Source organism: Tachypleus tridentatus, chromosome 10, assembly GCF_004210375.1.
Source record: "Tachypleus tridentatus isolate NWPU-2018 chromosome 10, ASM421037v1, whole genome shotgun sequence".
NCBI lineage: Eukaryota > Metazoa > Arthropoda > Merostomata > Xiphosura > Limulidae > Tachypleus > Tachypleus tridentatus.
This window is the reverse complement of record NC_134834.1, coordinates 92200490-92255416: the sequence shown is the minus strand read 5'-3', so window position 1 is coordinate 92255416 and position 54927 is coordinate 92200490. Positions and strand designations below refer to the sequence as shown.

Genomic DNA, 54927 nt, shown 5'->3' with positions numbered 1-54927 from the left:
ATAAGAGCCACATATACAAAATTATTCAACAAAAACCGCTCAATTTTGCCTCAAAATTTTGCGCATGCCTACGCAAAAAATCACAAGAACTATTAGTCTGAAACTTTTACTACAGCTTTACCCAAGGGTAAAGGGTTAAAGCACGTGCAGATATACAAGTATTGGTGAGATCAAGCAAGTTAAAGAGGCAGATTCTAGCTCAAATTTTCGAAAGAATAATACAGTTATTATAGATTATTTATTGCCAACTATTCAGAACAAATTTGCTAAAGTTTATGAAATTATCCAAATTAAAGAGCGTTTAGCATCACGTGATATTAGCGTAAATGATGATGATTGATATAGCTGTACTGAGTGTATGCGGGTGATGACAAGAAACTGTTAATCTAGTTTCCATGGCGTTACTATAAAGGAAGTTATTGACACTGTTTTGGAGAGAAAAAATACCATCATATAATTTAAAGAATCTACCTGGTTCTGTAAAAGATAGGGCTGTTCTGTATTATAGGGTTGCAATCCTAAATCTAATGTTGGTTACTATCAAGTTTCACTTTCTTACTTGCTGTGGTTCGTTGGTATGTGTTAACAAAACGTTATGATATCAAATCAAAAACACCTCAGATGTGAGAAAAAAAAATGGTGTGGCCCAAAAGGATTCAGTGTGTAACTTAAAGAATGAAATCAAAACTGGCGGACAAACTGGTAGCTACACTTATAACACTTACAATAATTATACAGCAAATATTCATTCATTAGTTAGCTAGGCCGCGTATTTTACTTTACCCACTATCATGCCCAAAGTTGAATAAGGTACGTGACCTAGCTAACAAATGAATGAATATTTGCTGTAAAAGTGTTATCAATGCTACAAATGTAGTTACCAGTTTGGTCACCAATACTGACTTTATCCCTTTACGTCACACACGCGGTCCTTTTTAGCCACACCGTGTTTTCGCACCAAAAGCATTTTTGATTAGATAATACATAACTCCACCAAATGCTCAATGCTTAAAAAGTTTTCCTTGTTTGATTTGGTTTTGAATTTCGCGCAAAGCTACACGAGGGCTATCTGCGCTAGTCGTCCGTAATTTAGCAGTGTGAAACTCGACTAGAGAGAAGGCAGCCATTCATCACCACCCACCGCCAATTGTTGGGATATTATTTTACCTCAACGTTACAACTCTCCCACGTCTTAAAGAGTGAGCATGTTTGGTGTGACGAGGATAGTTTTCCTTGTAACCGTTACATGGATGCGTTAACCGTTTCAAAACGGGTAGCATTAGTTCACAATACACCCTTCTTGATTAGTAGTTTAATTAATTTATGGTGTTTGAGCGTGAATAAAACATCAGTTACAGTTGAACATTTTACTGGGGTGTTAAGAAATGTTTATGACACCCTTCTTGAATGCGTTTTTAATTACTTTTTAAAGTTTAAGTACGGGTAAAAATTAACTGCAGTTTAATATTTTGCCAGGTCGTTAAATGTTCACGCCGTACTTCTATAGTGCCTATTTAATTACTTTATAATGGTCGAGTACGGGTAAAAATTAACTGCAGTTTAATATTTTGCCAGGTCGTTAAATGTTCACGCCGTACTTCTCTAGTGCCTATTTAATTACTTTATAATGGTCGAGTACGGGTAAAAATTAACTGCAGTTTAATATTTTGCTAGGTCGTTAAATGTTCACGCCGTACTTCTCTAGTGCCTATTTAATTACTTTATAATGGTCGAGTACGGGTAAAAATTAACTGCAGTTTAATATTTTGCTAGGTCGTTAAATGTTCACGCCGTACTTCTCTAGTGCCTATTTAATTACTTTATAATGGTCGAGTACGGGTAAAAATTAACTGCAGTTTAATATTTTGCTAGGTCGTTAAATGTTCACGCCGTACTTCTCTAGTGCCTATTTAATTACTTTATAATGGTCGAGTACGGGTAAAAATTAACTGCAGTTTAATATTTTGCTAGGTCGTTAAATGTTCACGCCGTACTTCTCTAGTGCCTATTTAATTACTTTATAATGGTCGAGTACGGGTAAAAATTAACTGCAGTTTAATATTTTGCTAGGTCGTTAAATGTTCACGCCGTACTTCTCTAGTGCCTATTTAATTACTTTATAATGGTCGAGTACGGGTAAAAATTAACTGCAGTTTAATATTTTGCTAGGTCGTTAAATGTTCACGCCGTACTTCTCTAGTGCCTATTTAATTACTTTATAATGGTCGAGTACGGGTAAAAATTAACTGCAGTTTAATATTTTGCTAAGTCGTTAAATGTTCACGCCGTACTTCTCTAGTGCCTATTTAATTACTTTATAATGGTCGAGTACGGGTAAAAATTAACTGCAGTTTAATATTTTGCTAGGTCGTTAAATGTTCACGCCGTACTTCTCTAGTGCCCATTTAATTACTTTATAATGGTCGAGTACGGGTAAAAATTAACTGCAGTTTAATATTTTGCTAGGTCGTTAAATGTTCACGCCGTACTTCTCTAGTGCCTATTTAATTACTTTATAATGGTCGAGTACGGGTAAAAATTAACTAAGGTTTAACAATTTAGCTAGGTTGTTAAATGTTCACGCCGTACTTCTCTAGTGCCTATTTAATTACTTTATAATGGTCGAGTACGGGTAAAAATTAACTAAGGTTTAACAATTTAGCTAGGTTGTTAAGAAATGTTTATGGCATATTACTACAACTTAGATAAAAGGCTGTAGTAGCATTGTGAATGCATTAACTGTCTGTATACTGTTACGTGCGTCAAGCTGATTACGTAAGTTCAACAGTGCTTGTGTATGGCTGTTCATAAAATGTAAAACCTGATCAGTTTGTGAATTAAATAACTTTCCAAATGATTAGTACATCAAACAAGCACAAATTACATTTCAACTTTTATTTAAAAACTATATCCATTTATTTATTTCTGTTTCAGTGCGGAGGGAAAGAAAACAAATACCAGACCTTAACCACTCCTTTTGACTACAACAGCTTGAACTAAAATATAAATCAAACAGTTTAGAGCACGGTTCCCCATTTAAAAAGAAACCAAAATGTACTGTCTTAATAAACAGTATTAAACTCTATTAATGTTAAGTTGATTGACTGCAAACTATCTGAAACAATCTGAATACAACTTTCTAACACATCAAATAAATACACTAACAGAAACAATCTGTACAAAGCAGCCAACGAAATATTTACATTAAAACCATCCAGATGTCACTTAAGTTTTGATATTTTTTGTTAAAAACAAACTGAACATATATGCTATAATATGCATACCCCTGTTAAAGTGGTCTCATGGGTATATCAAAGGATGTAAAGGTATATATATATATATATGTGCTTATTCATAAGAAAAATATGCATACAGAATTTCAGTGAATCAGAGCTTTGCAGCATTAAAATTTTTATTTTTTAACATATGTACTATATATATATACATGTCTATGTGTAGCTAAATATTGTCTTAAAATCGACCACACACAGTGATGACAATGGTCAGTTTCATACTACTTTAAGATACTGATGTATGGCTAAACAGTTGAAACCTGAACTCTGAAATGGAACAAAAATGAAAAAGTTTGCATATGTAGTTGAATATGTTACAGTCAGTTTTCATTACACAAAAGATTTAGTCTTCTAAAAAAAAATGCAGGGGGTTACTAACCCAATAATAAAGCACTTGGACAAATCTAAGCCATGGGAAAAGACTTCGATTTTAACATTCTTTTATGATGGAAAACAGAATAGCTGGAGATAACATAAGGAGCATCTTACAAATTGTTACGGCTTAAATAAAATCCCTTTTGATTCCCAAGATCATAGATTTAGTAAGAGAGTTAGACTGCCAGACATGGATGGTGTAAACTTTTAAACCTAGACCCAGATTCGTTCTTATACATTAAAGGATGGCATTTGGTTTTCATCATTTCAGCACTTAAAATGGCCTTGATAAATAAAATGGCTTTCCATCAACTTGATGTTTATTGTGACTTTTTTGATGTGCTGGGAGGAATATATAAGCAAAACTAAATAACATTTTGTATAATAAAATCTCAAAAAATAACTCAGAATAATCTACATAGTACCATATCAGTTGTTTTACACTAAGTAGATCTAACAATAATCTTGACATTTTACACCACTAGCCACACTAGCACACCAAACAAACTGGTTTAGAAATAATGTACTGTGAATATAAATTACAACAGGGAGAGAAATTTATACATTCACAAATGTATTAATATGTGTATTTAATTTAACATAACTTTACAGTCAGAAACCTATGCACCATCATAAAGTTTGCATCATGAATGATGAATGTTACTCATAACGAATAATTAAAATAATTTGTCTTAGGGTATATGTACATGTTAATATCACTCATCATATAAAAACTTTGGAGCTTATGCAATCGGTTTACACATTACCAAGAAATAAGATAATTGATTACAGAAATTCAAATTGACCAGTTCTTGCTTGTAATGCATGGCAAGGTTTTTCTAAACAATAATCTAATACATTCATTTATTTATTTATTATTTTTTTTACAAACTTTGCTCTAAAATAGAACACAATGAAATTAATTTCATTCAGTGTTTCTTATAAGGCCTTCGTCAAATCTTTCCTTTGTTTATGCATATTAAAATAATTCATGTGATTTCCGTTTTGTGTATTTTATTCACTATACACAACAGTGCTGTACAAAATCTACACATTTTTTTTCTTCTTTACCACTGCATTCTTATTTTACAAAGCAGGGTTTAGATTTATTAAAACGTACGAGACAATAATAAACTACTATTTTTAGGGCAACATTGATATTTTAGTAACTTTCTTTGCCTAAAACCAGTGGCAACAAAAACAATAGTCTCAATAAAATTGGAGTAGTGAAACATTACCTACGTTGTTACTTTTATTGTACTTGCAGTGCACCAAATGTTCCTAATTGGAGCCATCTCAAGCTGTTCTTTCTGAAGAAATCCATCTTCTGAATCCCATCCCTACAATAACTTGTCCATATGAAAACCCTACTTTTTACTTGGTATTTTATTAGTGTTCCACTGAGAAAGATTATCTGTAGCTATTATGATTATACCCTCTTCTAAACCTTGCGTTGAAGCGTTCTTCTCTGGAAAAGTGGCTCCATCTGTCAGTGTGTTCCCAAGCTATTCTGTAATCACGGTCCTGTACACGATGCTTAGTTCTTTCTGAAAATGAATCGCTGGATTGCACTTCTCTTCTGTAAAACTGGTCAAAAGGATAAGAATAACTGAACTGTTCATTACTGACAGATCCTGAAGTGCAGCTGTTACTTCTTTCTGTGTGCAGAAACCTGGAAATGCTGAGTCGGCTTTTAGGTGGCTTATGCGGGTACCAGATATCTTTAGTTTTTGTTTCTACATGTGAGACATTTAACAAGCCATTTTTCTGCATCACTTCCTGAGAGCTGGTTTGGAATGGTCCTTTTAATGAATTATTTGGTGAAGTTAATCTTTCATAGTTGTTGGTTTTTACAAGAGGATCACCATGTGACCATACATTTGAATAAATACTGTTTGAAGATTTCATTTCTTGTGCATGTTTCGTTTGCAGTGAGCATAGTCCATCACACATTCCTACAGATTCAGCAGGAAATGATTTTGTCCTGCTATTCTCAGCCACTACAATGTCTTCAAAATCCTTGGAATTTATTCTAGGCTGGCCATCCACATTTTTCTGTTCATGGTGTACTTTTGGAATATAGTCTAGTTTTGGAGCAGTATAAGAGTTAGTAGATTTCTTAGCAATCCAACTTTTCAAAACATTCAGTGTTTTGCTAGCTGGTTTGTCACCAGGTTTTGAATTGTCAGATTTTTCTGAAACCTGCTGTGCTACCTTGTTAATTGCATCCATCAATTTATGTAAATGGGGAGGAAGTGTGGAACTATATTTTGAGAACACATCTTGAGTAACTGTGTTGCTTGTCTGAGAAAATAAGCTTGAATAAGAAGTGCTAGGATGTATCATGTTCTCATTTTTTGAAGATGTAGAATGGTTGATTAAGCTTGGTATAGGGTGACAAGAACCAGAAGCTACTGATCTAGTGGATGGGTTAAAACTAGAAGATGCTGTCTCAGAAATTAGTTTTTTATCAGTACAGCTCAATACTTGTTTGGGTAGGCTCAATGTAACTGAACAAGAAGATAAATTATCTTGAATTATTGAGTCAGTGATTCTTTTTGGTGACTTTGAAAATGATGCACAGGAAGGTGAGTAAACTTTATCAACATTACAGTTTAATTTTGTTTTGCTGTTTTGCTCTGACTCTAAAACCTCTAATGGTAATGGTTTAATTTTACTAACCACTTCTGTTTTCTTTTTAAGCTGAAATTCTGCACTTTCATTTGTACCAATTTTCAAAGGCTTTTCACTTGAAGTATCTTGTTTGCCTTCAAAGTTTGGTATCATATCCACATTCAAGCATTTACCTGCTATGAAATCTTGTCCATTTTCTAACAGTTTGACATTTTCAAATTTACACGTCTCATCAGCAGAAGCATTAAATTCGTGAAGTACTTGACGTCGTAACTCTTGTCTGTAAGAAAAATCATTCTCCTCTGGATCATATGGAGCATCAGTGTTATCTTTTATTTCTGAGGCATTGGCAGGTGTAACATGGAGACTTTCAGAGATTTTACCCTTAGTTAGTGCTGTCTGAGAAACTGTCTGTTTCTCCGACTGCCTAACAGATTCAGACCCATTACTAGACATCTTCACGCATGGACTGTTATTATGAGACGGAGATTCTGGGACTAAATAAGAAGATTTCTTGCCAATGCTAACAGGAGTATCAACAGAATTATTCTTCAAAGAAATGTTCACTGAAGGAGATGACATCTGTTGTAAAGGGCTGAAAGAGGAAAGTAATAAGTTTACATAAATCTAATATGTTATACCATAAATAGAGACTCAGTAATGCATGAAAATTAACATAAACTTTCATCCTACATGCTAAAAGCTATTAAATTAATCACAGCAGTGTCTTGGTACTATGCCACCATGAATACAGGAACAAGAAAAACTGGTTCTCCATTAACAACAAAGTGAATAATTATTACACTATTACCAATAATAATTTCATTACTCACACTGCAGTGCTAATGGTTTAAAAACCTACAGCTTACTAAAAGATAAGACATAAAAAAATTAAAATTACATATATATTTTTTTAATTTAAATGTTTCTAGCAAATTCTTAATGTGTTGTTTAATATAATACAGCCAATTAATTATACTTTCATAATTAAAATATATTACATACTGTACAGTCCTAGTTTATCATCCAATCAAATTTGGTTTATTATACTGATCTGTAATTTGGTACTAAAAAATACAGCTTTTGATATTAATTTTTTGATTTAATGATGTTTTTTAATTTTTCTAAATGATTCATTTTTAATTTTATCTCGGGACTTCATTCAAGAAAATTAATTTTTCCTCATTTCCCACTTCTACTGACAAATGAACAAACTTCAAGTCATCAAAATTTAGCTTATTTTATATACATATATTACTTATTGTCATATTCCTTAGTAACAAATACAGAATTCTAGTTTCTAAAAAGAAATATTTAGGTTTTTCAGTGTTAAAACTAATAGATATTACATACCAAACAGCTCCTGGAGTTGAAGAATATTTTTTTAATGGACTCTTATGTCTTACAATTAAACCAAGCAACAGGTTAGGCCTAGGATTCTGTAAGCCTGCAAAATAGCAACAGTTGCAAAAAACCAGTCAGTCATTTTACGAATAAAATTCTGAAATATGTTCTTTCCTTAAAATGTTTTTTAAGTTAATCCTAAAATATGACTTTCTATGCATATTGAGCAGAAATAATCATTTAACTCTACTAAAAACACATTCACATCTAATAAAAAAATTCAAAATACTATTTTTAACCTTTTTTTGTTTGTCATCTCTACTGGAAAGTGAACAGAAAAATATGTATTGTACTAGTGTATCCCTATTGCAAAGGCTGGATTTGAAAGTATTACAAAGTATTTTTCATACTAGATACCAATAATTTTAATATTTATTAGAAAAATAAATAAACGTTTTTATTTCAAATCATATTACGTTTATTACGTATCACAGAAGTATTCGATTCTATTCATATCATGAAAATTCAAAATTTGAGAACTGTTGGTTTTCTCACAAAATTATTAAAATTTCCTAAAAACTGTCACAAAATACATTTTTAATTTCTAACCAATCATAATTCAACTTTTAACATGATTTTTTCTTCAAAGGTATGCTATTAATACTATTCAAAATCCAATTTCACATCTTTAAATTTCAAAATGTATGTTTCTTAAAGATTTTAATAAAAACCTAACAGTTGTATAGTCTTTTACTTTTGAAATCATTAATATTTTATAAAGAGCTAAACTTAATGTAAAGCCTTTTCTTCATGACACTGAAGTGTAAAGGCTCCTAAAATATTTCTTTGTATTATTTTCTACAGTTGTGTTTCCATCTCCTTACACAAACAACTTTAGTTTCTCTCTTGTGATAGATGTTCAGGTTTACGAAACTAAGAATAACACAGGGCAGATAAACTAATACTTTAAGAAACAAGTATGTGAATAGATGACAGAGTAAGCCAACATGTAAATCTGCAGAGTACAACCTCCTACTGTTATTCATTTACAGTCCAATGGAACATAACATTAATACAGGCAAGATATCACTTATATTATGTACAATTTGTTGTTTTGTGAACACTGTTATTTTTGTGTGATAACCCTGGTTAGGAATTATTGTTTCTGCATCAGAGCTTCCACTTCAGGAAGCTTTTGTGCAATACATATTGAGGTCATTGTTGTTCCACATCTTCTCTTTATGTGCTTTCCAAAGCCATCAACCATGCACAGATATTTACTTCTGAGGGCCTGTTTCAGCTACCTAAAAGCAAAGAAGTTAACTGGATATGTCTGTGGATGGTATAACATGAATTTCCATTTATTCTTGCATCTTGCAAGGAAACTCTCACGTTTAACTGGATGATAATTCGTGATAGTACAATATCTTACAGTCCAAACAAAGTGAATGATTCATCCTAATGGTGTCAGCAAGCTAGCCCAGTAGTGTGTAGGTATTTCTTTCACCTTTCCAAACATTTAACTCATGGAAATAATTATAGCCCAATATTACCATAAGTTTAAAAAAAAAACATTTTGAGAAATACTCTGTGTCATTTTTGAAATTTGATCACTGGCTAAACCACTATCCAAAGTCATGTGTTAGTAACAGTTTTCAACATCTGGTCTTCCATTCTGTTAGATCCTCTGAAAGAAGCTTGTGGAAATCCACTGTTTCTGTGTTACTTTTGAAGAAACAACTGCACATGAAGTACCCAGTTCACAATTTTAAGAGTGGTTCTTATTTAAGAGATGCTGTGGATTGCTGTACTTTTGAACTGCATCCAGTAACAAGCTGATACATTTTTTCTTTACTTTTTATATTATACCATAATATAATATTATACTACAAGAATTATATTACTGTGCACATTATAATTTGAGATATTTAAGTTTCTACTGTTTCAAGATGTCAGAAATTCTTTAGTGTGTTTATTATGACACTTACATAATCATTTATTGAGTATTATACTATTATTATTATTATTCTGGGTAGTATAATTTATAATCAGTAATTAATGAAACCAAACATTCTAAGTAAAATTTGCACATCAATAATTATTTAAAAATAAATAACCAATTTCACACATATTTTAAAATCCACTGCATTATAAAAAGAAATAAAATTTTATACTATGTCACCAATAACTGTTTATATCATACTGGAAAATATTATAATACTTACCAGGACCATTAAATGGCAATAAAACTGATGGTATTGGTTGATCTGCTGGCAAGGGAAGAATGTAAAAATCTTTGACCATCTTAGAAGTGTGTCTAATTACACCCAAACGCTTTCGTGAAAAAAGATAATGGTAGAAAGCACTATATGAAACCATTTCCTCTTTATTAGCAGGGTAGAAACTAACCACAATCAATTCCTATAGACAATTTAAAAAAGAAAGAAAATGATAATACATAAAACACTGATTTAATTGAAACTTTGATGAATGGTACATTAAGAAATATAGAAAACAAGAATATACAACTCAACATATGTGCAAGAATGCATACCAATTTATGGTAAGAATGAAATCTGTCAAAATGTTAAAAACTCTTCACATTGGGCTTTGATGGTAAAAGACTCATTCTAGTTAATGATAAATTTTGTCATCTTTGGATTGTACAAGATCATTTCTGGAGATGACCAGATGAATAAAAGTAGAAAAATCAAAATAAGCTGGTTTAAATATTAAAATCCTATTACAAAAGAATAGAAGCATCTTAAGGCTTTAAATCGAAGGTGCACACAATTTTTACAAAAAACTTTTAATTCAGTCTATATACTACTGAACGTTCATTCTATCAAAGAAATTAATTAAAATATGGTAAAAGTATAAGACACATTTGTAAGTTTGCATAAAGAATACCCATGAATTTCAAACACAAAGCTTTGAAGTTTTATAACACCACACTATAGTTCTTATGATTCTTCTCAGTCCCACTGTTAAAGTTCCAACCCATGAATTATTTAAAACCATAATGAAAACATATGACTCCACCCATATAATGCCTATAGCTCAGGGAGTTTGTTTTTTTTACATATTCATGCAAAACTACTATTCAAGAGCCAGAGGGCCTAACAGGAAAGCAGCAGAACTCACCAGCAACTCTTGTTCCATCAAATAGTGGAATTTGACCATCACCCTTATAATGTGCTGATGGTCCCAAAATAGAGAACAACTTTTTTTATATAGTATTAAAGTGCAAATGATGGACCCACTAATCCACAGTTTAGCATGCTATCTACTGAGGAATGTTTATCCCAGTCTAGAGAGTGACTAAACTGGATATCATAAAGAATTTACAAAGCTTAAATTCATATCTGTAATGTAAAATATACTGTTGCACAACTAATGTAATGATATGGTTTTAGTGTTATGTTGTTTATTTTATCCATATGATAAGGTTTTTTTCATATTCAGTTTTTATGCTTAACAACAATCTAGAATTTGATTTTAAATTCAATTTTTTTTAAATTTCATTGGTTCCAGATAACATAGGATTCTTGTTTTGTAAATTCCAAATGATCAGGTTTTGTATCATGTTCCATATTATACGGTTTGGTTTTACATCCAGATTTAGTGTTAAGTCAATTTTAATGAATTAGTTTCTTCCTTACTTTATACTGTAAGTATAAATTTTATGTTTCTGCTATAATTTGGTTTTGTTTCTTTGAATACTTTCCAACAAACAAGACTGGTATTTATGATGTATCTTAACAAAATATTATTTTATATATCAATTTTAATGACTACGTTGTATCAAAACAATTTTAAACAGTGAAATCAGAAAGTCACATGACAACCACAACCAATATAAAGTCATAACGAAATGCATGTATTACAACTACATTTTGGCACTTGTAAGGCAGTGTGATGGTGCCAGAAATGTATTGCTCTTAGGAATATCATGTAACTGCACTTTCTGGCACAAAATATTTTCATATGCTTACATGATCAGACCAGACATTTATAATAGAAAACAAGAAAATATGTATCAACTTGGAGAATCAGGATCATCCAGAAAAAGACTTGAAATAAGTCACACCATAAAGGTAGTAAGCAAAGTGCAACAACTCATAACAGGTAACAATCCCCAAATACAAAAATCAATGGATATATTTAAACAAGTTTCATGAAAATTAGAATGAACTTATGAAACAATAACTCATTTAGCTTAAAACAATTCTTATGACTTGATTTAAGATTTCTATATTTTTTTAGACCGTGAAATTTTCAAAATGTTACTAGACACTGTTTTGAACAAAAACATTAAAAATATTTTCATCTTTGAAATTAAATATCTTACTATTAACTAGAAAGTTCTACTGCATATATCCAGCTAGATTAAAGTAGGTTGATATTCATAAACAAATTAATTTTAATACTTTATTTTACTAATTTCAGAATCACCATTTCCTGCTATAAACTGTAAAAAAACATCTGAAAAGCTGACAAGGATTCACTGGCAATTTAGGATCTCAACTTTCAAAATAACATCTACTTACCTCTGACACACCAGATAATGTGATTTAGAAGAATTTACATCTCATAAATAAATAAATATATATATATTTTGAATAAGTATTTTTATTTGAGGGCATTTTTGGAATACAACAGCTCAACAATAACATTCACCAAATAAAAATTTGTAATCAGAATATTTCAAATTTAATTATTGTATTCACTAAACCTAACTAGGGTTACCTGATGTATTTTCAGAAGAAAATTTCTATAACTTTCAAACAGATATAATTTAACACAAAAAATATTTTCTGCAGCAAAAAAAAAGAACATAAAAAATGTAAAAAAAAATTTAGAAGTGTAGTTTATTTTTAAGTCTTTTAAACTTTCAATTAATTTCTTTTTTTTACCCTGTAGGAGCTCCATTTCATTAATTTACCACTAAGTCATAAATTACAACTCAGATCATTATCTATTCCACATTAGTAGTTTACATGTTCTACCCAACTAAATTTAAATGTTTTTATAACTATTTTAAGAACTGTGCTTTGTTAGTTAAAACTACATGCTGTAACACCATAATAGGGTATGAATAACTGGGTTATAGTATTAAAATAATTAACAGAGAATGAAAATGAAGCAAAAACCTAGATATCTTTAAAGAATGATAGTTTCTTATGAAATATAAATACTTTAGGTTGGACTGAAAATTTTTTTAAAAAATTATGCACACATATTTTACAGACCAGACACTTTAGAAATTATTTTTTCTATTTCTTCTTTATACTGAATTAGTGTTGAAAATTTACAAAATATTTTAGTTGTTATAAGTTGTTGTAACAGAGTTAAAATTAACATTCTTATTTATATTTTAAAATGTGATATTCAACTGTGCATTCAACACTTGAAGGGTGTTTATTTTCATAATAGGGTTAAAGGTTACCATTATTTTCCACTCAAAATCACATAAAAATGTGAGTTTTTTCATTTTACCTTAGTTGCTAATGGCTTGGTCTTCCATAAGTAGCTCCATACTTGGTCAGGAGCAATTCGACCACAAACATACAAAGTATTTGGCATATCCTGTGCACAAAATATCAATATAATATGATATAGTTTTTCTCTCGGATAGAACAGTTTACAGGAGAATAAACAAACAAAGTTAAAACTGTGAAAAACTTTCCTTTCCAAACCAAAGTAGTATTATTTCAGAACAACTAAGTAAACAGTAACAAAACTTTTAAGTTGCATTGTTTGGCAAGAGAAAAACCAATGTAATGTGACAACAATAACCAAGCAATGAATTTAATAGAGGGTTATCACCACATAAAATAAGCCTAAAATATAACAGGTTTCTTTTAATAACAACTATGTTTAATACTCTCAACATCTAGTTGATATGTTATCATAATCTCTTTTCAGTTTATTGTGATGAGTTTGGTTTACGTGATCATAAATATATTTATCACCACATAAAACCAGCTGAAATAAGTTTTATTTATATTTAAAAAATCTTGCACAAATATGTTTACATGTATTGGACAGATTAACAGCATCATATATCCATAGCTTAATCATTTTGATGAAAAGTATTGACTGACTAGATACAAACACGGTTCTGAAACAAACAGTAGGATTGTACTTAACCTATAGGTTAAAAACTTTTATAAATTTTGGATCTTGTAGAAACAGAATGGTATGTTATTTTAGTATGAAATATTTCAGACATTGATAACTGAGTAAGGAAATATTATAATAATAGTATATCAATTTGAAACAATAATTTTTGTCACTATATGATGCAAAAACAGAACAGTCTATTATGTGTGATATTCTAATAATGCACTTATAGACATCACTTCAAATGTCTTTATCCCAAAATATAACAAATGAAAACAAAAGTAACTAATGCCTGTGATATCCTCAACTTAGTGCACAATCTCTAAATGTTTGTAGGCTACTATAAAAATTTAGAATAAAAGAATAATAAATTACAAAGCTATGTTTTTGTATATATTTATAACTTTCAAAAATCATCTTAAACGAAGGACATTTTAATTCTGATCAAAAAAGTTTCAGTAATCCGTCACTATTTATTTACTACACATACATAAAACTTTCAAATGTACCTTGGAAAGGTGTTTAATAACAATTTTTATATTTTTTTCTTTTTGTTTATTAAAGTTGCAACATCTATGATATTGTGCCTGAACTGCTGAAGACTGAGTAAAAAAAACTTGTTTGACATTATTTTTTTTAGTTAGGAGAAGGCAAAGGATCCATTAACAAAACAGAAATACAAAATCTTCACTGGCCTATAAGAAAATAATCTTAAAGAGTACTGAATGAAGTTAGGAATTTAAAAAAGACAAGGTTTATCATTAAAACATAAAATCAAACTGCACAATTTATAAAAATGAATATATTTCAATATTTAGCAGGTCTAAAGTAAAGAAACACTTCTATAACATCTACAACTCTGGAATAAGTTGAACAAAATATTTATTTAACAGACATTGTTCATATTTACCTGACACACATAATCCTTTGAGCCAGATACAATGTAACCAAAGTTGACAAAACGTGCCACTTCTTCCATAAATATAAACCCTTTCCATCCCCATGAAGGAGTCTTTGACAGCTTCGAGTGAGATGTTTGTTTCTCTGTGATAGATGTTTCCAATAGCATTGAACTGGATAAATCTTTACCCCATGAGGATGGAATTTTGGCAGTATTTGCCTTCACAGTTTTCAGAATTACCCTGAACAGAATTAACAAGTTTTTAAGATGTATATTCAGAATTAACTGGAAAAAAAGAGCTTGATACAGGTAATATAAAACAGTCTAGACTTACATGACAAAAGTGATTAATATTAAACCACATTTTGTACATTCAACAAATATTAACAAAACAATTCACAAAATACTGAGACACAAAAATTATCTATTCTGTAAAATCTACAGAAGAAATGTACTTTATATTTCAACTTTATTACCTATATATGCTTTATAAATTATTATATTAACAATTCCTCAAATAACTTTCCCTTATGCAGAAATGACTTAACATACCCAGTAGCAAAAGTTGGGCTGGTTTTTTCAACAGGTTTCATTTCAGAACAAACAGAGTTGTCAGTTTCTCTTTTTTCAATTATCCTTTTCTCTTCAACAGCTGAATTTAAAACAACTGTGTGAAGATTCTTTTCTTGATTTATATCTGATGGAAAATTTGAAGTTACAGATTCAGTATTAACTGAGTTGACTGCAATTTCATTGCTATCCAGCATTATCTTGTTAAGATTTTTGGAGTCAGTTAGGCACACATCTTTATTCACAGATTTCAGACTAGTGTTTTGTGTTTGCTCAGTAACTGCTGAGCATTTGTCTTGCACGAGCTCAGTAGTTGTCTTAGCTAGGTGTTTTACATCCAAGTTTGTCCTATCTTCCACACTACTTACAATCTTCTTATTAGCCGATTCCTCCTTTGGAGGAGGGACCTTACCAGTACAAATTTGACACTTAAGATCAAACAAGTGGGATCGATGTTGATCAGTAGTATCAATCAGCATTCCAAATGATTGAAGAAATAAACTTCCTTGGTCCGTCTGCTTTTTTGGGGACTAAGAAGGGATAGAAAACATAAAATATATGCTTTCTTTACATTCTTGAAATTATGTATCTCCCAACACAAAAACTAGATAACAATAACAAAAAATGAGATAGATATGCAAGGTCCTCTCTTACGATTTTCTGTAAGTTTTAGTGACCTGGTAACGAAAACTTGATTTGTCCACAGTTTCAAAATTTAAAAGCAATTCTCTAATTTTCAGATTTTTCAATGAATTTATGAAATTTTGAAGATATTAATGAACTAAATATAAATAAACTATCAAAGGTAAGTGTAAACTATTTTACCAAATTAAACAAAATATGATGAAATACATATCATGCAAAACAACCACATTTCTTCACAGGTTTTGACTTTGGCATTTAAACCTTAAATTAACATTTTCCCTTCCATAAAAAAATAAAACCCTTTATACGGAATTTTCCTGAAGTCAAGTACTGTAAAAAAGATAGACATTTTAACATCTTTGTGAACAGCAATTTTTCTTTTTTAGTTAAAACAAAAGATAAAGGGAACGAAAATAAACTAAATTAATAAATCATAAAAATTATATCACACTGTTTTAAAAAATGTAGAAACAGAACTGCAACTAAGACTAATAAGCACAAACCACATTTGATGAGACTATAATCAGTAAAGCAAGTACATAGTTTACATTAAAAATATATGTCAGAGTTATCCTTCCACAACTTTCAGCCAACATATGAGAATATTTATAATATAATACTTCAAATGTGTAGTTGCTGTATCCTCATATACTTTACTTATGAAAAGTTTAATAAAATATTATCATTACAATTCATATTTTTTTTAAATGTATGGATGCAGTGAAGATGGTATTTCTATGGCTCTTGGCAAAGAGTTGTGCATAAAAAACCACTCTCCATCTTAAATAATATGAAAATATTTATAATGTCTGCATTAAACTGAATCAGAAATAGACCTTTGTTTGGAACATTAACTTAGTATGATTCTATCTTATATAATAGTTATAAATAAACATTAAAAACAATGTACAAATTTTGAAAAATGAGAAATATAAATATTTAAAGTTTGGTTCTTATCGGCATCTATATAACATGCTAGTTGTTTCGATATTTTTACATATTTAACATTAAACATACTGTAAACATCTCCCTAAACTCAAACAAAGGATCCCTTTTCTTTTTATCAAGTTCATTGATAAATATGGAATATTAATTTTATTTTATTATCTAACAGCAAGTTACATTATGCATTTAACATAACAGTACATGTAAGGCTTAACAAGTTTAGTTAAACATACCATTTCCTTACATTTTAAAAGTATTTTTTCTATATGCAATTTTATCAGTAATAATTACAAGTGGTCAATCAAAATTATTTTTCTGTCATTTTCTAAAGAGAATAAGAGTCATGCTGGAAAATATATTAAAACTGAACACACAAAACAATTATTTATGTTACTATAACTGCATTTATATAGCTTAGCAAATTAGAATTATAAAAAATATATTTTGTTGGGATAAATAATTTTAACATATACTTCATTTCCAAAGAAATTGAAAGTGAGACCGAGCAGGAAATGAGTCCGGAACAATCAGTTCTGGATTCATTTATTTTAAAATGTAAAAAATTATGAGAAATTATTTTGTTTGTTTCTTTCAAATTTGTATGAAGATACATGAGAGCTATCTTCCTATCCATCCCTAATTTAGCAGTGATAGATTAGAGGGAAGACAGTTAGTCAATACCACCAATCATCAACTCTTGAGCTACTCTTTACCAACAAACAGTGAAATTGATCATAATATTTGTAATGCTCCATGGTTGAAAGGACAAGCATGTTTGGTGACAGGGAATTATTTTGTTTAAACTATAAAATTATAGGCCTGCACCAGTGTTGTAAGAGATTCAGGATAAATTGTGATAATGCTAGCAAAACAAATGCTAATTCTGCTGTAATCCACTCAATACTCAAGCCAAGTCTGGAAAAATAAGACAAAAATAAAAAAATTATATATATAAGAGGATTAGCTAAAAAACAGAATAAAAACATATATCCTTAAAGCCCTAACTTGGACAAACACAAACATGAAAAAGTGGTCTGCTTACAAGCTTGTGTGATGTGAAAACTCAACCCTGCAAGTAAACTAAATTTTAGTAACCAACTACAGTAGGGTGTACAATTACTGAAAACAGAGAAATCAGTATATAAAAATGGAAAGTGGCCAGAAAATCCTACATTAAGTTAGGGAAACATGATTAAGGATGTAACTTATGTTTGTACCTCAAGTTGTTGAGATCGCTTTCTATCATCTTTGAAGGACAAATCTTGAGGAGACATCCTAACAAGTCTATCTGGAGGTATTATTCCTTTTAAAACCTTTCGAAATAAAACCTGAAAAAAAAAAAGACCTAATTAGCAAGAAAAATAAAAATTTTAAGGGGAAGAAAATTCCATATTTCTTCTCGTGAATATAACGACGAATGTTTCTCCAGTGAAAACAACAAGCGAAATTTTCATTCTTAATCAATGACAAAATGACCAGTAAAAGCAAAATATACCACGAATTAAAAAACTGCTCAGAAGTAATAAGACTAACCAAGGAGCATAAGGTGCAATTCCAGAAACTTGTTCTTGATTAAGATATCTTATGTTTTATATTCTAAATTGCTTGTGAAATAAATGATAGTAGATTATAGCAAACTTGCCAGATAATGTAAGAAAGTATATTTCTAATAACAGTATCCATTAAAAGGAAAAAAACTATTCTATGAGTAACAAAGTATTATCTACCTCAAAATTTGTCTCATAAACCACAACATAGTAGACTAAATATAATGCATTCATAATCAAAGCACAACAACATACCTTATTTTTTGGGTCCTTAAAATTAACTATCAATGCACGATACACATTTCTGTATTTCACAACATTTTCTTTGTGTAGTTTGTAAAGCTCCTTCTCTATATGAAGGGTGATGCTTTTCAATTCATCAGAAGTCAGAAGAATATCATCTGCATTCTTGAGCCTGGGTAAAATAGAAAAATACATGGTATATTCTTGCATCAACTTCTTTCTGTAACAAGCTATACAAAATACATATTTAGTGTTAATACACACAGCACCTTGAAGTACATGAAAAGAAGGTGCAATATTTAATCATAAGATTAAGACTTATGCAAATGAACTGACATCCTTTGTTGTTGTTTTTTTTATCACTGGAAGTAAACCATTTGTGAGTTTAATACTGCCATAGCAGTATAAATATACCAATCTATATCTGCAAACAAAAGTAATCAAAACATCATAAACGTGAAAGAAAATGAATTCTGTTAATGTTTTCCAAGTATTAGAATATGGAAAAAATAATCTGTATAGTTTAAAGATGTATATATCAATTTGAAAGGTTTATTTAGAATACCTGCACATAGCTACACAATAGTTATCTGCACACTAGTTAGCCCTAATTTTGAACTGACACTCTAGAAGGAAGGCAGACAGTCAACTGCACCAATCACAAAAACTCTTAAGCTACTTTAATCAAATATTAATATTTGACTGTCACTTGTATACCTCACTCATAGCCTAGAAGTAGTAGCATGCTTTTTTGCAATGAGATGCAAACCATGGACCCTCGGTTCCAAAGTTTAGACACGTTAACTACTATGCCATGTTTATTCTCGAGATACAAGAGAGTGCAGAAATACATCGAGAAGTCAGTTTACAAAAATTATTAAATCTAGCCTTACATAGTACCAAACTAACATACTTAAACTTCTGCCTAATAAACATACTCCCTGTATTTTACCATTGTGGTAGTTGATGATTTTGTGAACTGGATGTAAGCAGTTATAAACTTACATTAATCCTACCATAGTAGCTCTTATTACCTATTTTCAGGTTTCCTCATAGATATTTCCAAAACCTTTCTCTCTCTTTATATTTTGAGGGAAAAATCAAAATCATGTATGCAAAATTTCAGGTTTTTTAAAAAACTTGTGAAAGTTCAAAAATCAAGTAAACAAAGATACATGTTCGTTTTTGTTTGTTTTTGAATTTCGTGGAAAGCTGCATGAGGGTTATCTGTGCTAGCTATCTCTAATTTTGCAGTGTAAGGCAGCTAGTCATCACCACCTACTGCCAACTCTTGAGCTACTCTTTTACCAATGAATAGTGGGATTGACTGTCACATTATAATGCACCCACAACTGAAAGGGCAAGCGTGTTTGGTGGGACAGGGATTCGAACCCACGACCCTTGGATGAAGAGCTGAACGCCTTAACCCACCTGGCCACGCTGGGTCAAAGATATGTACATATCTGTACAACAGAGAACCAACCTACAGTTAAAACGAATTTGTATAAAGAGGTTGTGTTTTTATTCACCAGTGGCTACAAGGATGTCTTTTAAACATCTTTAACAGTCACAGAATATAAATGGTCATGTAACATTATCCCTAAAAGGTATATAACAGTCTCTAAACTGGTACCCAATTGTGCATGCATGATTATGTAGCTGATAACATAGGAGAGCTCACACAAATCTGAACTTTGTAGTGCTGTCTTGTGCTTTTTATTACCTGCTCATTAAAACATCCTTTAAGGCTCTTCTAACATTCAAGCGGAGTTGGTTAAAATCCACACTTACTGAGTCTTCTTTTTCCTCAGTTTTCTGTTCATTTGTTGATGAATTTTGTTCTAAAAAAGAACATGTAGTGCAATTTAGAATCTATAATCCATAATATGTCACATACAAGGAGCAGATTTCAAGGTTCACCAACAGAAATACCTTCTATGGTAACTTACACTGTTAAGTGTTGTGACATTTTAGTGCGAATTAAAAACACACATGTAAAACCCTAAAACTAATACAGTGTTTGTATTCACAAACATTTCCTGCAATATGGTTAGAATGAAAATTACTAAGCAGATGAACTTTTGGTTATGTAAAGTTTAATTCCTCTTATGATACGTTACCTATTCTTTAGAGAAACTGATCGTACATAATGCAATAATACTTACCAAATAGACACCCACAATCAATGACACTTGAAAAATTTTAAAGAGTGAAATGGGGCTCTCAGGATTTTCATTAGTAAGTATTGACAATAATCATTGCCAATACATACAAAATCAGTTTTTCACAACACTGTACTAGAAAAAGTAAAGTTAGCTGCATTTAGAATACCCATCTAAATTCACCTGTGTATAAAATGGGCCTTTGAAATTCTTGGATTAAACACATACAAACTTTCATATTTTTCTTAAAACACATAACAGTAAATAAAGAAATACAGAAATCAATTGTGTCTTCTAGTTACAAACCATACAGCTGTTTGCTGATACTCATAGCTATGCTTTACAAAATTTTGCATGTTTAGGATGTGAAATGAAATATTTTTTAGACAACCAAAAATCAATAATTATTAAACTAATACCACAGAATTCTACTACAATTTATTATTAAGCTAAGTAACTAAGCTGTAATTGGGTCTAAAAATATCCAGTTTCAAGCTCACTTGAAATCCAGCATGGAAAGTTTGTTGCAGAAGTATTTTTAGAGGCTGAGAAAACTATTAGGGGCATTCTGTTAAACGCAAGGCAAAGTAAACGTACACGAGCAAGTGTTTTCAAAAATAGAAAAGGTGAGCTGGGCCACCTTGATTGATTTAATAAATAATTTAATATCTCGGAAAACAGAAAAGATAGTAGGTTCGAATTTTATATTGTAGCTTGTCATTACTGGTAAGTTGAGTTTGTAATTTGCAAGAAACTACAGACTTTGTATTTGAACATCACAACACCTACTAATTTAAACCAATGCTGCGTTCAAAAATGTGACATACAAAAATTGATATTCAAGATTATTTTAATATTTACTTTTTAACTGAGAAATTAACAAATGTATAATACTAAAATTTTAATTACGATATATAGCTTGATACCAAAGTTACTAACATACATCCATAAAATAGTAGTTCAATAACATTTTTGAATTGAGTCAACAAATGTGATGACAGGGCCTTTAACCCATATTGGTAAAGTTAAAAGGGTAAATAATACATTGTTACTGAATAATGTTGTTATATATGCTCATGCCTAATGGTACATTTCCTTCTAACAGAATAACGCCCCAGTCCATAATACTTATACTGCTCAAAATTTGTTTGAAAATCACAATGATGTAGCCACCATCTTCCTTGGCTGAAAAATCAGCAGATTTCAGTTTAAATGAACATTTTCTGAGAGATGCACTTAAGTGGAGCACTTGTCACTGTAATTTTCTTACAATATTTATAAATTAATGTGAAACAAAACCCTGAAAGAATAGGCAACAACTAAACTATGCACCTTCAAATATCTTGTGAACTCTATGCCATGCTGAATCCAACTTTTATTACAGTGCAACCTAACACTGAATAAAGTAGCCAGTCATTGTATAAATAATAACCTTTCTTATTATAATAAATTACTTCTCCACATGTCTAAAAATATTAATTATTTACATTTTCTTTTGTCATTAAGAGAAAGTATTTGCCTTTAAAAAAACAAAGTCCTTATATACTTCACGTACCTTCTTTCTTCACGTTATCTTTAGTTATCTTTTTACTTTTTCCAAGACTTCCTGGATCTTCGCCTCCTTTCTGATCATTAATAATTTCCTTATACGTCTTAAACTTTTTAAATTTGTGAATAGTTAGCTTTTGTCCTTTTTTATGTTTATCTTCAAAATAGGTTTCAATGTTTTTTGGAAGTTCTTGTTCTCTGGAAACTTCTTTATACAGTCTTTTATTACTTGCAAGAGTAATATCTATTTTTTCCAATAAAACTTGGATATGACACTTAGCTAAGTTTTCGAATTCTTTCTGTTCACTTTTGTCAGTTTGCATTTTTCCTGAATGTTTGATTGAATACCCGTTCTTGCTTCCATCTCCCTGTTTTGAAGCTAAGCAAATTTCTCCTCTTTTACTGTTATTACAAATTTGTTCTTTATGGAGAAGACTATGAACTGACAATGATTGTTTGTTATCACAGATGGTTGTAAGTTCTTCCTCCTTTTTTATATTGTCACTTTTTCTTTCGTTTACAGTTTTCTCTTGTTTCTGTAACTTTATCTTTTTAGGTTCTTGTGACTGTATACCTTCACTCGATTCAGTAAACTGAGAGTTACTGCAGCTTAAAGATTCATTTTTTCTCCTGTCATCTCTAGAATCTAAAAACTTCTTTCTAAAGTGACCATTAGTGTTTTTAATTTTAAGTCTTTTTCTTTTGTCAATCTTTGATTGCTGTGGCATTTTTTTCACGTCACTGTTCGAAACCTTACATGATTTCTTTTGCTTATATTTAAAGTGATCAAATTCTGTGTTTAAATCCATATACGATCTTGCTCTGTGAAGTTTTTTGCCAGCAAGCAAGAGTCTTTGTTTCAGTTTGGTTTTTGCAACAATGTTTTTATTTGTTTTAGATATATTCTTCATAGGTCTACCTCTTTTCTTTGGAGCAAAGCTTGAATCCTTGGATAGAACTTTTCTCCTGCTTACACTAGATGTGTTGTTTACTTTTGTTTGTAAAATTGTATTGTTCTTACTGCATGTGTTCTTCCGGGAATTACTATGGATCTTATTTTCATTTTTTAACTTTTTATTTAATTTTTGAACATTTTCTTCTCCTTCAAATGTACGAGTCATTTTATAACTGGAATTCTTGCCCTTTGAATTTTTGCCTTTATTTGGAGTTGAGGTAACTTTTTTAATTGACTCTTTTGGCTGGTTTGGAGTTTTACCTTTCTTTCCTGATGAATGCCTAGAATCAAGTGGCTCAACACCTGAGGCTTGCGAGTTGACACCAATATTGTTATTTTTACCATCACTAATGTCATCACAGTCCATCCTGGCTAGTTCAGCCAAAGCTTTCTGCTTCTCCATCTCTTCTTTTTCTTGTCGTTGTAATTCAGCATTTTCTGCTCTTATTTTTTCAACAAGAGCACGATCAATTTTATCTATTTGTCTCTGTGACCTTCGTAGAGGTGTTGAGCGTTTTGATTTTCTATGGTTAGTATTCACTTTAACACAGTTATTATCGAGTTCTTCCTCCTCTCCTGCTCCTTGTATTTCCCTTAAAAAAGAATGAAATTTGAAAAATAATTAACTTTCATGAATGTATATCAATTTATTGTATTTACCGATATACACACCTAGAAAATACAACATAAACATACTCATAGAATAAGTTAAGCATTTGTATGTGCATATATCATATTTAAAAAAAAATAGTTTATAAAATTAGAGCAAATGATTAAGTTTATCAATATGTAAATAAGAGTGTTTGCAAATTTTTTCCTAATATAATGTTGGATAAATTTTGCAAAGAATACAGTTTTCATTTCTAATTACTTCTAATGAAAGGGGCATTTGGAAAGAATAAAAAAAGTGTAAGAATGAATTAAACAAAAATAATTATCCAAGAAGAGATATCTTGAAATAAATTTTAAAATTAAACACACTGAAACTTCAAAAAATTAAATTACAGTTTGTTTGTCTTTGGAATTTTATGCAAAGTTTCATAAGTGCTACCAGTGCAACACATCCATGGTGTAGAAGTGATAGATTAAAAGCATAGCAGATAATCGATACCACCCACCAGCAACTCTTGGGCTATTCTTTTATCAATAAATAAACAAAATTAAGTGTTATATTGTAATGACCCGCACAGTTGATAGGGCAAGTAAGTTCGTGGACAGAATTCACACTTGCAACCAACAGATTGCAATTAAAGCATTTTAGTTACACTCTAGTTTTTAAAACACATTAAGTATACATTTATGCCAAAAATACATGACGGGTTAAAACAGTTCAATACTTAATTTTTTGAGAATGTATTAGTGACAATTTGTTTTGTTTTTATTTATAGCTTTCATTAACCCTTTCATAACAGACCAGAGATCAAAGGCCACATCATCATGTTTGTTGGCTTACAGTCAAAATTTTATTATAGTACTATTTACGAATTTATGTCAATGTGTTTGATATCAAATTTTAATATTATATATGAGTTAATTTGTTAATTTAAAAGTAAATATCAAAAGAACACATCTAAATATAGATTTTCGTGAGTCTGTAGCATGTTAAATGCAGCACTATTTAAAATTAGATGTTTGAGATGTCAAAATAGTAATTATATAATTTTGTACAAATTAGAAACTCAAATTGCTAACATTGATAATCAAGAATATAAAATAAGAACCTCATATCTTTTTAATTTGCTGAGATATGACTTATATATTGAATCAAACACAGTGACCCTGTTCAACTATCTCCAGTTTTTGAAATAGTACATTATAAACTCTTACTTGAATATACCACATGTGAATAAGCAATCAACAGCTTAGAATGTCCCCAGAGCAGTTTTCCTGCCATTTTAAATTTTGAAAAGGCTTCTATGTTCTTTTGATCAAAGATTTCAATGTTTCTTAGTAAGCTTAATAAATTATAGTGAAATTATACAGAATCAGTGTAGTTATTTATCATTCTTTTGATTATTGAACTGTATATATAAAACTTTCCAGTTAATACCAAATTTATTCAAAAACCAGGCACAAAACTGAGGTCTATACTATGTAAAAACTACACTGACAAACAACACACCAACATTATTTATAAAATACAATGTGATAACTGCCACGACTTCTATATTGGAGAAACAAGTAGAAAAATGGTAACCAGATTCGAAGAACATAAAAAGTCACCTTCACACGTTTTCGAACACTGCAAGTCAAATAAACTCAACATAACCATAGAAAACACTCAAATACTAAATAAAGAAACAAACATAAACAAACGCAAAATTAAAGAAGCCTTACTTATACAACAACTTAAACCCAAAATAAACCAATATAAAGGAACGCCCTTATACCTATATTAATATAATAAAATAAATAAAATTATATATTCAAACATCTAACACCGCCCTCTACATTCCGACACTCAGTTACACAACCCCTTTCAAACGTGTGGTCAGCTTCCGGTCAGTTACCTCTTTCTTTGTGAACCTGACGATGACCGAAGAAGGTCGAAACGTTGTTGGCTCTTCTATGTAAAATATTTTCTCAACCCAAACGAGCCGTTTCTGCATATAAATTTCTCAACATGTGGGTTTCTCGACATCACTGATTAGGTTGGTTTATTTGTTCTGTATGTTTAAATGACCCAATTCTTAAAATCACTTACACTTGCAAAATTTTACATTTTACACATTTATCTTCATAAACATATACATGGTTCCCACTGTAAATGTATACATAAACATATACATGGTTCCCATTGTAAATGTATACATAAACATATACATGGTTCCCACTGTAAATGTATACATAAACATATACATGGTTCCCACTGTAAATGTATACATAAACATATACATGGTTCCCACTGTAAATGTATACATAAACTGTATACATGGTTCCCACTGTAAATGTATACATAAACATATACATGGTTCCCACTGTAAATGTATACATAAACATGTACATGGTTACACTGTAAATGTATACATAAACATATACATGGTTACACTGTAAATGTATACATAAACATATACATGGTTACACTGTAAATGTATACATAAACATATACATGGTTACACTGTAAATGTATACATAAACATATACATGGTTCCCACTGTAAATGTATAAGCAGCTGCTATTTTTTACTTCACATTTTTACGTTGAATTTTTCTGCAAGAACAATGAAAAACATTACAGTTTAAATAGTCTTTCAATTTTTCAATTCCAAACATTCTACTGTTTTGTTGGACTTTGGCTACTTCTAAGGGCAGCCTTGGGTTTCATGTTCAATTCTGAGCAAATTGACATTTATCTTCTATTTATAAGTTTATATGTGTGTGTATATGTATAAAATTCTGACATTTCTTTTTTTTTTTCAATTTGTTAATCTAACATAACTTTTAGAAATAGAAACCTGTGGGCCTACAGCCAACATTTACAGGGCCACTATAATGCAAACATAATGCCTAAACAATTATTTTGCATTTTTTCAGTTTAATAATCATTGTTACTATAATTCAAATTCAATTTCTTTAACCAAGTGACAAATGATAATTAGTATGCCTACTGTAATGTAACTCAACACTAAATTTAGGATTTGCTTTCAGAAAATCCCTGTATGCATTTTCACAAAATACCCAGCTTTCTTAAGGGGTTGGGTGAAAAGTTTTACCTTTGTGTAGACCTCAGAAATGAGACAATTCATTTGGTACCATTTAAAAATCTATGTTACCAGTCACTTAGGAAAAGTTATGCAACACAGACACTGAATCTTATTAAACAGATGTTTGTTTTTACTAATATATTAAGATCTAACAATTTTGTTGGTTTTCTCTTGTGTGTATGTGTCTAACTGTACATGGATTCCAGTATGAGGTTTTTTTTTTTTTTTTTTATAAACAAATACAGTACAGTTCTTAAGCATACAAGTTAGACTTATAATATCATTATCAAAAATCAGCTATTACAAAAACAGTCATGACTTTAATCCTTCCATAATGACTACAGAATATATCTTTATTCAGATATATCCATTTAATATTTTTCTACATTTTTATACACTTTCTACAAGTCGTTATAAAATTCTGACTAACTGAATACTTTAAGGTCATATATATATATATGCTAATCCTCTCGCACAGATAAAGTCCACATGTATTTCTTTAAAAGCAGCCTATTCAAAAACCTGTACACTTGGCAGGACTTAAGACTGAGTGGAACCTATTGATTTAAGTATATAACCTATGGACCTGCAAGATACCTCACTTTTTGTAGTATTTAGACCAGTTAATACCATAATTTTGTATCTTGCTCTTGATTTCTCTTAGCTGTCATTTTGTAACATTCAACACTACCAGACAAACAATATAGAAAACTTGGGATAGCTTAGATAACAAATCACAGTGTTGGTGGTAAATAAATAAATTTTGTGTTTAAAACCAAATTCGTTTGGTTTTTTCCTTCGCTGTGCATGTCTAACTTGTTCTTTACCTAAAAATCGTAACCCTAAGTTTTGCAGAATTTCTGATATATATGCTGAATATCGGTGCACCTGATTATCAATTAAACATGTTTACATTTCTTTTCTTCATGATTCTATTTAGTCATTATTTACATCATGCCTCATGATCAACACAATTAATTTCCAACAAAGACTTCTAAAAATCACGATACTTACATGTGGTCTGACTTCCAGAAGTGTTTAGTGAAATCTGTTGTCAACACTGAATAGCTATGATCCATCATTACTTTACCTATTTCTTCTGGCTCAAGGTCATTACCAACAACATGCAAAATTTCAGATGCCATTCCATCAAAATCTTCATTAGGTTCAAACATTCCATCATTTGATGCTTCTTGCAGAACCTGGAAAATGAACTAAGACCGTTAAATACAGCAAAAGTCATGAAGCAAGAAGATAGTATAATCTTTCTTGACTTATCGACAGATACTCAAATACAAATAGGTACATATGCTACTTACGTGTAAAGACAAATAAAGAATTGTAATGAAATGTATGTACATAAATAGTGAAAAAATCTTATGAAAACAAGCACCAAGATCAGCTATGGAAAAGCAACAAGTCTATACCTAATGGTCTAGCCTTTCAATATTACCTTTTGTTCTTATTAAATACTATGAATAACCATACCTAGAGAATGAGAAGAATTGAATATTCCATAATAAAAATACTTATGGATGTTATAAGCACAGTTCAAGAAAATTACACAACAACATCACAGAACAAACACTGATTTAAAAACATCATTGTTGAAAATACTTGTACTTAGATAAATTTGAGTTTGAATGCTAGCTGACTTTTCCTATTACTTCATTACTAATTGCTGGTCTTACTATGTAGGAATTCCATTCCATCTGAATAACTGTGTAAAAGTACAGATGAAAAATAAGAATATATTACCAAAATTTTGCAATTCTGCTTGGATGAGTTTGTTTTAAAGTTCTTCTGCAAACAAATTTCAGCTTATAATCTCACTTACTAAATGTTCTAGATCTTCAAAGCCATTGTCAACCTGTACTACCTCAGACGGCTGAGCATGTGGAAGGTCGGCAGTAACAGTTTCTTCTGAAAACACAAAGGAGAGACACATCATGTTAATCTATTCCACTTTAAAAAAATACACAAATGTAATTGTTTAATGTTAGCTACACTATCAGTTACATAAAATTACTGAACTTGAAGTTAGATGTATAAAAATATCAAGAACAAAACTTATCAACAATAACATAAACACTGGTGTGTGACTCGTGTAAACAGAACTGAAGGAATAACATAAAACAAAAATAGATCCAAGGGACACAAAAATCTGGATTTTACACATTTCACAAGTAAAACTTTTGTTCTGACACATTAAAACTACTAAGCACCTGGTAAACAAAAGGTTCATTACTCCTTTTCTAAGTATGTAAATGATTTGAAGTACTCAAGTAAAATGCTATTCTGACTTTTATAAGTCATCATGAAGCAAACCTTATGATACCAAACATGTTTTGTGGCAATTATAATTAAAATTTATAACCTTTGTTACTGGAAAAAATTTCTAATAGTATGTAGTTTTTTTTATTTACTCACTCTGAGACCAGTGATAGTCACATACACATGCATCAAAAGGTGTGTAAAATAAAAAAAAAAAAAAAAAAAGCTATTTTGCTCAAACATGTATTTTTACCTAACATGTTTAAAGCTTGACATTACTTTACCTATCCACAAAGTTGTTTTCAAAATCATGCCAAATATTTGATTAATCAATTTTGGAAAGAAATTCTGTTGGTGACACGCACAAAATAATATTCATGCATGACATCACATGCTAGAGCAGAGTGAATATTTAACTATATGTTCATATAACACAAAATATAAACACAATGTTGTATTTTAATCACATTATTTACACAGTTCTTTAACAAAATTACTTACCAGTTTCTAATTTGCACATCCATTGTTACAATCAGATTGCTATTGACCATAGATTTTAATTATCATTATGGTTAAAAACATGACAGTTTCATTTATGGTTTACTAGATCAATTGTTTGACCACCTTAAATGTATCATTGAAACAATTTTTGAAGCTGAAATGTTTTTAATCACTAAGCATGGCAGTGCTTGGGATGTAGTGATGGGCTGAGAAAAAATGGTTACTGTATTCAACCTATTACTCTGAGGTGCTTACAAATAATTGGACACCATTACTGAGCATTTCACAGCTGTGCAAGATTCTCAATGACAAGTATTGCTAAAGTGGTAAACTGAGGATTAGCTACAGAACCAAAGTGTTTATCTTTCATTTTCCTCTTCCCATGCTAGCCAAAGGATGTGTGAAATTATTTCAATGGCTCTAGAATGACAGAAAAGCATTTTACTAGTTCTTTGGAACAGGCTCTCACTAAGCTAACAAAAAGAAAGAAAGAATCTTTCAGAAACTAATAGCCATAAGCTTGTAAGATTGACTCAGTACTTACTAGCTACTTACACAAGGATTTAAGATGTTGTGTATTTATTCCTACCTTGTTTCTGTAATTTTTTGGGATTGTTATTCTTACATCATACTTAATTTTTTCAAACTCTTTTTTATTACATGTTTGAATGTATTAAACCCAACAAAATACTAATAGTGATTCCATATAATAAAATTAGCTGATTTGTGTTACTCAAATCATAACAGGACTGAGTGGCCATTGCTTGAATGTAATCAATTAAATACAAAAGTATTCTTTTTCAATTAAAAATTTTATAATTATGCATCTGTACAATGTTGTAAGTGTAAGTGCATTACATAATAAAATATTTAAAGTACGGTAACTTTAAAAGATTAATTTTCTAGCTTAACAATTTTCTAAGATTTTTCAACTCTTCCTCAAGAGCAAAATTAAATTTTTGTAAATTACTGAGATTCCTTTACTTTTAATCATAAACCTGTCATATTTTGGCAAAAAAGTCTATTTCATAAAATTTATTTTTTCATCCATTTTTTTTATTTGACCGTTTGGCTGTCTCTCAGAAATATACATAAAATGAACATGAAACTAACACACTACTAGTATTTGACATGGTACTATACATGACAGCTATATGGTGTATTAAAGATATACATAAAATTACATTCCTGAAGTTCAGATTGTAAGACAAGAAAAGACATGAGATATTTAAACATTTTTTTTTGTTGACTTATTTTCAACTTCAAGCCAAAATACAATCTTGTACCTGATCACAGCTTTGAGCAAGCAATTTCTATAACTCAGCTAGGCTTAAGAATTTGCTTCTATACTCCAAACTACATTAAAATAGATCAATCAGATAATTAAAATTAAAATCCAATAAAGATAGAAAAAGAGAAAATATTCCATTTTTACTCATCATTCAGTCTATGAAGTCCTGAAATTAGGACTGAAACTATTTCACAAATGATTAACTATGTCTGGAGGACAAAGTGTAGAACAGGTTTTAAATAATGTACCATATCAGTTTCACAGAGCTAACAATTCTCCTTCATAAAGCATTACATGTCGAGGTTCTAACTCGGAGTTTGAAACTGTCAAATAAAATTACTTGTGTTTACTGCAAATAGTTGTAACATTTAAATTATACCAGAAAACATAACTTGTACTAACCTCATCAGTGTGATTAACTTAAATAAAACCTTCCTTTTTTTTTTTATCAGAAATGTGCTAAAAAAACAAAAGTCAAGTTTTATATTTCATGCTTTGATAATCTATTGTAATACATAACAACACGGAAATAAATTAAGGCAAATAACTAAAAATATGGAAAGAATTCGTTTGTCTGAATTAACTCAGGCAAATATTTTTTTCAAACATGGAGGATGCCAAAAGTATCTTGGGCAAATCACAAAAGGGTTAATTGATTACCTATGACCATCAGTTACAATTCAATCAATTAACTCTACAAAAGTAATAAACTACCTGAAACTAGTGTTTACAATTATTACAGTTTTCCACTGTCCCAACTATCTAATCAGTAAAAATATTGCTATTATTACTGTTCATAATCATTTTCCATAAATTCAAGGTTTTCCAATTTAATCACTTTAGCATTATGACTCACAAAATTAATCAAGCGATTGAAAGGTTAACATATTTATATTGAAAATGTATTTCTGATAATTCTTACCTCTACTCACACTACATTTTTATCCTGATGAAAATTCCTCTTCTCTGTCATTCTATAAGAATCTATATGAATCTTACTTTGCATGCTCCAGCTTCCATACTCCACTAAATTGCCCATTACAAGTAAAATCCTGCTGCAATTCTCTCCACCTATTTGCCCCCTATTTCAGATCCATATACAAGCTCCCCGTTATTACTTCCAATTTATGTTTTCAAGACTGTCCAAAACAGCAATCCCAAAAACTGGCCATAGTGGGGAAAAAAGTAGGAAAGTATAAGAGGAGGTATTATTGCATACCCATTTTTGTTATAAGAAAATGTTCACTTTAGAAATGGATTTTCTCTCACACTACAGCTAGAATCAATGACAAGTTGGAAGGGTCAGTGAGGGCATGGTCCATACAGAAAAAATCTGCATATAAAAGGTGTGTGAGAACATGAGATATAATAGTAGCACACTAATAGGGTGTGCCATACTACTGGAACATGTTTGCTCTTTGCTGAAAATTATGAAATATAATACCAGGGTAGAAAAGGCCAACTGGCCTCAGAAACAAAACCCTAATACTGTGAGAAGTCATAAGCTACAGGAGAAATGCTTAGTATATTAAAAAACTGTTGAATAATTTACAAAAATGGTGCAGAAGGTAGGATAACCACCCATATATTGTAAGTATCTGTCTGAGCAAAGGAAGGTGTCAGAAAAATAGGGTGCAAATTCTCACCAGTCTGCCCTGATAGCCCATAAAGCCCAGCATCTGAGTCAAGAGGAGAACAAACTTCAGAGCAAGATTCCACTTCTATATGTATAAGAAATGTAAGTTTGTGAATTTGTATCCTAAAAATCCTGAAGAGTTTGTTGATTTTTTAAGTCCAAGAAGACAGATTTAAAAAAAAAACACACAAGAAATGGTAGGTATAACTAAGGCTATGCAACACTGAAGAGAAACCTGCAGGCAGCATGTAAAATCATCGTCATAACATTCTGCTGTTGAGAAAAAGTGGATTGGAAGTAATAATGGAGAGCTTATATATGCATTTGAGATCAAGGGCATATTAACATGGGTGGAAAGAATTACTAGATTTAACTTGCTGTAGGAAAATAATGGGGTATAAATGCTGGAGCCAGTGTAGTAACATTTATATCAATGTCTAGATGAACAGACAGGAGTAACTTTCTTCAGGATAAAGCTACAATGTAAGAGGAAGTAAATGTATTTCAAAATTAATGTTTCTGATTGTTATTACTTTAGACTATTTCAACTATCCAAGTCTCATGGGAGAGTATTATACTAGTTTAATGCAAACTATTAATGATCAAAATTATTAATCAATTATCAAATTTCATTAATTGTCCAGTTCTACTTATAACTATAACAAACTTGTTATGCTTCTAAACAACACAATATACATTAAGCCACTAGTAGCCATAATCAATGCAGAAATAGTCCTTTTGAAATTTTGTACCTTTTAGTCTGATATAATTACTTCACTAAATAGAGGCAACTGGGAGTGGACCAAATTACCAAGTAAGGTAATCCTCAAACACTCTTTAATTCTGTTCCCTGATGTTTAGAAGTGTTAGAAATTACTAGATATAGTATACATACTGTATGCGTACAGATCAAGTTACGTCCAATTTATTAACATGCTACTACTTTTACTTCATCATACTTACCTTACTTTCATTTGCAATAATTTTCTTAAAGAAACTTAGCAATATGAGATAATTTTTCTTACTGGTTTCTTGTTACATTGTACCTCTTCCACAACCTATACTAATGTTGGCTATAAAAATATTGTACTAGTACCTACATCATGTAGAACATTATGTAAAGTTATATGCATGAACATGATTTCAACTATCTAAAAGGTGATATGTAATTGGCTGCTTATGTAAGTACTGACCAATCACAAGCAACATTTCACAGACCACTTCCCTCACACCATAAATAACAAATGACAAACAATCTTTGATTTTGTGAACAATTTTGGTTGAAGGATTTACTTGTATAACTTGCTATCTCACTTTAATTGCATTAGGTAATATTATAAATACAAAATTTAAGCATCATATGGTAAATTTCAAAGTCTCATAACTCTAGTTTTAGTGGTTATAAGTGTTAGAGGTTTGCACTAGCCTTGAAAATTATTTTTTTTTTTAAATATGCTTTCCAAAAATTGGGTTTTTCAGTTTTAATACATAAATATTTGCATAATCTACCAAAATTATTAATTTTCAACTAACATTATTTCAGATTAATTATGTTAAGATACAACAGTAATGCATCACAGAATGTTCCCAAAGCTATACATTAACTCATGCAGTGTTGAACATATAGAAACAAAGATTTAAATTGTTCTCATACATCTTGTGGTATTTAAACAATAAAAATAATACACCATTTAAACTACAATAAATTACTGTGGTTTAAATAATATATTTATTACTTTTTTATCAATGGAAGATTTATTCACTTATCAATCACCTACTACAAAAGTATCATATAAACTTTAAAAGACATGCTATTCCACACAATTCATTAGCATTTTATTTGTTCACGAGTCTGTCAATTACATTGTTGGAGCCTCAAGCGTTGTATTTATAACTACACAGTTACCCAAAGGCTTTGAACCAACCAAAGGGAATGAATAATCATAACTCATTTTTGACACTGTTCTTCTTAAGGTATGTTCTATTTCAAATCTTGCCCCAAATTTTGATACATACACCAAGTGGTACTGTATTATGTTAGACAATTTGAAGAAGTGAATTGTCTATTTTCAACCTTCTAATTTTGTGGGTCATTGTTAACGAGTTTAATATTCAGTAACATGTTAACAGTTTTCAGCCAACTAATATTCCTTAACTCCTCTTATTTCTCAAGTTCTTGACCTTCACATCAGTCATGGGAAAATTGCCAATATGATCCATCATCAGTTTTCTGATGTACAAGCTATGATTTGACTCATTTTGAAACTTTTATTTCTTCAGAGTAATTATTAGCTATCAGACATTCCTGTTCTTCTTACTCCATAGTAAGGATTAAATCTGTATGTTGCAGCCCTCCTTAAATGCAGCTCCCGTTAATGTAGTTTCTACTTCCGTGTGGCTCTTAAGTTCCTTTGACACATTACATATCCATTCTTTGTTACAAGATAATTTCTCTTACACATGCTCTTGGGTAACACCAAAAGAATTCATTCCTTTACTGTTTGTATTTTTAAGAATTTCAGACAAACTAGTTTTCCATTAAGGAGAAATGTGCTGGAAAGTGTAACTCGTGCCAATTCTCGTTATGTACACACATTATATCATATAATAGATTGGTGAGTGTGAAACTCTGGTTATGTTAGCACATGCTCTATGTTGTGTCAGTAATAATCAGAGCCTAAAGTCACATCACTGTTCACAGGAAAGGTTTGTTTTTTATCTACTTTTATTTTACATATATTGCAATAACATATCAAAAATTTTACTTTGCAGTTTCTCATTTTAGGTCTTTTAAACAGTTTATTTTCACATTTTATATTTATATAGACTTAAAATTAAAATTTGACATACCAACTTAGTTTTAGGTAAAAATTATGTTTTAATAAAACTACTAACTTGGTGAATCAAAGTCTTCTGGCCTGTTAACATGATCTGTAACTAACTGTTGATGAAGAATCTCTAATAGATCGTCAAGTTTCACATCTTTCTCACCACCAAGATGATGGTGAAGTGCCTCTTGAAGGAGAGATTTTACTTGTTCAACTGATAACACAGAATCGTCCGATTCTTTCTCAGCCTCAGGTTCTTCACGAGGTATGCTTTCTTGTTGGTTTCTCTCACATTCCATGTCCTAAATAGATGTATATTTAAAATGAAAATAATTTTCAAGTAAAATTGATTAAAGGTAAACCTTATACTTAAGCACTACCAACTATAATGAATAAAGATTCTTACTATTCAGAATGAGAAAAATAAAAAGACGATTGTGAGCATGCTTCAATAGTCAAAAGGCCATTGAAGTGCTGGATAAATCATGCTTCCTTCCATGTTCAAATGTTTGTAAAATTTGATTTTTGTACAAAAAGATTTTAATGAATTTTAAAAAACACAAATACATCTTTCCACTTGGGCCAATGAATTATTAATAAAAAACTGTATAGAACCAACTGCAAAAAGAAACAGTTGAGAAAATTATAAAAGTAAAGAAGCCAAACAAAGCACAATAAAGAAAATATGTCACAGCACAAAAAAACAAAACATAACAGTGAAATCCTGAAGTCATATCATAAAAACTGAAATCTACAGAACCTCTTGTAATTTATGCAATTTTGTGTCATCTTCCTCGATATACATTAGACCTCCAAACCAACAGTCACTATGAAATTAGTTTACAACATATACCTCTTTAATCACACTTTAAATCTGTCTCTCTTTTTTATAATTCAAAGTTATTTTTATACAGTTCTTGATGACAAGAAACCCACTTGAAACAAAAATGTATCTTAGAACAGCTGGTATGGGTATAAACACTTTTATTGATAAGCAGACTACAACATTTTGACCTTCCTAGGTTAACCTGAAGATGACCTAGCAAGGTTGAAACATTGTTTTCTGTTTATCAATGAGTGTTAATATTCATACCAGCCATTCTGAGATGCATATTTTTAGATAGCTTTTCAGATGTTACTCACTAACAAGAAAAGTTCAGATAAATGTTGAGCTAAAAATAAAAAAGCATAATATAAAGATTTTAAATGTTTGTTGGTACACAGTTTCATAACAGATATAACCTTATCAAACTTTCTGCTAGAAATAATCTTACTGTGCAATTAAATTAATGGTTAGGTTTTCGTTTTTTTAATTAAACTTTGGTTTTTACAAATGTCTCAAATCTATGTAAAATAAATTAAAATATTGATGTGCATATAATAAAATATATCATATCTGTTCCATTTCTCAAAATAATTATGTACTGCTTTTAGCACAAATGCTTTTGCTCTTTGTAGATAGGTTAACTTTTGTTAAAAACACTGTAACTTAGCCTCTACACTAAAGGTGTTTGCATTACAGATCTTAAGAAACATTACACCAAACAGAATGAAAATTTAATCATATTTACTTTCTCTTTATATTTCATAAAATCAATATTTTCCCATGGATAAATGAGCACTCTTATATGCAGAAATTATCAGGGGGGTGTCAAATACTTCTGTGATGACTGTGAGATAAAAATATAACCTCTATACTTTCTACAATATACAATAATTTTGGAGAATACAAGTAGAAAATGAATAGATTTTTAACTTTTATGAAAAGATCCTTTAAACCAAAACAGGTCAGGCAACAATTTAGTAAGAAATGTAATAAAATACCAAAAAAAAAAAAACAAAGTTTTACGTCTCACTGTAAGCCCCTCAGTTTCAACTAATTCTAAGTAACAAAATTTATTGTATTACCTGGGAATCAAATTTATATTTTAAACATACATATTTTAGGGCATAAATGATTTTTACAGATAATTTTTACTAGTTTATCTGAATATAAACAGCCAGAGTCTAGAATAAATAACTTGCTATATTCAGTTTCCAGACAATGTTATTTTGACAAGCCAAAGTTTGAAAATTAAAAAAATATCTAAACATTACAACCAAACATAATGTTCTCAGACAATTGATGCTTTTATAAGTTATTACAAACTAATATAATTTATTGACTGAACAGTGCTTAGTAAAACTGAACTGATAGAAAGAATAAAGAGAGTTAAGTATTTGCAAATGTGCTGGTCTAAGAGAAAGTATAATGCCTGCTTTGTAACAAGAAGCTGAGATTAGGACTTCTTGAGAAATATTTAAACTGTAAGGTGCATCAAAGGATTAACACAGTTCTTCTAAGGATATATAACAGGGTTCACTTCCAAAGTTAAATAAACATCAACTGAAATTTTTTCAAAAGAAAGAAAGACAAAATAACCAATTTAACAGCATAGAATGTGAGGTTTTGTACACATAAAAATTTCTTTCTTTATAATATACCTTGTAGAGCATCATTCCTTCATATTAACTATTAACCATGAAGAAGATTCAAAAACCTATGTGTCTCACAACTACACATTTCATGTTACAAGGGTAACTGATTCACATTTATCCAACAAAACAACACTAAAGTACACAAAAGGTGTGTATAATAATAATATTTCATAAACACATTTGCCTCATTCCTATACAGAGGTTGAGAACATTATATTAAAATGATTCTGGAGCCTTATTAGTTGTCACAGTTGTTGCCACTTGTCATTCTCCAAGAGCATTGTAAATCTTGCCAATAATTCTGCAACACAGTTTCCATTGCAAAAGGCTGTAAGGTTGTCATGTCAAAGAAAACTTTCCATCCTGTGCTTTCCTTAAGTCAGCTAGTGTAAAAGACCAGAGGAATACTGCATTGGAGAAAGTGCAGTTGGGGGACCATAGAACTGTTTTTAAAAGCATATCATTTCTGATTTATGCAGTCGAAAAGGAGCAACAATCCACTTCCGTGTTACTCATGCTAATCCACGAGTGTACAGTTTGAGACAGATATACTTCTGATGCAAAACACTGCAATAAATAACATACTAGTAGTCTTTCAGAACACCCCATTTAAACAGTGGGCATTACCTATCTTATTGGCTATACTGTATAGATTTGAGATAAAGTATACCTGGATAGACATCACTCACCATAGAGTAAGATCCAATATAGAAATGTGACCATGTAAAAAAAATAGAAAAAGAAACATAACAACTCAAAACTGAACCAATGTCAGAAAAAACAATTATTCTAAGTCAATCAATCTGGACTCAGAATAACTGTTCTAAGTGTCTCATTTTACATGCTTCAGTTTCATGAGACAATTCCAAACTGCTGAAGCTCAAGTTACTATGTTGAATCACTTAGCTATCTATAGATAACTATTGAAATGCTGCATACACTAACAAGTTGAACAAAAGAAACCAAGGTATATTGAGGAAGGAGCATAAATGTGGAGGTATACCAATAAAAGGTGACATTACAATATTCCCACATCCAAGAAGGCTAATAACAAACTGGATATGTCTACAGGTGGAAAATGGAGATCGCACAGCTAAGAAAAGAGATGGAGAATATCCTAAATCATCATAATGTTGCCCAGATTCACCATATAAAGAGACAGCTGTCTACATGGTGAACCTCGCCTCCCATAAAAAAACTGCAACATTCACAGCCAAAGGTATAAAATCTGTAGCCTGAGGTACAGCATAAGAAAACATGCACAAACCATAATACACCACCAAAGGTCCAAACTAGGACCACACAAGATGGACTAAACAATTCACATGACTATCTAAAATTCCTCTTTTGCATCTGTGCAAAAAATGGTAAACAAGACTCATCAAACAACATCTCTTTTGGCCAGTCCAACACTTGTCCAATGTTTACACTCTTTTACATCTCTCAAAACATATTTTATTGCCAGTAACTGAGATAAATGATTACAATGTTCTTCTCAAAGTACAGCTGAAAAGGGATGCAAGTTGTCCTGCACTGCATATTTCAAACAGTAGCTGAACTAACAGACAATGGTTGAACTTTAGCATACTGAGTAGAAAGCTTTGTCCTCTTTTTATCTCTAAATATTTGTGGTCACAATCCCTTTCCCTTGCATAAAATGATTTTTTTTTTGTCACTGCTGATAAACCCAAGTAACTGGTGTCTTGGGATAGTCTACCAATGAAATTGTCTTGGTCACTGTGACCTCTGCTAGACATAGACCCACTATCATGTCCTTTCGTGAATACTGTGATACTTTAGCCTCTCTCCAAGTCTATTCAACTGACTACAAATGTGTTTCTTCTAGTCATTTATACTACTGCAGAGATCACCTGAAAGATGATGAGATTTAAAGAGTTTGCATGTGCAACTCAGGTCAGAGTCAAGTGTGAAAGAACAGATAAGTCCTAAACAAGTGCCTAGCTAATGTATACTTGCAAAGAACTACATTTAGTTTTGATGCTTTTGTCAGCTCTCTCAAAAGGAACAGGTATAACCTTGTTAGTAACAATGGTATTCTGTCATACTGACCTTTCACACTATTACATAATGGGAGATGAATTAATGGAGTGAAACTATAATCTTTCATAATAAGCATTTTTATGTGAAAATAATCCCTCTTGGAGTCAATTTAAACACATGAATGTGATGGTACAGTTTCATGAGGCATTTCTAACTATTGAAGCTCAAATTACTTTATTACATCACTAAACTATCCATAGATAACTACAGAAATAATACTTACACTGACAAGTTGAACAATATCCCACTCTGCTTGGGAAAGAGAATTTTCTTGACATGGTAACAATGTTTTGGACCTTTCTGTATCCATTGCTTTGGACTTTAAAGGTTTTTTTTTTTTTATAACTCTTTAGAAAAAACAGCTCCTTGTGTTTGAAATGCCCTTATTCTTGATACACTCTAAAGAAACAAACAAAAAAAACCATCAACCTTAGAAACTAAATAAACAAAAAAATAATAACTGTAGCTTGCATAATAAAATTCCAGCAAAAATGGAATTTTAATAATAAAAAAAAACACAATATATTAACATGAAAAGACCTTTCAATGAAACTTAATGTCACACATGGGTTTGTGTAAAAAATGGAATAGTGTATTTCTTCCCCCAGCATTCACACTATAGAATATATGTTATTGATGAAGAATTTCTAAAGCATTATTACAATAATTTGAAGATAAAAAGCATTATTGATGAAGCTGAAAACACACATAACTTAGTAGAATAAAAGAACAACTAAAAACTATTATAATTTAAAGATAACATCAGAATTAAACTTTTTATATATTTACAATCAAACATGCTCTGACAACATGAGTAGAAAGATGATGCACCTAAAATAATGAAAAATGTGCACAAATGTAAATGACATACACAGTTTTGTTTTTTTGTTTTATAACAGTACATGACAATACCTAAAGTAATAAAAAAAATTAATGATTCAAAGTTAATGTCTGCTGCACTTCACAATACCAAGAATGTGTTTCATGATACCAATGACTATTTCACAATTTATACTTTTAGTTTTTATGAATAAAACATGTTAATCATTATTTAACTGGGTTCCACAATCCACTGAATGTTGCTGGCCGGCTTAAAAAATATTGTTACATCTGATAAATAGGCTTAAGTCAGCTTTTATACACACAAGTAAAAATTAATGTTCTTTAATAATAAGTTGGTTAACAATTATTTATAAGCATAATAATTCTTAATTATGCTTATAAATCATGATTTGAAAATGTATTGTATAAGCATAATGTGCTTCTTTACTCAAGGACCAAGGTTGTTTAGCATAAAATTATTGTAGTCATTTTCCTTTGGGATTTTTATGAAAAATTTACAGCATAAAGATGCAAGAAATGTTAATATGTATGTTGAAATTAATGTTGGCTACTATCAAAATACTGTATCAAGCTTTAGCTTTTGTATTTAAATTACACAACATACAGAGATAAAGAAGCTTAATTTCAAGGTTAAGAGATTTAAGAATGAACATACATTTAAGTGTATTCTACATATCAATACACAAACCATAATTTTTCATAACTGTTCAGTAAAGTTTAAAATTCTATCATCATTAAATACATGCATTCCTTTTTTTCTTAAGCTAAAAAAAATAAAACTTGAATGTCAAGTGAAAATTAAGTTGTCATAAGCAAGGATTAGCAAAAACATTTTATAAGATGTTTTGGAAAAATTTATGTTATTCTTTTAACACTAAATGTAACATTTATGCAACAACGACAATGTTTATCCACTTAGAAACAACAACTCAAGTCTATAACTTTCCTGTACTGAAAATATATTTCCAATTGGTAGTTACATCTTCTTGTACAGATAGATATTCTTATTCAGAGTTACTCTCTATGTGCAAAAATAATTTTTTGCATGCCAGAAGCCTTGAGTTCCCACATACCTTACAGTTAACTGGTTCAACTGCATCTCACATGTAATAATCTTGCAACATCCCTCCATTAATAAGAGTGCGACACACACTCACGACTCACATGATTCCCTTTATTTGATTCTACCAAACTATCACTTTGAGTTTCGGCAATAGGAAAGAAAAGTTAGAAATGTGTGAAGAGGTAAGTACTTACTGGAAATATCTTTTTAGTATAGGAATATTACAACTTCCAAAATTGTACATTATGTCTACTCTATTCCCAGGTGGAGGGAAAATAAAAGAAATAAACCTCAAAAGCATTATAAAAAACACCCAAAATCAGAAGATCCTTAAAGTAGATGATCATACATGGGAAACTGCACCACATTTGTATCAGGTATAATTTTCACTCAGTGTAGAATTAAGTGTTGCAGATATGGGTACATAAAAAGGAAGAAGCACATAAGCATAGGAAAATACAATGGTGGGACAGGGATCTCAACCACCATATGACAAATCTCAATCCTCTAGAGTACTAGAGTATGAGGGAAGGTAAAAAGATGTCTCTTTAGGTGTAAAGTGAATAGGGTGTGATGTATCATACACTGTAAACCAACTGCATCCAAACCCCAGCCACCATGAACTGACCTCCATGCAGGATTAGGATGAGAATCATACCATCAGTAAGTCAACTACAAACCAAAACCTAGCTACTGGGAACCAACGTCTACATGATGGTAAGAAAGAGGATCATACTTCCAGCAAGTCAATTACAATCCAAAACCCAGTCACCAGGAACCTACATCAATGTGGAGATACAAAAGAGGATCACAGAGGCAGCAAGTCAATTACAGTCCAAAACTCAGCCATCAGATGGTTTTGAATGAGTTATTTTCATTACTAAGACTTTTTTCTTATACTAATTGTCTGGATGTCAGGTTTCTGGTCAGTCAAACAATTCATCACATTGTTATCATGTGTCCTGTTCATGAAGCAGTAGGTTTATAATCCCTTCCATTCTGCTAAACTTGAGATGAATACAGTATGATCCTCTTTCCTACCCTCACTTGGATGTCGGTTCCCAGTGGCTGTGTTTTGGATTATAATTGACTGACCAATGGTATGATCCTCATCTTAACCCCATGTGAATGTCAGTTCCTGGTGGTCTGGGTTTTGGATGCATTTGACTTGCCATGTACAATCTATCACATCCTGGTCACTCTACACCAAGAAGCACATCCTTTTGCTTTTCCCCCACATTCCAGTACTCTACAAGATTGAGATTTGTTTATTGGTGATTCAGATCTCTATCTCACTACTGTTTTCTTTTATACAGATTTGCTCCTTCCTTTGTCACCTACGTATGCAACACATAAAAAAAAAAAAAAGAGTATACCTGGTACAAATGTAGTCTTCCATGTATGATCCTTTATTGTGAGGATCAACACATTTAGGGTGTTCTTCAGATATTTTCAAGGAATACTTCTTTCTTTTTCCCATGCACCTGTCCCTCCACTTGGGATGCTGGCTATATAGATAAGCAAAGGTAATGTACTATATAAGAAGTTGTAGTTTTCCTATGATGAAAGATATTTCCAATGGTACCTAGTCACACACTTCCCACTCTTAATCAATGCTTTTATTTTCTGCCAAAATTCAAAGTGCTAGTCTGGTAGAACTGAACAGCAGGAATTACATGCATCAAAAGATTGTGTTGCACTCTTATTACTGGAGAGTTATTGCAAGATGATTACATGAAAGGTGCAGTTGAACCAGGTGATTGTAAGAGATGGGGGGGAGTTAAGGCTTCTGGCATGCAAAAAATATTTTGCATATAGAAAGCAGCACTGAGTAAGAATAGCTATTTATGTTAGCAGAGGTAATGTACCATATCAGAATCTAGTACTGATCAATTAAGATACTTATCAAGTCCAACTTTAATTACACTGCATCTACCACATCCAAAGATAACCCAATTCTTAGAAAAGCAAAACTGTTTAAGCTGAAGGTGACTCCTGCCCTGACAAAATTTATTTTAGTGTCCCCTTGTCCTACCATTCTCATTGTTAAATATGAATAAAAGATGCAACTAAATATTCTAAAATTTCCTTAATAATCTTGAACACATCAATCAGATATCCTCTAACACTTTTTTTTTCACAAGAAAATTTCTTAATGTCATTGTGTGACAAACGTTTCATCCCTGGTATAATCGTATTAACCCTCATATGAATTCTTTCCAAAATTAAAAGTCCTTATGAAAATCACGAGCTCAAGATTTAAAGCACAATGCACTCCAAATTCAGTATTTCTGTTAACATAACCCAATATCCCACTCACCCTTCCACTAAACAACAGCACATTGCTTGGATAGCTTAAGAGACTGATTAACCAAAACACCAAGTTTATTTTCTTTCAAAACACTATTGAGATTATTCCTACCAAAGTTATACTAAGGGCTTAAATTATTATAATCCATTATAATTAAAAGCCATCTGCCAGTCTGAAGACACCACAACAACTACCAAAAAGTTAAAAGAGAATTATGAAAACAATAATACTTTACTATCTGAATATATTTCCTAGTTTTATTTTTATTATTATTATCAAAGATTTATTTGAAAACCAATGATGATATTCATATTTTTGTATGCTGTTTAACCTTGCACTCAGTAAATTTAGCCCCTTAGCTACAGAACGCATCAAATGGTGCAACTGTAAACTGACAAGCAGTATGGTTGCTTTGATTTCTTTCAAGCATCAGCCTGCAGAATGCACCCAATTGATTATTAAATTATGATTGGCTGATAAGTTATTTCATAAAACTCCATAGCTAAGGGGATAAATGAGTTTAAGAGAAAGCTTGATAAGTACATGAATCATAAAGGCAGGCTTTAATATTATTTTTCATTTATTAATTAATAGCTTTAGTTTAGTTCAGAGGATGGAACAGGTGAGATAGACCAATAGGTCTCAAAACATGTTAAATTTAGTCTATTTGAAAAAAATCCAAAATACTAGATTTATACTTTGACTAGGTATGTGTTTGACTGATAAAAAAAAAAAAAAGAGTAATTTATAATCATTTATTCCTTTTGGTTGATTATGAAACAGGTCATTAGCTGTACTGTTATAGATATAAACTTTAAGACTCAAACACTATTATTAACAGATTTATGAAAATGTAACACAGTACGATATTGTCAAGAATAACATATCTGGAAAAGCATACGCAATACTGATGAAATAGAAGACTGATAAATAAATAAGCTATTCTCTAAGCATTCACTAATGCAACTTCAGAAATATGAGGTGCCCCATATACCACTGCACTTATGCATGGTGTTAGACATTAGCCAGTGCATTACTGTTTGCATGTCTGAAAATCAAAATACACAAATGAATAGAAACTTTAAAAATTAAAACCAAATTAATGACAAAATGACAGACTATCAAGACCGTGTATAAGCCTCCTTAATTGTAAAATACACCATCTAGCATTTTTATATTCCCCAAACCATCCAGAGAGATCTGAAAAAACCTAACTTAGCATCCCATGCTATTATTTCCATAATCCACTCCACATAGTTGAACACCAAAAGTTTAAAAAACTTTTCACTGACACTGTGTCTATACTTGGGCTTTCAACACTCAAACACCTTTATTGTTTATGTCAATGACTTCTAGCTTTCAAGTCACCATTCCTAGCCCCCTTTTATCCCCCTACATATAGGTATCCTGATGTATGCAGGCCCACATGAGGGGGAAAGTTCTATCATTTAAATACTGTTTGAGACCAGGATTTATTGTAGTACATGTAACACCCTCAAAACAATGGGTTCAGTGGCTTTTTGTCATATAAATCTTTACAATTTCTTTTATTCAGTACTAAGTAAATAACAACTACATTAGAATTTTAAATTCTGAAAATTATTCCTTCTGCTCTTAACTGAAATTCCTCAACTAAATCTTTTCTATAAGCAAAATGGTTACTTGCTCATAACACAGATTCATGTAGCACCTAAATATTGGATTTATTTATTCAATCAAAAATCTATTTTCAGGACCAAATAACTCGTATGCTGTAGAAATACATAAAAATTATGCCTGTGTGTAAGGACATGAAAGGTAAGATTTTCTATAAACATTGAATAATATCCATTTAAAATGAAAAACTTTTCTATCAGTTCCTTCTGAACTAAATCTTAAGTCACAAGTAATATGCAAGATATGTTCTCAATATATTTAGTAACAATAAATGCTAAAAACTGTACAACATTTTTAAAAAATGGTTGTACACTTCTCAAGGTAGTTTTTTAGATTAAAATGAAATGAGGTGATGGAAAAACAGAGAAAAGTAAAGGAAAACTAGAATTTTAAAATAAAGTCTAAACCTATATGTCAAGTAAACAGCAAACAGTATTAAGAGTAAACTTGATATATGTAATTCAAACTGCTTAACATTCAATATTTCATACTTTGTTAACATGATAACAAATCATAGGTTACAAAGGCAATTTTAAAATTCAAAAATTAAAGCACATCATATATATATTTAAAATGTTTATGGTAGTTCCCAACTTTTCACACAAAATATTAATGTTCCTACAAGACAGAGAGAAATCTAAAAACACAAAAATATTTGTTTAAAGAATTCAGTTAAAACCAATCTAATATTCTATAATTACCTGTGTTTATGATGTTTTGAGTGATTTAACTTTTACAGAATTTCCTAATTTCTAAGTAAAGTTTGATTAAAAGGACTGTAAAACTCAAACAAAAACAACAAATGGTACAAATATCAAAGGAAAATCTCTATTGTGTAATTTAATAGTAAATTTAATAGAAATGTAATATAACATTTACACCTTTATTGGTCAATCTTCACAGGTTTAAAAAAAAAAAAGTTTAAAAACAATATCCATTCACCACAAAAATATGACAAAGTTCACTGTTAAAACAAAATAGTTACTACTGAATTAACGATGCTTATATAAAAGTAAAAAAAAATTCAGGTATATAAACAGCAACTAAATTGGTACACTTGTACTGTGGCAACTGCAGACTATATTATATTGAGACTTGTACTATAGATTATCATGAGTATTATATATTACCAAAAGCCAGTTTCAAAGTATACGTGCAAATATTCATTTTAGTGTTACCCATTTTATCCTAGACCTATCAAATTAATTACAAATGCAATGCTTAGTTCAGTAGCTTATGATTAACAACCATCAATATATTCCAATGAACTTCCTATGCATGTAGACCCATATAAAGAAAACAGTTTCGAGTTTAAATACTGTTTGAGACCAAGATTAATCACAGGACATGTAGAATCCTTGATGAAGTACAATGGATGTAATTATTGTACAAGACATACATAAATCATATTATACCTAATTTATATATACAAATATATCATGGACATTAAAATATAATTAAAATTCTTTAACAACAAAAAACAACCTCCAATACTGTTAAACGGACAAAAGCGTCTGTGATAAGCTATTCAAAGTATTGACTTAAAATATCAAGAATTAGTCTAAAAATAAAACAAAAAATTATTAAACATTATTCATAACCTATTGCTAGTGAGGTAATGCTAAACAACATAGGCCAACAACTTATACACATCACATGTAATTGTAAAAAAATATATGGGTTGACACCGAATCAAAGGTCACTGTCAATGACGTTACTTTTCAAATTAGGTATCAAAACAATTTATATAAACAGTTGTCACACTGATAAAGAATAATCATACAATTAACAATTACATTCCTACCATAGTTTACAGCAATTTCGATCAGTCAATAATCTGATGCGCCCAACTTGCCAGAGTTTCAAATTGTATTATAATTTATTATTAGTATTACTATTACTCTCGACTCGAATGAGAGCAGGACATATTCCTTTGACGTTAACTTATTTCAGGCTTAGCCTACTTTGCTCTTCTAGAAGCAGAACCAGGTACATACATATATGTATATGTTATTTAGTTCTTGATATCAGTATTTAAATATACTACGATTTTCAATTACTTATTATAAAACTTGTAAATCTGATGTTGGAACTTGGTAAACAACTTGATACACGTAGGCCTATTATAAAATTATTCACAAAACACTACTCATGCTTTTCGTAAACTTTGAGGGCGCGTTTCTTATTGTTTTTAGTCTCTATTCTTCTTCTGTTGTTTTTTTTTTTCAGTTGGAACTGAATTTTCAGCTCAATTCTGGTTTACTTTAAAGTGCAGTTACCACATTTTCTTGTCTCTTGAGAGATTAAAAAAATGAAAAAGTTCTTAATTTTTGATAGTTGAAATTTATGTTTTCAATTGAAAATTCAAATTCGAATGTTAGTTATTTTTGTTTATTTTCTGTATGATCATGAATTGTTATCCAAAAATTTCATTCACCATTCTGTGAAATATTAACGTTTTAGTACAAAGATTCACTGGTAAATTTTCTAATAACATTTTAATGCATAATTAAAATGGCGATATCCATTATATACAAAGAAAATTTGCAATAAACTTTAACATGGAGAAGTCGAATTCTCTAACTGTTGTTTATAAGTTTGGCATTTTACTTATGGAGAGAATATTCACTGTGTATAGATGTATATAAAGGGAATGAAAATGTCAAATTTATAAGCAAGTTAGGATTTAAATTTATAAGTCGATACTATGAAACAATATATATATTATATACGAATATTATTTGCAACTGAAGCGGAGGTAAAATAAATCAATTTCCTGTTTTGAACATCATGTATAACAATTTAATTTTAGTTTTATATTTGTTAGTATGGTGTGCGGGTAAACCCCTTGTTTAACATGGAAATTTTCTAAAATTCCATTATTCCAGGTGTAGAGGTCTCGCACGGTGGCATTATTAAGATTCCTGTTTCCTTCAATACTGTCATATCGGACGTGAGACTTCACCTTCTAGCATTTAACAATAATTTATATCAATACAATATTTTGTAAAGTGTTACAGGATATCAATGACGTAAACATTACCTTCAACAAAACATAGGAACTCAAACTCCATGGCTAGTCAATTCTTTAAAATATCTTTTTTATGCACATCTCTGAGATGATTTAAACATCACATAATATGATATTAGAAGACGGATTTTCACGTAAAAGAAATTAAAGCACTTGATGTTCAATATGGCAGCTTAAACTATAAACCATGCGGTTTTCATGTAAGTCTGTTGATCAAGAAAGTTAAGCTCCTTTTGATCTATCAGGTTATCCCTTAAGTAATATCCGATTTTAGGTTAAGAAAAAGAGAAAGGGTTTCAAACGCTTTTAATGCTATTTAAACAATAATGTATGTTCCGTTACTTATAACTACTTCCTGCTAATGATTCACAAGCTTCTGAATGCCAGTTCTATAAAATTCTTGGGGGTTGGAGGAAAAGATGGTAGTTTTGACATCAGCATGTGTTCCAAGCCCTTTTCCAACAAGATAGTTCTGCAAACTTTGGAATAGGTGATAATCATATGGGGCAAGATCTGGATAATAAGGAGGATGTGGAAGTTTTTCCTAGTATAGCTCTTCAATCTTTGCAGACGTGATCCTTGCTGTAAGAGGCCGTGCATTATCCTGTTGTAACACAACACCTTTAAGATTAATCAAAGCAGTCTTCTTTTCTTTCAGTGTAACATTCAAAAGTGAGAATGTTTATAAATAAAAGGGTTTTGAGTAAATTTTTCATTATTGTTAACATCAAAGTGAGAATTGTTAACTCTGAGTAAAAACAAATACAGTAAAAAATAATTCTTTTTAATTATCATTAATCAAAATGATTTCCCTCGCCATTTCTAAATAAAAGTCCTCAGTCGTTGCTTGATTTTGATCCATGCCCAATCTGTTAAATAAATAAAATAAAAAAGTTTTTATTTAATATAGTTGTGGGGTCTGACCTGGAAGAAAACTGAATAAGGGTTATAAAATTTCAAACTTTTACTTCACTTTCAGCACTTATTGAGTCTTAATGTCTTGTCAGTTAAGCAATGGAGGGGCCGAGGGGGGCACCGTTGTTGGGCTGTGCTTAGTGCATCAGTTGCCCTTTATCCGGCTCTGTTCACGAGAGTACAAATGTCCACTCTTGCTGTAAGGGTGGCTTCTGTCAAATCATGGGGCACCCATTTTCCAAGTTTTGACACCTTTCCAAGCTGTTGCAGATGACGGTGAACTGTTGAATGGGTTGAATTAAGCTTCTATGCTAGTTCTTCAACTATTACAACACAATCGTCATCAAGTGCAGCCAGCAGTAAGTCATCATTAAACTTAACAGGACGACTTGAACGTGGCGCATCACTTAAGCTGTAGTTACCTGATCTGATTGAGAGACTCCGCACCATAAACACCTTTGCTTTTGCCTCATAGAGCATTATATGCCTTATGTGCTCCTAATACACATCCATCTTCATAAGGGCTTATTTGACTAATGATCTGAAAAAGTGTAGTTGGGTTAGTTTCTTTATCTGAACATTTTTCTACATGTCCTACTACATATTGTAGTCATTAAAGCCTTCAACAAAGACGGAAATGATGATACACTTTTTATATTTAGTTTTCGGACATTACTTATAGGATGACCTGATAAATAACTGTTGTGTTGTATAATTCACCTAAGGCACTATTACAAGGCTATTGTTTTAATAGACGGTTTCTTTAAATTATTTTGTGGAAATTATTCTAAGTCCACGCCATGTAATGATAACAAATTAGTTATTTTCTGTAAGGTTGTTGTTGTTGTTTTGAATTAAGCACAAAGCTACTCAATGGACTATCTGTGCTTTACCCACCACGAGTATCGAAACCCGATTTTTAGCGTTGTAAGTCTGCAGACATACCGCTGAGCCACTGGGGGCGATTTCTGTAAGGTTGTACACTACGTGTGTGTTGTAACTGGTTGGCCTAAGTTTACAAATGATGTTAAAACGAAAATAGTTTTCTAATGGTGCCTTAACCAATATATTACTAAACTTATTAATAAAATTTCACAGCTAATCAACAAAGTATAAAAATGTATATTTATATATATATACATCATAATTAAAACTAAAATATATTACACTTGTTGGATCTAAAAGGTACCATTTAGTTCAGGTAGTGATCTAACATTTAATGATTGTTTAGTTTCCATAACAAGAGTGTTAAAGTTAATTATTTTAACCTCCAGTGGCTCAGCGGTATGTCTGCGGACTTACAACGCTAAAAACTGGGTTTCGATACCCGTGGTGGGCAGAACACAGATAGGCCATTGTGTAGCTTTGTGCTTAATTCAAAAAACAAACAAAAATTTATTTTAAAGTCGATAGTTATAACAAATTTCCTCACATAACTCGGTAAGAGTCGTACGTTGTGTGTTTAGTTCAATTATTGTAGTATTCTTGACGCAATCTTTCTCAAAATCTTTAAACTTTTTCTCGTAATGTGAATTTTGTTGCATCATAGCGTCTTATAGTTTGTAGAAAGGTCGAGGCCTCAGTTGTGAGAAACTATATATATAGGCGACCAAGCGAGCGCAAGTATGTAACATTCAGTTAAAATGAAGTTAAGATAGTTAATGAAAGAAAACGCGAAATTAGCCCGGTGCGCACTTGAGTGATTAGCCTCAACAGCTGTTTTCTGTAGTGTTTCATCACTGTTTTGTAAGAACAGCAATAGAAAAAAATCGTATTTTTAATGGATTATAAAGTAACTGAACCAGACTGTGCGGACTTTTGACGAAAAAGAGACAATTATTTAAAGTTGGGGTAGCCAACAAAAGAAGTTAAGTAAAGTAAAATATAAAAACGTTAGATTATTGAAAGTGAAGTTTGACTGCATGAATGTTAGTTTGGCCATAACGAGCAATATTTTAAAGTTATATTAACAGAAATAAGGAGAATAATTTGTTTTATCAAAGGTCGTTTTAAAGTAATTGAATCAATCTATGTGTACTTTAACGAAAAGGAAATAATTATTTAAAGTTGTGGAAACGCATAGAATTATGAAAGTGAATATATGAGAGGTTGTACAGTAAGAAACAAACTAGAAAACAATAATTTGTCTTGTTAATTAGGTTCTAATGTAATTGAATCAGTTTGTGTGAACTTTTGACAAAAAAAAAGAATTATTTAGAGTTTTAGATACACTTATCATATCCTGTTGCGTAAAGAATTTTTGTACATACGTATGACTTGATTTGAATATATATATATTACTTTAAAAGAAATGGATTGTGTGTTATCTTTATTGTTCGAATTTATTGCCAAAACGTCACAGACACTTAAAAAGAGGCCCAGTCCAACACCTAGTGACTGACACTACCAACTGAAAACTAAATATTACTGAGTCATGACTCTAATTCACTGTCCCACTAGTATTACGTATGATATTTCATTTCTAGATGTTTGTTGAAATTTCTAGATTTTTGGCATCGTGTGTAAAAGACTCTATAGGCATTCTAGGCCTACTTTTACAAGCTTTCACTCTTAACATCATTCATTGACCAGTCGTCACACTTGAGACCATTTGCCCAGAGATAACTCCCCGAGTGAGAAGACAGCAAGTGACCACAGGGAAAAAGAAGCCATTTTATCTGTATGCCATAAACTGTGAAAAAGAAAAACCACCAAAGGATCTTGGTGTGTGGACAATTTAGTGTTGTGTTTTACTTTTCTATTATGATTCCTCAAGGGATTTCACAATTAGGGAACAAGCAATGGTTTATTTGTTTTTATTTAGATGTTTGCTAGAGAGTGCATAACATTAAGGTCGAATTAATTTATTAAAATGTACTAGAATGCCTTAAAAATTCACGATGATGTCAAGAATCTAGTAGCTGACTAATATTTAAACATGGACATATTAACTGAAAATTGGAGTCAGCAGCTAAATAGTTGAGTGAAGTATTCAGTGTATGTATTGACTGAGTAGTAGTTATTGGTCAAGACATGTTTGGCTGAATAAAGTTATTCAGTAAGAGTTAAAGCGTCTGTTTTCTAATCAGTATTTTGGTCAGTGATGAGAATTTCTGTTCAACAAAGTCTATTTTGAAAAGATTATTTGTGATTCGAGGCCTATAACTTGTGTCAATTTGAAAGTATCCTGTAGGAAGTAATGTAATGAGTTGATCTCTGACACAAAAATCAGGTATTTGGGGATTGTAAACAGATTACAAAGAAATCTAGTACTATTTTTACAGACCACAACTGCCTTGGTTAATCTATTTTTTAGACATTATAAACTTGTTCTTCTTTTCTTCAGACATTAAGTGCTGACATCTTCCTCTTTCCAGTTCCAAAAGTTAATACACTAGATAGTCAGATAATCTTAGCAAGTTTTGGTTTAAATTCCGTGCAAAGTTACACAAGGGCTCTCTGTGTCAGCCATTCATAATTTAACAGTGAAATACTAGAGGAAAGGTAACTAGCCGTTACCACCCACTGTCAACTCTTGGACTACTATTTTACCAACAAATAGTGAGACTGACCGTAATATTATAATGCTCCCACAGCTGAAAGGACAAGCATGTTTGATGGGATGGAGATTCGAGCCCGCGCCCCTCAGTTTGCGAATTCTGCACCTTAACCACTTGGCCATGCTGGGCTATCTTAGTAAATAGATATAAACTGTTTTAAATAATTGTGACACTGTTTTGTGTTAAATAAATATGTTTTTGTTGCTCGTTATAACTCTCCCTTAACTTCGAACATTACATCAATTTTATATTAAAAGTAAGAAAAATGGTTACATCATAAAATCAGTTAAAAAACAGGTAAACATGGAGGTTGAATTTTCAGGAAATAAAACAAAGATTCATAGATGTATCCTGCTTGTTAGAAGAGGAAGAGAGACACACATGTGCAACATTTCCCAGCTTTCATTCACTGACTAGTTCTCAACTTTTAAGGGCAGGGTGCATCTCAAGCAGTGATGGAAATAATAAAAAGTGTTCTATATGAATATATCATACATTTCTATCTTATTTTAATAAAATGGTATTTATTCTAAATTTATAATTTAGTCTATATTTGTACAGGTTTCACATAAGATCTGGTCAAGAAAGTCATTAAGTTTATGTTGTTATGGCCGCTTTTGTTCTTTTATTGTTCTAAAGTAGGTATAAAATGTTCTGTCTAGGAGGATATTGTTATCATACCATCCGTAATACAATAATGTCAATATCAGTGTCCTTCAATGGTTTTCAGGTAATATATAGATGTTATGAACTCACTCATGGGGATGGGGGCCAGCATAGTCAGGTGGGTTAAGGCGTTCGACTCGTAATCTGAGGGTTGCAGGTTCGAATCCCTGTCGCACCAAACATGGTCGCCCTTTCAGCCGTTGGGACGTTATAAGGTCATGGTTAATCCCACTATTCGTTGGTTAAAGAGTATCCCAAGAGTTGTCGGTGGGTGGTGATGACTAGTTGTCTTCCTTTTTGTCTTACATTGCTAAATTAGGGAGAGCTAGCGCAAATATCCCTCGTGCAGCTTTGCGCGAAATTAAAAAACAAACAAACACTCATAGTGAAATGAGAATGACCAGTCACGTGAGTAACACTGGGCAATCTGAGTAAATGTGTCATTTCTTCTGAAGTAAAATACACTTAATTTAGTCAGTTTGGAAAGGATCGTGAAGGATATGCTCATTAAGAAGCAAATACAGTAAAAGTGATATTCCCTTGCTCCATTAAAGCAAGTACATACACTCTGTTTGGAGGATGGCGGGTTTGAATCCCTATCACACCAAATATGTTCGCCCTTTCAGCAGTGGGGGCGTTATAACGTGCTGTCAATCCTACTATTCGTTGGTAAAAGAATAGCCCAAGAGTTGGTGATGGGTGGTAGTGATTAGATGCCTTCCCTCTTGTCTTACACTGCAAAATTAGGAACGGCTAGCACAGATAACCCTCATTTAGCTTTGCGCGAAATTCAAAATCAAACAAACAAACACTATGTGTGTG

General features: G+C 31.1%; 1 protein-coding gene across 1 annotated transcript; it reads right to left on the bottom strand.

Annotated features, from left to right (window-relative positions):
• Nucleotides 1–2880: 2880 nt before the first annotated feature.
• On the bottom strand, nucleotides 2881–48144 carry LOC143229864 (uncharacterized). The gene is made up of 15 exons (XM_076462721.1): nucleotides 47738–48144; nucleotides 40284–40459; nucleotides 35589–35823; nucleotides 28829–28914; nucleotides 28006–28193; nucleotides 22341–23881; nucleotides 20347–20464; nucleotides 18636–18795; nucleotides 18051–18161; nucleotides 15226–15773; nucleotides 14683–14914; nucleotides 13146–13235; nucleotides 9872–10067; nucleotides 7656–7749; nucleotides 2881–6897 (listed from the first exon to the last, which is right to left on the bottom strand). The coding sequence occupies exons 2-15, from the start codon at nucleotides 40368–40370 to the stop codon at nucleotides 5079–5081; spliced, it is 5505 nt and encodes a 1834-aa protein (XP_076318836.1). The 5' UTR covers nucleotides 40371–40459; nucleotides 47738–48144; the 3' UTR covers nucleotides 2881–5078.
• Nucleotides 48145–54927: the final 6783 nt, after the last annotated feature.

Coding starts and splice junctions, on each gene's coding strand:
- LOC143229864 (XM_076462721.1), bottom strand. CDS start 40,370: ATGGATACAGAAAGGTCCAAAACATTGTTACCATGTCAAGAAAATTCT. Junction 35,824..40,283: donor ATATTGTTCAACTTGTCAGT/GTAAGTATTATT, acceptor ACATCTATTTAG/GACATGGAATGTGAGAGAAA. Junction 7,750..9,871: donor ATTGCCATTTAATGGTCCTG/GTAAGTATTATA, acceptor GCTATTTTGCAG/GCTTACAGAATCCTAGGCCT.